Here is a 72089-nt window from a genome sequence, read left to right as displayed (position 1 = left end):
GAGAGAGAGAGAGAGAGAGAGAGAGAGAGAGAGAGAGAGAGAGAGGAAGGGGAGCGTGAGGCATGCGGTGAAGGGGGAGGGAGGGTTATAGAGGGAATGGAAGTTTGGGGGGGAGACGCAGAGGAAGCACCGCCAGAGCAAAATAGAGAACCGATAGTAAATAGCCACTTGCCTTTTGGCGGTGCGGTGCTGCAGGAAAAAAAAAAGTATTGGATCCCGGCGCCCGCGTCCCCTCCCCCTTCACTCCAGCAGCCAGGCAAACATCCCCCAATCCAGGCAAACACGCAACCCGACCACACACAAACACAGTCAACGCACAGACCGGTACACAACACAGACAAACACAGTGCGACAAACGTTAGCCAGATCGCCACACAACAGACACACACACACACACACACACACACACACACACACACACACACACACACACACACACACACACACACACACACACACACACACACACACGGTACAACAGTAGCAGCCGAAAAAAGGAAAATAAAAAAATGTAAAACAAACACATTTCAAGTCCAGAGAACTACAGTTCAAATACATCACGAATGAATATAATTCACGAACTGTAGAGCCTGCAATCACACAGACAAACAACAGATAAAACAAGCCACGTTTTCTAACCGCAAAAATAAATGTATGAAATAAATGAACAAATAAAATGATCAATACTTATTGCATCAAACAACGTTCTAGCGGAAAGAAATATTCTTTGCACAAAAGTAATTATTGTCTTTATCACGTTGATGTATTCGCAAATTTCACAGTATGTATTCATTTCCACAACTCTTGTTTATACAAATCCCAGATATAGAAAATATCTAATTTAGCATACATCAGTCAAATTGAAAGGCAATAAACATACCGGACAATCATTTTATGAATTTTGAGTCTGGTGAAAAGCTTCAGGTGCATTCAGTTCTCGGTGCTGCCAGGGATAGGAATGAAAGTCATAAAGAACTTGAAAGGTGACGACTGGCTGCCCAGATGGGGAAGAAATATGGAAAGACAAATTAATGTGGCATTTTCCCATCGCCGGTAAAGGAGCGCTGCGGGGTGGCTCAGGGCACGGCGGGGCACAGCGGGAGCCATGTACACGTGTCACCCAAGTTTGAACCGCGCCTCACCACATGCCTGTTTTGGAATTATGCAATCTCCGCGGGGTTAATGTATTTTCTTACCCCTTCGATAATCTACGTTAAGCTTTGAAGCAAGACTTAACTGATAGAATCTCTCCTCCATCAACAGCCACTCCTCGAGGCCCCACACGCCTGGAGCCCCGACGCACAGCTATGCGGATCCTTGCACATGTATAGCCTCCAGCGCGGAGACGCCCGTTTTCGTATGGGGATGCGAGGCAATAAGTCAGCGGTGGCGAGACTCCAACCCACAGCCCTCCACGACCCGGTAAATCCTGTGGACCTTGTGATTAGCATTAAATTCCGCCAAGACCATAAACGATGAGGAATTTAAAGGCAACAATGTAAGGGTCGAGCCAGTGTGAATACTGAGCAAGCCGACCGCTCATAACAAGGCGGTTCCGTAAGGGCGAAACGACCAGGTATCTGTGGCTATTTTGGTACTTGAGGAACTGGTTGCGTCGAGGTGCCGCCTTCTATTGTCTGTAGGTACCGAGTAGGATATGGAATGGTACCTGCCTGACCCTCTCTGCCTGCCTGCCTGCCTGCCTGCCTATCCGCCTGCCTGCCTATACCTCTTCTAGCCCAACTGCCGCCCCGGACAGCCTGCAGCGAGAGAGATAAGACTGCCACTCAGACCAGTCTCCCACACTATCATTTGTCGAGGTTATGAGCCGTGTGATCTGTCCCGCAGCCTCCCTCCCTCCTTCCCTCTCAGCCCTCACTGGACATACACACTCTCCCTCACAGCCTCCTCCCCTCACCCCTAGCTCTGATCCTCCCACACTCAGCACTACCACGCCACATCCTCTCTGTTCCCTTACTCGTCTTCCTCTACCAACACACACTTAATCTCTTCATCGTTTAAGAGGTTTCGCTAGTAATTTATTGTATGATATTTGTGTCGCATTCCAGTATTCTCTAACGCGCTGTCTATTTATTTAGTGTATTTATTTAATTCATGTGAAGTCATAATATCTCGAACTAACATGTCCGATATTTAGAATGATACTATATCAAGTAAACTTTTCTCTCTGACTTCCAGTAGTTAAGAATTTCCGAGTAGCGCTGACATTTATCAACTCCACAAAAGTCTTCAGGGAGGGCGCTATTCAGCATTATGGGATTTCACTGTGTAGGACGCTTAGAAAATAACAAAGTATATCGTATTACCTCCATCACAAAGTGCAACCTTCATGCTCAGGAGCTTTATAAATAACAGACGACGACCTTCAGCGTGCGTCACTTTACACGACTTTCAAATTTACACGGAGACGACTCGATTTGCTTCCTTCACAGAGCAACGAACTGACGACTACCGCTTTTCCCTCCTCCCCCTTGCATGTCTCGCTTCTCCCTCGCCGCGCAACACCAAGAATCAATTACCCAGCACCGTGTCACTGGCCTCCGTCACTCACTACATCGTCGAGGAGCAGCAAGAGTGAAAAGCGAGTCAAGCGATCGACGAGCATTAGGCGCGGCGAGAGGGCGAGAGAGAGCGAACGACACGCCAGGTACGAGTAAGATTGGAAAAGGAAACGAAAATCTGGAAAACAGGAAGAGGAAAGAGTAAAAAAAGAGGATACGATAAGAGGGTAGTGGTCGCTGCTCGGGGATAAGGATGCAGGGAAGGAGGAAGAGGAAAGTGAAACGGGAGGACGTATGAGTTCGAGTAGGAGGACAAGAGAGGGAGATGGAGAGATGGGGAGGGATGGTTCACGAGGGAAGTCGAGTGTCTGACATGTAGAAGAGGAATAGAAGTGGCTCGGTAGTATAAAGAGGATGTGAAAGACTGAAGAGGAGGAGAAGGAGGAGGAGGAGGAGGAGGAGGAGGAGGAGGAGGAGGAGGAGGAGGAGGAGGAGGAGGAGGAAGAGGAGGAGCAGAAGCAAAAAACGATAGGAAAATAAGAACGTGAACATTATTAACAAGAATAACAATAACAAAAAAAATTAAAACAAGAACAAGATGAACACAAAGAACACCCAAAATAAGAGGAAGTAGTATTGTAGATGGACTATAAGGAAAGGTAAAGTGGTTGGTTGACTGTTTGGCTGGCTGGCTGGCTGGCTGGGGGAAGAGGAAGGGAGGCGGCCAAGTATCACCCCGACACGCCCGCGGCCCATCTGCCAATTATCGCAGACTTGCCAGATCCTCTCGTGTTTGCTGGTCCAAGTCTCAGCTGCGGCGAAACGTCCGTCAAGGTGCCACTTTGTGTTGAGAGGTGACTGTCGACGCCGTGCTGTGTGTGTGTGTGTGTGTGTGTGTGTGTGTGTGTGTGTGTGTGTGTGTGTGTGCAAGGCTGTATAAGAGAGAGAGAGAGAGAGAGAGAGAGAGAGAGAGAGAGAGAGAGAGAGAGAGAGAGAGAGAGAGAGAGAGAGAGAGAGAGAGAGAGAGAGAGAGAGAGAGAGAGAGAGACGACAAAGACAAGCACACACACACACACACACACACACACACACACACACACACACACACACACACACACACACACACACCATCAAACTCTAATAAGCACTAAACACGGTCATATACTAGCAGGTAATGCGCGAGAGAGAGAGAGAAGGGAGAAGGGGAGCGAGAGAATGAGAGGAGAAAGGAAAGGAGAGAGAGAGAGAGAGAGAGAGAGAGAGAGAGAGAGAGAGAGAGAGAGAGAGAGAGAGAGAGAGAGAGAGAGAGAGAGAGAGAGAGAGAGAGAGAGAGAGAGAGAGAGAGAGAGGGGCGTGAGACGTAGCCGACCGTGCGTGAAGAAGCGAGGGAGGCAGTGGTCGTCAGGCTGGGGTCAGGGCATGATGGGGAAAAGAATGAAGGAATGTAGAAATTAAATGACACACGAAAGAAGAGAATGACTAGTATAATTTTTTTCTTTAAAATATGTCAAGTTTCATGATTATTTCTTGAGTACTCGGAATGACCCTTCAATACAGTAGTGATATGCAGGCAGTACTTCCAGTGCACTATAATCTACGTGAACTTCTGTTTCGAAACACTAGGAGTAAGTTATAAGATAAGATAATGTTATCAAATGATGTTCAATTCAGGCATTCCAGTTACGAAGAACAGCAAAGTAACGTGTGATTGATTATAGGAGGGTCATGCATAGTATTTGCCAGAAAATAAACTGAGAAGGAATAAAGGATTCCTTTTCAGTGAAATTTCTTTAAAAGGAAATACAATAAAATTTGTTTTTTTTATAAAAAAAAGGAATAAATAATGACACTCATCCTATAAACAAAACATTCCCTATAAAATAATCAATCAAAATTATAAGATTTGCCTCAAATTCTCCATCACAAAAGATACAACATAAAATTAAAGAAGGCAATATAAGAGATTCACCTATTAAGTGCTCGTAAATCCTCCATTACAAAGTTCATTCCTAAAATTAAAGAGGAAAGATAAAAAGGAAAATATTTTTCTTAAATAAATTCTCCATTACGTTCAGGAAGACAACACATTCGCCTCTTACGGACAAATAAGCAAACGTTGTCACACACGGCTCCGCTCTTCCACACTCCACACTGGGCGGGCAAACAAAGGTCTTGCAAGTTTCAGCACCTGCCTCGCCTTTCCTTTCCTCCTCTCCTCTTTCTCCTCTTCCTCCTCCAGCTGCTACGCTACTCAGGTGGAGGATGGGGAGGTGGGCGTCCGGGGACAAGGGAGGAAACACGGAGGGACGAGGCGTGGCATACAGCAGATCCGTCTCGCTTCTTGAACCTCCCGCCGCCTCTCATTGCGAACCCACGCACACACGACGGTAACGCTCAGTTCCTTGGCATTGTTCGTTTGCTCTTCGTGTGTGTGTGTGTGTGTGTGTGTGTGTGTGTGTGTGTGTGTGTGTGTGTGTTTGTGAGCGACTTTCTTGTGTCTCGTACTATATCTTGGTAAGAGATTATCTGTGCTCTTCCTCCTCTTTCTCTTACTACAAGTCTTTTCCCATTCTCATCCTTCTCTATCTCCTTTCTCCTTTTACTTTAATATCTTTCTTCATTCACGTTTCCTCTCCCGTTCTTCTTCTTGTTCTTCCTCTTCCTTCTCTTCCTCGCACACTTCCTTCTTCATTCTCACCATCGTCCTCTTCCTGCACCAAGCTATATCAGTGCCCCGCCCATCGTCTTTCCTTTCCTCCCTGAAGGCAGCTGCATCTTCGGGGAGGTAATGGGTGGAGACGCCGAAGAGTGACCTTAGTATATGATAGCGCCGCGCCACCACCTGCCATGAGAGCGGTGGCGGCAATGCTAACGGCAGGGGTGCTGGGGATGCAGCAGCGGAAGTGGGGATGGGAGGCAACGAACGCCTACTGCAAAACTATCACACGGCAAATTATCCATAAAGGTTTCATACACATGTGGAAATCAAAATGGAATATTTCTAACACGATCGCTCCCATTTACCAGGGGATAAAAATAAATTCGGATACATATCGACGCTGGCCAGCAACGATGGAAATAACTTTGTTGCGCGTTTATTTATTCATCTATCTCCGGGTACAAGTTGATACGTTGAGAGAAAAGGAAGGGATATCACGGCTGAAACGTGGTGGTGGTGGTGGCGGTGGCGGTGGCGGTGGTGGTGGTTGTGGTGTGTGTGTGTATGGAGAGAGAGAGAGAGAGAGAGAGAGAGAGAGAGAGAGAGAGAGAGAGAGAGAGAGAGAGAGAGAGAGAGAGAGAGAGAGAGAGAGAGAGAGAGAGAGAGAGAGAGAGAGAGAGAGATCCTTCACGAGCAGACATCGTATTGAGACCTTATTTTCTGGTAATATTTCTTTCCTTTTTGAGTCTCACTCACTCACTCTCTCTCTCTCTCTCTCTCTCTCTCTCTCTCTCACCACCGCCGTTGCAACACAGAAAACTGCCACCACCGTGAGCCAGGACTAATGCCAGCCGCCAGTGACCGCCTCGGGGAGCTCGGTGCTGCTGATACGAATTGCAAAATAGTGCCGGGCGAACCTGGATCCCCAATGACTCGTTCTTTGTGTGTAAAAGAGAGAGAGAGAGAGAGAGAGAGAGAGAGAGAGAGAGAGAGAGAGAGAGAGAGAGAGAGAGAGAGAGAGAGAGAGAGCTCACTTGAATATTAATGTTTGTTCACGAGTATTATTTCATGAAAGGATGTTTATTTCTCGCGTTCCTTCTAGTTCACCGTCACGTGGTATGCATCGGGAATGGCTTCAGTTGTCCAGTGTTCACGGTAGAATGTAAACTTCCTCACCTCTTAATGGCCAAGAATTATAACGAAGGTGTGTCTATAAATTCATCACTGCAAGTTTTCCAGAGGTTTCCCTAGTGAGTTTCAAGAAATGCACGAACAAACATTGACTGAGCCTCGAGTTGCACTTCAGTCCCATGGGCGAACACGCTACATCTTTTTCCTGCCGCGACGAGAGGAAAGCAATGATGGACGCTATCAAAGTCTGAATTACAGGAGCACCGAGTATGATTATAAATTGTATATTTTGAATTTGAAAAGACTTCAATACTGTTCTTACTGGCCTTCAATAAGACCTACAGCAACAAGGTACACAACAGAACGACATAAGATGAAGCCTTTTACGTTTTTATCTGCACATAAACTCTAATTGTCAGAGTATTATACCCCCCAAAGTAATAGTATAAAAAAGAAAGATATAAATCATAATAACATGCTGAGTAATAAAACGAATGTGTACAATTATGAACTTGCTCTATCATTATGACTTGTAAGTAAATGCAACATCCTTTTCCTCCTTGATGAAGCTTTGTTTTTTCAACTCATGATTTTTATGATGTACAGTTTATGAAGAAAGAAATATAGACATAAACGTCTCCTAACAATCAACCTGAGAAAACCTTGACAAGCAGTTGGTATTTTAATGAATACTAAATCTTCGGCGACGAAATTACAAACACAAGCTTGAAAAATGTATGGTTTATAGAGAAGAATAGAAAGAGAGAACAAAAAGTCAACACTCAACTAAAAAAGAAGGAAAAGGAAAGTGACAGGCACTTGTTATTTTATCGACAAGTAAATCATTGGCGAAAAAAAAAAAAAGAAAGTTAAGGGAGGGCGTAAAAATACCCGGAAAAACGTGGACGATAAAATACACAAATTAAAACCTGAAATATTCCCAAAACATAACACGTAGTAACTCAGCAGCTCCCTAAAAACCTTTCGAAGCTTGGATGAGACACTAAATTAAACTTTGAACATGAAGTAAAAAATAAAGCAAGCATTATCTACCCTTCCTCCTCCTTCTCCTCCTTCTCTTCCTTATCCTCCTTTCTTTCACACGGACAAGAAACTGCAAAAACTGGGAAATTACTAAATAAAAGACAGGAAAAAGACGAAAAAATAAGAGAGGGGAAGGAGACGAGGCTGCAGGAGCTATTAAGGTGTTGTTACTGAAGCAGAGCAAGTGGTGGAGGCAGTAATGAAGGCGGTGGGAGGCGAGGCGGGAAATATTGGGAAAACTTGTTGAGGGCGAAGAACGAAGTGAGGGAGTGAAGGAGTGAGGGAAGAGAGGGAGTGAGTGCCGGGGGATGGGAGTGAGTGTGGGAAGATCTGGGGGTGGGGAGTGAGGGAGTGAGAGAAAATGAACGAGACCTGATTTTAGAAGAGTGTATGAGATTCTGGATGAGAGAGAGAGAGAGAGAGAGAGAGAGAGAGAGAGAGAGAGAGAGAGAGAGAGAGAGAGAGAGAGAGAGAGAGAGAGAGAGAGAGAGAATCGAGGTAGAAAAAAGATGGAAGGGAAAAACGGAAAACTGAAGGAGGATGAGATGACAGGAGAGAGAAAGAGAGAATGGGAAGTGAGAGACTCCTGGGAGTGAGAGGGAAAATGAGAGGGAGAGAAAAGCAGCCCAGAATGGAGAAAAGTAAAGGAAGGAAAGAATAGGTGTTGTGAGAGGGAAAAAAAAATTGCTGTGGGAAAAGGAGGAAAAAATGTGGGTAGAGAGAGAGAGAGAGAGAGAGAGAGAGAGAGAGAGAGAGAGAGAGAGAGAGAGAGAGAGAGAGAGAGAGATACGACGTCACTGAGTAATGAAGGCGTGATGACTAATGATAAAGAAAACACAAAATTCTAGAAAAAAAAAGAATTAACATAAACCAGTAAAAGAACAGAAAAATAAAACTGAATGCATTATTTTTCCTCGTATAAGAAAGTAATAAGGAGTTAACGGAGACCTATATTATTCTTTCTATAAGGGTGGCCGAGTGACACGTGAAAAATGCGATCAGTGATGGCAGAATGTATCGAGCGAATTTTTGTTACCATAGTAATCGATTCGAGGCAAGTGTAAACAAATAGTGATGAAAGAGAGAGAGAGAGAGAGAGAGAGAGAGAGAGAGAGAGAGAGAGAGAGAGAGAGAGAGAGAGAGAGAGAGAGAGAGAGAGAGAGAGAGAGAGAGAGAGAGAGAGAGAGAGAGAGAGAGAGAGAGAAAACCAGCGGAGAAAATCTGATTAAATTGAAGCAAAAGTGTAATTAACTTCGCCCCTTTTTAGCTCACGTGCTGCCAGTTGTAGAAGGGAGGGAGGGAGGGAGAGAGGGGAGGAGAGGAAGGGGAGAGAGAAGGAAGGGTAAGCAGGAGCGGGAAGGAGCGTCGTGATGGGAGCCTGAGTCTATTACTGAGATACAAAAGCAACATTACCAAGACAACAGGGCGAATGAAGGTCACAACGCGATCAAGTCAACAAGCAGGTAACTCACCTACCTGCTGCTACTGCCTTCACCTTCATTCACCCCACCACACCTTCCCCTCCCTCCCTCCCTGCCTTGCTTCATCTAATGGCGGGCATCTTTTATTAGGTTAGACAGTATAGCTTATCACACATACACTAAAGGATAAATGTTGTTGTTTGTTCTCTCTTAGCAGTTATTCGTCTCTATTATCTCTTATTATTATTACCATTATCTTTATTATTACTACTATGTTTACTTTAGATCTGTACGGTGTTATATTTCTTTTTTACTTGAGATTAATTAGTGTAGCTTGCGTTCAGTAAAGGTCAAACATGCCAGCAGTTGTTTTGTTCTTTGTTCATGTTCTTTTGTGTCGGTCCCACCTCTGGCTGAACAATAATATTGGTCTTAAGGATGACGCTGTTAACTGTTATGTGATAAATCCTCGTGTGCGTTTGTGGGCTCAGGTCTACTTTTTTATTACGAGGCCTGGACGGTGGCGGTGTGAGGGTGGATGGTCGTCGTTTATTGGTGCCTCCGGGGACACTTTTCCATGCAGGCCATAAATACCACTTCATTTTTTCCTCCTTCCTGTTAACTCTCACCGATTTACTTCCAAACTGCATGCTTATAAAACTTCCTCCACTTCCTTGTAACTCCCGCCTCACCGCCTCATAGTCCAAGGTCTGAGGCGGTGCTTCCTGCCTCGTTAAAATCACGCGTCTGTCCGTCACTTAATGATCTTAGCTTGAAGGACGCCACTGCTCCCCAGCCAGTTCCGCCGCCCCTCGCCCAGCTGATGGCTGCCGCAGGACGGGCTGAAGTGCCAGAATCAATGAGTAATTTGATTGAAAAAGAATTTGCCATACAAAGATGCGGAAATTACAGGGCGTCAAGAGTTTCTGAAAAGGCTAGACGACAAGAGAGGCAGCGAGGAGGATAAAGGCAAACCCTCCCTTACTCGTGTATTGGAAACGAGATCTTATCGAGTGCTATTCAGGGGACTAATGGCCTCTAAGCTATCTTTCTCGTATCTTGAATGGCGGCCAGAAGGGGCAGGCCCCGCGGTCAATGGTCACCTGCAAAGGCGATGGGAGAGATTGAGGAGAAAGAAGACGAGAGGAGAGAGGAAGGAAAGGAAACCACAAAATCCAACAGAAAATCTACCGTGGAGCATTTGTACAATTTACTACAAGAGATACTATTAATAGAATATGGAATAAAAAGAAAACAACCATACTTTTTTCTGTAGACTGATTTTTTTTTTCTTCGTAATGATTAAGGTACAAATGTGTTTATTCACTTAGCACTGTGATGGAAAAAAGATCTTGGCTCACTTCTGAGGACGGTTTAGAAACTTCACATTTTCCTAAGTGAGCGGTGCTCACTTATAAGGCCAGGAAATGCGTCACACAAATTGAATACTTTCATTGATTGTCCATCTCCATCATCTGAGTCAGCAATATCTGGCACATTCTTCAACACAGACGGAACTGATAAGATATTATCTTCAACAACAAGTCCAAACAAATGTGCTCACATTATATAATAAATTAGCTTTGTCAAAACAAACTCTTATCCGACCATTTTCCTTAAATGCCATTCGGTGAACATTTGTTTTGCCTTATTATCTCTGAGATACCTCACACCCAAAAAACTACTTCGCTCCACATTACAATTTTCTCACCATTAGTTAATAGTCATTATGCTATTATGGTTTGTGAGTCCAAAATAAATAATTATGGTAATCTACTTGACATATGTGTTAGTGGTACGTGAACCTTTGTACAATATTGTTCTGCAGTCTTTGCAAGATACGACTGTCAAATTTATACCTTGCGATGGAGTGGGTGATTTGGAATGAGTTACTGGTACTCTCTTTCATTTGTGGAACGCTACATAGAAATCATAGTGTTGAACATAGAGGCAGTGTCCTTTACTGTTCGAAAGGAACGGGCGGGGTCATACTTGTGGTGGGAACAGACCTGCCAGTCCCAACACTTCTCACCGTCACTCACTCTACACTCTGGTGCCTTTGAATAACAAAATACCATTAAAGATTTGACAAGAAAGTTAAGTCCCAAATTTCAATGATACTGTATCAAAAAGGATCAACCTGAATGATGTCTTCGTCACTGTGATATTGCTGATAACACAGCAAGGAGAGGCGCCGCAGCCCGCTGGTCGCTGTGATGACAAGCGGCCTGATGGAGGGCGCTCTCACACAAGGCAATGCACAAAAAAAAGTTTGCATGTACGTACACAAAAGAAAACATGTTGAGGACAGTGTTAACATTCAATCACAATAAAAAAGGCAAAAATTCATTGTAATGGATAATGTAATTTTCCTGAGGTACTGAGATTTCTTTGAACATAAAGAAACACATCTTCTATATTATAATAATAACAATAATAATAATAATAATAATAATAATAATAATAATAATAATAATAATAATAATAATAATAATACTGTTCTGGTGTGGTTGAAGAAGAAACACTGGGAGCCTTTCCCTGTGTTTATTTGTAAGATACAAGTAGTACTGGAGACTTGGTAGCAAGTAGACGTGAGGAGGTTTGAGAAGTAGCCGGCGGCCAGAGCGAGACTTGTAGTCGGTAGCGGCTAGATGAAGCTTGTAGCAAGCGTGATGATGTAGAATTACAGTCTAGACAACTGGAGTGTGACTGTAGACTGTAGAGGTAGACTGGCTGTGCAGGACAAGATAACAAAGAAGGCAAGCGGATTGCCAGGCGGAACGTGAGCCTCTTCCCGAAGCTGTGTTGGGAACGACTGAAATGCGGCGCGAGGGGGCGGAACAACACACGGCCCCAGTACATCATACACTGAACATTACATTACTCCGCATTAACAAAGTAGTGTCTATCATATTGTTCGGCCACGCTAACGAAGGTGTTCTCACCGAGCACTCTAGTCACTACATAAACACTTCAAAAAGAACAATAATAGTAATAAGACATGTCATACAATGCAGAGCCAAATAAACATCACATAAGTGTGAAAACAATTTAAGAAAATATAGTTAGTTTGCAAATAAACAACAATAACATGATACTGTAATTATAAAATGGCTAAATATATTAATTTGATGCAATTTCAAAAGTAAGATGCATTATTGATAAAAAAATGTACACATTTATGGTAATGACTAGTAAATATAATATATAACATTTTGCATAAAGACATAGAAATGTTACATGATTATGTATAATGAAATCACTGAAACATAAGGAACAATGTTGCATACATATGTCTAAAAATGTGTTACATATGTTGAAAAAAGTGTATATGTCATAAGTATTGTCTATTACATATAATACATGTATATATATATATATATATATATATATATATAATATAATTGAGCATAAGTGAAAATATATGAAATGATGAAAATGTAAAAAAAAAAAAAAAAAAAAAACAGCAAACAAACACTCAACTATAAATATCATAAATCACCTACATACCACGAGTTGAGTAGCTAATTCAACTCGGATAGAGCAGATAACAATGTATAACAGAAGAGGTGCTGCTAAAACAAAATGCAATGGATGTAATATTAATATTGAAGGCATGATAAATATAAGTGACACTAGCAAAACAAAATATTATGTAGGTAGGAAGAATGCGAAAATGTTAGTGTAAATTTAGCAATAAAAAAGTAAAATGGGATGTAAAAAAAATATGACTGCAAATGGAACCCCCCATTAAACACACGATATAACCTAAGGACCACGCCTGAATCATGAATATGTCTTCTGATAAATCAAGAAATTTACAGTCAAAAAGAAAATATTACCTACACTACATTAAGCCCTCTCCATGTGTCATCTGGGGACAGCACATATGAATATAATATGATATAATGCAATATATCATAATATAATATAACATGATATAATATACGAGATACACTTCACACAACTGTAAAAATTGAGCAGGAGAATGTGTCAATATCTTCCCCACTGAATTTCCGAATGGAAGAGTCATGTTGTAGAAGTTTAATAGCTGGAGATGCTACAGATGTAATGTGACATTTGTAGTAGATGTAGTCACAGGAGTGAAATTATTAGTAGCAGTTGTAGTAGTAGAAGTTGTAGTAGTAGTAGTAGGTGTTGTAAATGCAACAGGGTCAGTCACTGTGACAATTTGTTTATGATAAGATTTACCACTGCATAAAAACATACACAAAATTATTATATATATAGTTACCACTCCAAAGAGAAATTGTGTTGGCCACGTACAGGTGTGCTGTGTGTGTACTCGTACGTAAAACTTGAGTCACAGACAGGTTAACAAGAACATACAGGTCTGCTAAGCGCTCACTCTGTGAAATTGAATAATATTAGTACAAGAGTACTTTACAAGAACATAAGTGTATCAGGAAAAAATAAGATAAGATACTAAGTACACTTTTCAGAATAATCAAGATATAATAATGATAATTTACACAATAAAATTAATTAAGTGCTGTACTAATTACGTTAATATAATTGTAAATAACAATGCAATGAAATAATTATAAAAAGTTGATAAGTAATATAATTATATTAAGTGCACATTGAAAGAAATCATGAATATAGGAGTTACCCTTAAAATTTGAATAAAAGAAAACTGCGTGTCTGAGGAAAATCATGTAAAATAAATGTATGCACACGTAAATAAAGAAATCACTGCATATAATGTACACTAAAATATCAAAACATACACAACAATGTAATAGCAATCAGCAGACAAAAAAAAAATATATATAATGTGTAATTGTGTACTCACTGAAAAAAAAATGTGTGTTTGTACTTGCAAGAAATAAATATTTGGTACCTCAACCAAAATAATAAATATGGCGTCTGTCCAGAGCCAATCAGGAATCATAGGCGACCAATCAGAACACTAGCATCAATGGGGACCAAACATGGCGCGCTTTTTTACGCGGGAACGTCATTCACTGCTACACAAAAATATTCATAGAAAAATAATCACTGTGGTTATAAAGTTTTACTCACGACAGGTGATACTTATAAAATAGTAGAGATGTATGGATGGTCCTCAGTTCCACGAAAATCCTTGGGGCTTCAGAAAACTTGGCAGGGCGGTAGGCTGGGGGCAAGCAGAAGGACGCCGTCACATCACGAGGCTGTATGTGGCGATGATCTCAGGCTGTGGACGACACACCAGCTGCCACCATCAATATGTTCTGGTGTGGTTGAAGAAGAAACACTGGGAGCCTTTCCCTGTGTTTATTTGTAAGATACAAGTAGTACTGGCAACTTGGTAGCGAGTAGACGTGAGGAGGCTTGAGAAGTAGCCGGCGGCCAGAGCGAGACTTGTAGTCGGTAGCGGCTAGATGAAGCTTGTAGCAAGCGTGATGATGTAGAACAGTGGTTCTCAAACGTTTTCATGAGCGACCCTATTTGGAACATTTCATTCCTTCGCGACCCAGAGTAAGGTAAAGAGAAAGAAAATGTACAAAGATTTATAGTTATATACACGAGCCTGCATGGGCCCACTGCCAGTCCAACATACGCGTTTGATACAGGAGTCATTCCTGTCAGAGACACCATTACGTGGTGCCCAGGAGGAGGGAGGTGGGGGGAAGATGAACATACATAACAAAAGCAATTTGTGGTTAAAGAATAATAATTCAATTTAGTAACTGAAATACACTGAGACACTGAAAGCATGTTAATGTTCCTGTGTCCCTGCGACCCATCAAAATTGATCTCGCGACCCAACTTTGGGTCGCGACCCATAGTTTGAGAACCACTGATTGTAGAATTACAGTCTAGACAACTGGAGTGTGACTGTAGACTGTAGACTGTAGAGGTAGACTGGCTGTGCAGGACAGGATAACCAGTCAGACAAAGAAGGCAAGCGGATTGCCAGGCGGAACATGAACACGTACCTGTCCCCGAAGCTGTGTTGGGAACGACTGAAATGCGGCGCGTGGGGGTGGAACAATACACAGCCCCAGTACATCATACATTGGACATTACATTACTCAGCGTTAACAAAGTAGTGTCTATCATAATAATGATAATTATTATTATCACCATTATTATCATTATTATAATTATGATTATAAAAATGATAATGATAACGATAACAATAATAATAATAATAATAATAATAATAATAATAATAATAATAATAATAATAATAATAATAATAATAATAATAATGATAATGATAATAATAATAATAATAATAATAATATTAATAATGATAATAATAATAAAAACAATAATAATAGTAATGATAATAATGATAATAATAATAATAATAATAATAATAATAATAATAATAATAATAATAATAACAGTAACAGTAATAATAACATCAATAATACCAAATGTTCATTGTAACTGTTACATTACGAACACAAATTTATCAAGATACGGAGATGCTGAGGCTACACAGAATCACAAATCTTCCGTACAGTAACAAGCAAAGCGTTGCAACATCAGGCGACCCTCAGGAGGCCGCCAAACGGGTGAGGAGCCTCGCTGAACACTAATGGTCTCGCTTCACAGACAAGTCCCATTAATGCCTTGCTGCCGCCAGTTCCTCCAACTCCCCTGAACCCTGCCCCAGACACTCACCATCCATCCTTTCCCTGTATATAAAACATTAGCGCCTTCAGACCTGTAACTTGCATCAAGTACACATTATCAACACGCACCGCGGAACATGACTCATTGATAAGCATTCCACACATAACGTCTCCCTCCTTCACTAGGCGGTAATGAATCTGAGTGGTTTTGTGTATTAAGCTGTCACTGCGAGGAACTTAAGGAGATTTGAGGTAACAGTTCCAGCAGGGGCGGGACTGACTCCACTGCGCTTAATAGATTATTCGACCCTCCACAGCCGGCCGTGTGTCTCCAGGCGGGACTAAGTAATTTATGCCCCCGTAGCGTCCAGCCAGACACCTGCCGCCTCCACCACTTGGCCCAACTCCTCCACCGCCATAAATGAGTCAAGTTTAAGGCACTAAACTCAAATTTACGAGCCATCAATGATTATCTCGGAATACTATCTCGCGTGATTTTATTGCTCCGCGTTTTAGACACAATTACGAGAAAGTGTCTTGCAGAAGTTCCCTCTCGCGGTGTGTGGAAGCCCAGAGTCGCCTTGTCAACAGCGGTTTAATGTGACAGCAGTTAAAGGTAAAACTATCCCAGGTTCTCAAATTCGGTATAAAAGTTGTGATATAAGTGAAGCATTTGACAAGGTGAGTTCTCTGATACAATGATATCTTATGAGGAAAGTGTATGATATCATGTGTGTGTGTGTGTGTGTGTGTGTGTGTGTGTGTGTGTGTGTGTGTGTGTGTGTGTGTGTGTGTGTGTGTGTGTGTGTGTGTGTGTGTGTGTGTGTGTGTGTGTGTGTGTGTGTGTGAGTGTACGTGCGTGCATGTGTGTGTATCAGGGAAAGGTCTGGTCCGTTATTTATTAAGCTCTTCGTTTCGTGTTCCTCTGAGGTCCTGACTCCATCTAGGTCAGTCTCATGTTTCCAGTGAGGCGGGACAAATTTGGACATAGTATAGCGGAAGATTGGCCAGATGCGAGAATATACTACGAGGGGACGAGACGTGTATTTATGTTTCTTATTTCAGACCCGCTTCCTTCTGCTGCAAGTTTAATCCACCTCGAGCAGTCTGTCAGCGTTTTTATTAATGTGTAGTGACGAGAGAGAGAGAGAGAGAGAGAGAGAGAGAGAGAGAGAGAGAGAGAGAGAGAGAGAGAGAGAGAGAGAGAGAGAGAGAGGTAGAAATGACGGTAACATTAAAATTGTACGCCTTGTCCTCTGTACTTGTATCAGAGAGTATATTTTTGATGAAACGCCAGTACAAAGTTCTGTTCTAAAGGTGTACTGACCTTTCTTTTTATTCACTTCATGTACTTCTTTCCTATGGTCATCTCTGTGCTCACATGGAAAGGGATCACCACTTAAAAGATAAATTTGATGAAATACTTACTATAATCTTGAACATCTGACAAAGGGAGCACCGCACACACCTTATCAGTCATTCCTCTTCGATAGAAAAAAGCGAACCACCAAAAATTCCTGGCCGTCATCCTGACAATCCTTCTCTCCCGTCCCGTCCATAGTGAGGTGCTGTTCCTTTCTAAGGGTGGCACAAGGGACATACGGCGCCTCAATGTCACGAGGGAATCCCGGAAAACAATATCAGGCCAAAATCAGAGGCTGTGCTCTCCACCTTTTGTTCTGTACGGAAGAATTGTCATTTTTTTTTTTCAGCAACTCATATCGAACATCCATCTTCGGGTGATGCCTGCATCGCAGGTGTCGCTGAAAGAAAGGGGCAGAAACCTTCGTCAACAATATAGTGTCTCGAGGGAGCCGAGGCACAGTATTCTTTTCTTCGGGACGCAACATTTTTGCTCTTTCTTGGTGGCATTCTCTCAGGCAGCAAGGTCACAACGCGTGGCAACAAAGCACATTCGCCTGGAAGCTGAATTTTCCTTTTCTTTAAGTGATGCAGAAACTTAACAAAGTATCTTTTTGAAGACAATAAAACTTACGTCTCACGCAAACATCGCAGCAGCCAAAGAGTTATCATTGTGATATAGAGCAAACGAATAATAATCGATGTCTTGTGATCGTATCACACACTCTCTGAGAGAAGAGGAACTCAGTAATCCTCACTGCCAACGAGGAAACTCCCTCAGTCGCCTTCACTCTGAGCACGGCAACTCCTACACTTTATCGGACTGCATCCGTCCTTTTTCCTGCCGAGACACTAAATTTCAGCCAACATTCAAACTGTAACACGGACTACTTTTTTCCAAAATGGTGAAGGATATTTCAGATTCAATTAAGCACTGAAAACTGTACCGCCGGCGGCGCTTTACAAATACAAACGAGTCATATTAATTTAAATACTCAACTGTAGGGGGAGAGAGGGGGGAGAAACCAGGCACTCCAATCACAGCTTCAAACGTATCATCAATAATATTTCAGGGCTTTGAGTAGCTATATGCATAGAAAATTGTGTTTTAGTCTATTTTCATATTAGCGGAGAGGTAATGTGATATAGCGGGAGTGTGGTGCAGTGACTGACCTCCTGCTGGCCACCACTTAAACCTCTATACATGGATTCCTGACTTTGGGAGGTTGGATTAAACCGAATTATGAAGATGTGTGTGTTGAAATAAACAGGTACATCCCTCACGACTTCCACATACAGCTATCCTTACATCTCTTCTCTTTTGCAGACCTGCACATGGTATTCTGATTTGTGGAGGATAGAGGTATTGCAGGAAACCAAATTATAAAGTGAGATGTTTGAAAAGAAGAAAGCAGATATATACACCCCTCGCCAAATCATTTCAACTAGAGACTGCCACACCTTGCTTCTCCTGCATCTCCTCTCTTACAGCAATGCAAATGGACTGAGACTGGATGAAACAAAATAAAAAAAAAAGAGCAGTTTGTGTGGAGAGAAGTAAATACACACATCATTGTACCATCTCAACTCACCACTTCCACAAAGGGCATCGCTAATATCTCTTCTCTTCTCTTACAGCGTTGCTCACGGATTTTTAACCCCTTCAAAGGACAGAAACATTAAATCAAGGAAAAAAAAAGAGGAGTGTGCGTGGAAAGAAGCATATACATATCCCTCGCAACTCCATCATATTTCACGACTTTCACACACACGGCTTCACTTACATAGGTACTACATCTCTTGTCTTTCGCTCCTTCGCCTGAAATTTTTGGGTCCAAGTCAAGTTTCCTCGCACACAAAAAATAAAATGGATTAATGTGTGCAACTTAACTCCTATAGCTTGTAAAGTGTGTATTGCTTGTCAGATGTATTACGAGAGAGAGAGAGAGAGAGAGAGAGAGAGAGAGAGAGAGAGAGAGAGAGAGAGAGAGAGAGAGAGAGAGAGAGAGAGAGAGAGAGAGAGAGAGAATGCAGAAAGAAATAACCAACATCCTTCTCTGGTCATGCTGTCCATTTCTCCCTCTGAGCCATAGTATCCTGAGACACGACCGACCGGAAAAAGGACTGGAACTCACACTCTCCCTCAGAAGAGAGAGAGAGAAAAAAAAGTGAGAAAAGGCGACGCTCTCTTCATGACAGGCAAACGTGGATGGTTCGTGGAGGAGGAGGAGGAGGAGGAGGAGGAGGAGGAGGAGGAGGAGGAGGAGGAGGAGGAGGAGGGAACACCGACTGGCAGCGAAAAAGCGGGTCCATGTACCGTCATTCTAAATATTTCACACTAATGTCAAAAGTTTTGCATTCTGTCTTCGGATTGTTCCACAGAATTTACCTTTGGCGATATTTCTACATGAGACGCACGCATCAATGAAGACGAATTTCCTCTTTTCCGAAACAGTTTCAGAAATATATAATGCTGCCCTTATTTTTGCTTTCCGTTAACAAATTAAGGAAGATCCAGCAAGTCTGTGGTATACTCTTTTTCCATAACTGTTACGTTCTGGTAAATATAGAAAGACCATGATTCAGATTCCTTAAACGATTTTAGGCTTTCTTAGAGACTGAAATGACTACAGAGTGATGACCGAATTCTCCTGAGTATTTTCCGTGCATCGTCGTTCAAAAATCACTTAACTGTCAATAAAATCAATAAGACACCTAGAAAATCAAAGAGTTTCACCACAGCATACCACATGTCGAAATAAGGACGCAGGGGACGTTCAAGGACATGCGGCTGTACAAGTTCATATTCTTGAAACGAGAGTCCTCGCACATACTTGAACTGTAATGTATGATCTCAGCTATATATCAGGTTGAGTGAGTTAAAATTATCGAAGTGTACTAGGAAGCTATTTGCATGTATCATGAATAAGGTGCCTCGACGTTCATGCACTCATCCACTCACCTTCTATCTCGCAGCTTCGCCAAAACCGAAATTCAGCTTCCAGTCTCACAAAACATTCTTTCCTTAAGAAAGAAAACATAAACTTCAAGCCCGGGTGGTTTCTTGCGTTTCTCTCCGAGTTAGCAGTATCTTCTGTATGCAATAAGAGCAAGTTACGACGCGCCTTGGATTTATCACCGTAACTCGGGGCACACTGGAACATCGCTATTTTTCTTGCACGATAACTAAAAATGCGGGGTTAGGAATTCAGCGCACAACGTAATATCGTTTCTTTTGTTTTACGATGACTTGAAATAGCTGTGTAAAGAAAAGCGCATCGCTATTTTTTTTTTTTTTTTCATGAAGACGATGGAAACGGTAAAGAACTACGAACAAAGTGTATCATTAGAGTTTTGTTTCAAGATGGATAAATAAGAGATAATACAAAAGTCCTCAGGAAATAAAGGAACATCACTATTTTTCCTTTGACTAAAAAAACAAAAAGTACAGAAGTTGAATAATTACATAGCCACTGTTTTCGTCTCAAGATATGGAAATAGTACATAGAGTGAAGAAAGGACACATAACACGATTCCCTTAACAACCGCAGGATTCACCCTCCACTGAGCGCTTCACGATGATGACGTCAGAGAGACTGGTGCGTGACGTCAATCATAAAACAGAGGACGACTTGACGCAACATAAAGCAACCAACCCTGACACCGCTCATCCTTCGCTTTCTTTAATATTTCCTTCGTCTTCTCACAATACTATACGTACAATGGACGGGGGCGAAAGTGCTAGCAGAGAAAGCTACTCTTTTCTCCCAACGACGCCTGTCTCTCCACTACGTAGGCGTTGATGAAGTGCGACAAAAGCACAAATGACAGCATAGCAAATTGATAAGGGTCATAGAACGCATGGTGAGAGGAAGATGATTGTGGCGGGGAGTAAGGGAGGGACTGTAGCAAGCAGGAAAGACAGGGAGATAATATATGGTAGTAAAGAAAAACAAAACAAAACAAAACAAGAATGAGGAGAATATGAATATGATGAGATGCAAGTTCATAAAAATAATACTAATAATGATCATAATACACGCCACAAACAGCATGCCAAAGAAAAGTTCTATAAAATATAGATAAAATACAACACACACACACACACACACACACACACACACACACACACACACACACACACACACACACACACACACACACACACACACACACTCATAAAAAAGAAAGAAGAGGCAACAGAGGAAGACAATAAATACTTTCACAAAACGCAGCCCTGAGCGAAGGCCAACTCATGCAAATATAATCAGTGGGAAGTCAAGCACACAAATTAGCTACGTCCGTGAATCTGTGCCTCAATCAGTCTTGGTGCTGCCGGGAATTGAAGCCAGGCTGGGATCACTGGGGTCACACCGAGCTTGTTTGAGTGGGGTGGGTGGTGGTATTGGTGATGCTGCTGGTGCTGATGGCGGTGGTGCTGGTTTTGGTGAGTGTGACTTGTGATTTATGATTTAGTGATGGTGAGTGGCAATGATGGTGCAAGTTGAGTCGGTATGGGTGGTTTGTGGTGGTGGTGATGGTAGTACTGAACAGATATGGGTGCTGTTGTTGTGGTGGTGGTGGATTTAAAAGGTTGTGTTGTAATACCGCAGTAATCGTGTTGTAGTTGCTAATGGCGTCACGGTGCAGTGGCAGGCTTACACATGTTGGATATCGCTCAGGCCTTTCGTGTTACATCAGTTGCATTCGCGTTTGGTCGATTTTTAACGCTGGTTGTGTCCGTCAGGATTTATTTCATGCTCCCTGACCTCTGCTGTCACCAGCTCTGTTTGCTTTAGTCTTGCCTGGTCAGGTCAAGTGATGATAACAAAATAATTTCATGTCTCTTGTCTGTTAACAATTCTGAGAGGAGAAATTCATAAGCAGGCTGAATTTTCTCACTTTCCTGTAAAAAACATTTCCTCGATGTTAATGACCACACATGAAGCAGATTTACTACGTATTAAAGCAAAAACTTTCCTTTATAAACACACAATTATTATTACAAACAGTTAATGCCTATGGTCTAAACTTTCTGTAATTATTCCTCTATCATTCTCCCCAATTAACTTAACCATCTGCCCTCGTCTTGCACTGTCTCACCCTTGCTTGCCCAGGTTACACTGCCACCATTACACTGTGTCACTCCCCCCGACGCTGACACGAGGCTTCAGAGGACAAACAAGCCTCCGCCGCCCCTGACACCACAGTCGCCTGTAACTGGCTCCTCACGCACAAAGGGTCTGATTTCAATTATCTCTGCGTGGAGGGGAAGCCGTTCCTCTGGAAATAGAATATCTTCCCAGTTCCTGTGTATCTGTATCCTAGTCTCACCTGGTCGCGACTGAACTCCCAAGCAGGTATGTGATGTGTCAATAAATATTCCTTCATCCCTCCCTTTATATATCCCAGCAACACTATATCACGGGTCACTGAATTCTGTATCTGCAGTTCTTGAATTTATGTGTAATTTCCACGCAATAATGCAATCAGTGGTGCAGCTGATGTGTCTGCTAGCCGGCTGCTGAAACTCACGGGTGTGTGCATGGAGGCACGAAGGTGAGAGCGAGGGTTATTTGCTGCAACTGATTTTATTGAGTCCTGTCAATCATTGTGTCGCGGCGGTGCTTGAGAACAGCTCGCCACCAACAGGTCATCCTCTAAATAATACAGGGGCTGGTTACAGCTTCAAGAACAGGGGAGAGAGAGAGAGAGAGAGAGAGAGAGAGAGAGAGAGAGAGAGAGAGAGAGAGAGAGAGAGAGAGAGAGAGAGAGAGAGAGAGAGAGAGAGAGAGAGAGAGAGAGAGAGAGAGAGAGAGAGAGAGAGAGAGAGAGAGAGAGAGAGAGAGGATAAACTAAACTGACAACGGCGCTCGGCAATGATTTCTTAGGTTAAGTTAACATAATTCATTTGGTGAGTATTTTATCTGTCTTCTCTTTCATGATACATTGAGTTATTTGTACCTGCTTTCTAGGTGTTATCCAAGATGAAAACAAAAATAGTGAGTTAAAGCATTCCTGAAATATCAAAACAAAAATTTAACGGAAAGTGCCAATGTTTTACTGGAGTGGATTCATCGTTTATGAAAACAATCCAGTCATTATTTTTCCTTACGGATACACAGCTCCATCTATTTTTGCAGCGAATAAACTTCAATTCGTATACATTTTTGGCCTGCTTGGGTGTAAGGCGCACTGACCTGGCTGGGTACGTGGACTGTGAGAAGAGGCTGCGGGGGTGGGGTGCTCTCTGGCAACCAATTGTGTAAATGATTGCACACACGTGTGGGTCACAGTTATACGGCTTAGAAATCTCACAGAGAATCTTGGCACAGTAAGAGTTATCATAAAAACAAACAAACTTAAATAGTAATAAAAAGAATCATACGAGTTCCTCAAAATATACAATATACAGTGTGAGGCGCGAGTGTGCCGCAATACCCGTGACACTACAGTATTTGGCGGTGTTATTGAGCTGCGTGCTCGCCCTCATGCCATGCCCTCATCACCGGCACTGTGTCAACATGTCTCTCATCTCCACGCGCCTGATTCACCCAGACTTTTCTCCCTCGTGGGGACCTCTGGCAGCCTCTCAAAGAACGGCACCGTCTCGCTGCCACCGCCTCCTTGCACCAAATCCAAGGCTTGCGTCATTTAGGATGCATAAGACAATGCTGTATAAACTTGACAAATTTAGGATCTTACTTTTAAGGCACACGTTCAGATAAACTTGGCGCAGAAGTGTGTACCCGACGTAACCTTACGCCACCTTCACATACGGGCGGGGAGAAAAAACACCTTATGTTTCTCTGCCCAGTGCAATCCAACGCATTGCGGGCGATGATGGTAAACAAACGCAGTTTACGAACCTAAAAGAGTTTTCCTTAGTTGCTGCATATTACTATTTCTGCCGTGGCACTCTTTCCTCTGCCGTGCTCCCTCCTGCCGCAGGGAAACCGCCACAGCATCTACGCCTGAAGGATGTCGCACTATGACCGCACATCTTGCATCTGCCGCAGCCGCACTTGTCGTGTCTGTAGATGTGTATGAAGATTCTGACGAGGCAACGTTTCTTCTTCTGCTTGAGCATGATGGACTGAACACAAATTTAGCTTGACAAGCAATCCTTCCTGAGCTGGATTTTTTTGGGGTTGCAAAACATAATAAGGTTCTGTCACTGTCATGGGTGTTTAATGCTACTGTGCCTACTGCTGAAGGAAGTTTTGGTGTGTTGAGCTCGACACCAAGACGAAATTAGAAAGATTAACTCTTGCTGCTTCAACTTTGTTTTTATACCACACTGTAATAAGTTTTAAACTAACTTGTATTTACTGAACTTAAATTTCTTTCTACATCTTTTTTATATACTTGAAGTGCGTGGGAGTTAATATATGTCATGTATGCTTGGACGTATAAATTCCTCTCAACATGTTTAAGTGTTGCTTATTTAATTAGACATGTTTTTTTTTTCCATCTTATTCTGCATCCATCAGTCTCGTCTGACAGGCACAAGGCGCCCACAGAGACCAATGAAAGTTACAAAGCGAGAAAGTTTGAGATAGTAGTCAAATAGGAACTCTCATAACGATTACTGATACGCTGCTTTAAATATGCTTTGGAATAATACTGTATAGGTATACTCGTCCATTAAAACTTAACATCTTTCATCCCGCTCATTACCCTGGGCAGCGGGACCACTTCAAAGTGTCCGCGCAATGAATCTTTAAGGCGTGAGGGTGCCTGAGGTGTAAGCCGAGGGAGGCCCCGCCGAGGGTTTCGCGTGTCCAGACTGTTTGTCACAAGCAGATCTTTTAGCTATTTATGGAACCTGCCATCTGTCGCTTCTCGTCCCGCTTGTTTGCCTACTGGCGGGGTGCCCACGACAAGCACATTTAGCTTTGTTTATGTGGCTGATATAATGATGTGCCACTGAAGTCACGTGACGCATCACTTGACGACAGAGTGGAGTTGACAGTGACTGTCTTTACGCAAAACTTGCCTCATGCGTGGATGAACATATGTATTCTGAACCGACACCGTCACTCCCCACCAATTAAAAACGTACCTCACGCCTATCAGTCACACATTTCGGAACGTCTGGTGCGTCAGAGACAAGAATGTTCAAGTGGTCTAATCAGGCACTTCACCTCACCCCACTCCCGGACTGGCCAGCGCCAACCTGCTTGGTGGGCAGGATGATGATCAAGGTTCATAGCTGTGTAGAACCGGTTGGCCGCTGAGGTCAAGATGCTCCAGGAGCTAATCAAGAAACTGAAGCGTCTTACCCTAATGCATTTTTTTGCATTAAATAGTCAGAAAACATTCACAGTACAAGTAAGTCCCTCGGAGTATTGGCAGAACAGATAACTAAAGTCAACTGCACTTAGCTTATCATAATGTCTTTATTTCGGAGGCTTTGCAGGAAGGAGAGTTTTAATAGTATACATATTGAATTTATATAGACTAAGTGTTTTTTTTTTATTTTACATTTTCTGTGTGAATTTCTGTAAGTGTCAGGCCGTAGCAACTGCTGGCGGAGTGCTACTGAATATCCGGAATTAGTCTCACTACCTGACACGTCCACCTCGCGCAGAAATATTCACCGAGACTTGGTTCAGGATTTTCCGGGACTTCCGAGTTTCTCGATTTAAAATTGAAAATCTCCAAGGAACGCCGAAGGAGTGAACACGGACACGACCCTGCAGTCCTTGCATGACCTTAGGTGGTATGTCGTCAGGGAGAGAGAGGGAAAGGAACGAGTCAAGACCGGCTCACGTGTCTACCAGGCTATCCCACTCACTACCTGCTGGTGGAATGGGGAGGGACGGGAGGGCGGGGAGGGTTCTTAAGGAACGTTGAAATCCTTACGACTCGTGGCCTTTAGTGTCGGTGTCCGGGTCGGGAAGGATGAAGAGATATAATGATAAGTATTAGGATGTGAAACTAGGATAGAGGACTTGCTACATCTACTCGTACATGCGCTCTCTCTCTCTCTCTCTCTCTCTCTCTCTCTCTCTCTCTCTCTCTCTCTCTCTCTCTCTCTCTCTCTCAATATCACATACTCACCCATCTCACTTTCACACCAACGGCGACACCGGTATCCCCTAAACACACACACAAACGACGGGAAACACGACTAAAACCTACGTGTCACCTGATCCTGACGCACAGCTTTCAAGTGAGGACACGCCGGCGGTCGGACGCGATATACCGACTTAAAACTCCGTAATCAGGAAATGTGACTCGCGAAAAACACGCCACTTCGCCAGACCACCGCGCATTTTGCTCCTGGAGAAGTGATTAAGCCGCCTCCTACACCCACACCCACTAGCTCCCCGCGCCGCGACACCCGAGGCACCAGACGCCGCCAGCAAAACCACCGTGATAAACCATGTGAAAGCGATTACCTCCCTTACTTGGCGCCGCGTGTGGGAAGCCTGCCAGCGGGGAGACGTGGGGAGAGAACTCGGCTCTGAGACTTGAAGGAGGAGTCTGATAAGTCGCTCTTGGGACATGATGAAAGAACATGCCCCACATTTTCTTCACTCATCACTTATATTGCTCTTACATTCGCCTTTCGTCTCACTCTTCTTACTCTTTTTTTTTCTCTTTAATTTTTTTCAGAAAGTTTTCCTCGACCCTGTTTGTTACCCTTCCTCGAGGCAGCGCAGGAAGAGGAGAAGGAAAGACGCAACGAAGCAATAAGAAGAAAGAGAAAATACTTACGGTGTGTCTACGTATGAGGTTGTGTACAAGCGATAGAGGTGGTGTGTGTGTGTGTGTGTGTGTGTGTGTGTGTGTGTGTGTGTGTGTGTGTGTGTGTGTCTTCTTGCTCTCTGATGATTATTTCTACAGGTGTTCCCGTTTCCGCGTAACCTGATTTCCTTGACAGATTACCACCACTATCACCATTACTTTTATCATTATTAACACTGTAATTTCCTCCGAGATTTGTTTTACTATTCTTTTTACTTCCTGTAATTGTTGCTGTTTCAGATGGTCTTGATGCTATTACTCTAGTTGCTGTTGTCTGCAGTGCTGACTTACTGGTATCGTAATATCACCGCACAAAACAAAAAAAGAAAAAGAAAAAATGAACATAAAAGAAACACGCGGGGGAAAGATGCAGAAGCAATCAGTTTTATTTTCTTTGGTGTCGTATTACTTTCCCTGCAGGGCGAGTGTTGCGTCATTGGTGTCAACCTGAACACAAAAACATATCTCAAGGTGGAAGTGCTTTTCGCGTTGCTCCCTTTAGTCACTATTGACCGACTTTTACACCACCACTACCATCACTACTACCGCCAAGAGCACCACCACACCACACCACACCATTACGAGTATATTAGAGAGACACGGACATGAAAGCTGTGTATATTCGTACTGTTTAACCTTTGTGAACAGTCAGTCAGTCAGTCCCCACCACGTATCACTCCTGTCTGTCATAGCTTAGTACCAAACTCATACTTACTACCATAATAACCTGCACTAAACTATGAATGACAGGGACGATAGCCAACGTTGAACACTTAAAAAACGTAGAATTTACCGTCATACAATCCCTATCATGAAATAACCATCTACTTCATAACACCCACAAAAACAAAAACAAAAGTATTCAGTTTATCTTAAATCATAAGTCTTTACTTACGTGCGTATTTTAGTCCATCACTCTCATCCGTTTACCAAGATTATAATCCTGCAAAGAATAAAGGCGAGTCTGGGTCAGCGATGATGCAGAAGTGGATCAGTGTGACAGCTGAAGGCAGATGACGCAAGAGAGAAAAAAAGACAGAGATGCTGAGGAAGGGGAGAAGGGGAGAGAGAGAGAGAGAGGAGGGAAAAGACTGAGGAGGAGGAGGACAAGGAGAGATGGAGGAAAGAGAGTGAAAGATGAGAGAAGATAAAAGAAAAAAATGAGTGGGGAGACACGTGAGGAGAAGCAGAAGAGGGATGAAAGGAAAGTAGGATGTGCGGAGACGAAAAAAAAAATGGAAAGAGAAAAGAAGTGTCGGTAAAGAGGCAAGACAGAGGGAGAAGAATGGGGTATTGGAGGGGAAAGATGGGGCGAAAGGGAGGGAAGAGGAGGCGAGACAGGAGGGGAGGAAAGATACATGTGTGGAAGAAGTAAAAACTGAGGAAGAAGAGGAGGAAAAGAGGGAAAAAGATATGACGAGGAGGAGGAGGAGGAGGAGGAGGAGGAGGAGGAGGAGGAGGAGGAGGAGGAGGAGGAGGAAGAGGAGGCAGTGAAATGTTTATTCATGCAGTAGCAGGGACCCGGCAGAAGGAAGAGGAAAAAAAATAAAGAGCAAAGGGGAGAGAAGACGAAATGCAGCGATGTTGTCCATGCAAGGGGCTTTGTGTCTTCCCTTCAAACCAATTTTCCTTATACTTTTCACCCTCACAATATGCTACACACGCCTCACAACACACCCTCATCCATCCTTCATCCAACTGTCACAACGCACCTTTCCGTCTGACAATCTGATGTTCATGTCACTGGGAACACTCATCCACCCTTCATTCATATCTCAACAAACGTTTTTACCTCACACTCCACTGCACAGGGCACACACCTGGTCACCCACCTTCAAAAGCACACAGTCTTTCGCGCAACACTCTCAATCCATCTTTCTCTTGACGCGGTACCCACCTTATCCCTCGCCACACATCTTACCGTGCAGCACACGCTCGCATAAAAGAAACATACCTTCCATCCCCACAGCATACCTTTACACACCGTGGCACTCCTCTTTCTTCCTGCTAACGTTCTTTACTCTAAACATATTTTAAGTTACGTTAAAGTTAAGTAAAGTTAATTTTGAGTACGGTAGGTTAGGTTAGATATTGGAATGGCAGGATACGTAATGTTATGTGATGGTATGTTAAGTAAAATTAGGTTAGAATATGATACATAATGTTAGGCTTCGTTAGATTATGTTAGCTGAGGTTATGTCAGGCTATGTTAGCTCAGGTTATGATAAGTGAAACAAGGTCTTCCTTCTTATCAGCAAACATTATCCTCCACAAAAGCGCAACACGAGGCACATTCTCATTGCAACACACGCCCCTCAATGCCCACTTGACACATGCCTCGCTCCCGCTTATAACACCTGCCATTCCTTCACAAACATTTCTGACGATTTCCTCCCTATCAACCTCTGTACTTCCATCTTAACAATGACAGATCAGCCCCACCATTCGTAAGATCTATGTTTCCTCTTACCGCTATTTGATACACGGCTCAGGCTGCTGTCACAAAGGTCATCTCCGCATGCTGTCATAAGGGGCGACCGAGGAGCTTTATATCTTTCTCATATATGTTTGTGGTACGGTGTGTTCACGTCGATAAAGAGATCTTTTGATGATGATTGAGTAACTTGAGGGAATAAAGAGTATTCCATAGTTATATCTAAGAAGTTTAGATCGTTATGGAATGCTTTCAAAACTTTATAAATGTACTCAGCAAAAGAAGATAACTATATATTGTACTGTATGTATATACACAAAAAGATGATAACATTTCTAACAACAATATAAAAGCAGTATCAGTGGTTGTAGTATAAAAAAAAAAAAAAAAAAAAAAAATATATATATATATATATATATATATATATATATATATATATATATATATATATATATATATATAAGCCATATCGCAAAATAATATTATAAAAAAACAACTAAGAAACAGACTTATCCTAGTGAGAAATGAAGGAGACAACTCCTGTTCCAATACCCGCTATGCTATTGATATAAATAGTGCCCAGGAACTCTAGAGAAAAAAAAAGGTCAGGTAGCAAGAAGGACGATAACGGGAAAAAAAAGGCCTAAGAAATACAGTTGCCGAAGGGAAGAGTAAAAGAAAAGGAGACAACTCTTCCACCAGTAGTCGTTATGTCACTAGTACAAGGAGTATCTAGTAGCTGTAGGGAAAGTCACAGAAAAAAAAAGTCAGATCACAAAAGACTCTAACGGCAAAAAAATGAAGCGAAAAGAAGCGCCGAAGGGAGAGACAAAAAAGGAGACATCATTTTCACTGTTAGTAGTTGTGTTACCGATACAAGTAGTGCCCTGTAACTGTAGACAGAAACCTCAAATTGGAAGCGAACACTACGGAAAAAAAGGAGGTTAAGAAATAGACTTCCTGAAGGGGAAAATTGATAATAGAAAAGAAAAACAGGCAATCATCCTCCAATAGTCATTATGTTAACGATACAAGTAGCGGCAAAAGTTGTAGAAAAATAGATTAGGTCGTAAAAACATATAACGAATAAAAATTGACTTGCCTACGAGGGAAAAAGAGAAACTAGATTGTACTTCTTTCAAAAAATCATCACGATACTAAAGCAGTACCCGGCCGGCAGTAATTGTCGTCTAAAGGTTATACCACACAAGAAAGAAATACCGGAGGAAAAAGACTTCGGAAATAGAGTCGCCGAAGGGAAGAATGAGAAAAAGGAGACTCCACTTCCTCTTGTCACCGTCGCTGCCTCCTACGTGCAGGGCAGTTACCTGGAGGGTCTCCTTGATCCACTAACACATCCGCCAGCACCGCCCCGCCCCGCCCCTTGCCGCCCTGCCTTGCCCTGCCCTGCCCCGCCCCACCACACCTCATTCCTCGAGGCCCCTTACACAACAGGGAGCCAGGTCAAGAAACTGTTCCAAGCATTAATGGACTGGCTCATGTGTCCCTCCTTTATTTGTGTGTGTGTGTGTGTGTGTGTGTGTGTGTGTGTGTGTGTGTGTGTGTGTGTGTGTGTGTGTGTGTGTGTGTGTGTGTGTGCCCTGTCTCTCTCTCTCTCTCTCTCTCTCTCTCTCTCTCTTCTCTCTCTCTCTCTCTCTCTCTCTCTCTCTTCGTGGTTGTGTTTTCTGTGCCTGTTTGTTCGTCTGTCTGTGTGTGTAGGTTTGTTTGTATACTAGTTTGTCTGTGTCTCTATCTTTGTGGTTGTCTTTGTCTGTTTATATGTGTTTGTCGTCTTTTTCTGTTTTCTGTCCCTGTCTATCTTTGTCAGAGAGAGAGAGAGAGAGAGAGAGAGAGAGAGAGAGAGAGAGAGAGAGAGAGAGAGAGAGAGCGCAAGTACATGCAAATCTCACTCACCAATTAAGAACACCAAGGTAGCATAACTCAGTCATCCACCGCAGCTTTCATATAAGAAAATCAAAACAGTTTCTCCTCAGACTTCCCAGTGGTCCCATGGTGTAATGGTTAGCACCCTGGACTTTGAATCCAGAGATCCGAGTTCGAGTCTCGGTGGGACCTTGGTAACCTTTTTACACTAGCTATAAATACACCTCTATTGTTGAGAACTCATGGACAACAACTGCCTTCTGCCCTCGTTAAATCCCCAACCTCAAAATAATTGTTTGTCGTAATGTAACTCTCGATATTTACACCTAACTCTTTTATAATAGCTGTGACTCCTTAAACTTACGTAAAAAGAATAGTTATATCAATAAACAGGTATATTCATAGCTAAGAAAAACAAGATACGTGTTATCAGTGCTTACATATTGCACACAGTCAGTCCAGCAGTGAAGCTAATCATCTGGAGGAAGACATGTTAAAATGAAAGTGAAGGATAATCAAGCAAAGCGACACAATCACCGAAGGTGGAAGGGAAAAAAATAAAATTGAAAGGTAACAAAGGGAGAAGAGCGGCGCGGCGATCACCACCATCACCACCACCACCAGGAGGATGAATCAATCTCATCCTCCTACATGATTAAGCAGCTAGCAGGTGTGTGGCGCAAAGCCAGATGTGTGTCGCAAGGCAGGAAAGGCGAACGAAGGTGTGTGTAATCCCATCCACCTTGATGGAAGTGGAAAGACAGGTGTGTGTGTGTGTGTGTGTGTGTGTGTGTGTGTGTGTGTGTGTGTGTGTGTGTGTGTGTGTGTGTGTGTGTGTTTCCTTGCGCAGAGCTCCTTGTGTTTGTTCCTGTGACGCCCTTGTGCCTTTGTGTGTGGCAGGAAGGAAAGAGGGTGGCAGCGGTGCGGAGTGCGGGCCACGTCCTGGGTTCAGCGTCCCCCCGCCCCGCCGCCGCCGCCTCCTGAAGGTGTATACGCACGCGAACCAAATAAAATAACCGGAGTCCCGCCTCAATCCCTGAATCTCTGACCCATTTATCGGTCTTGTCCAGAAACTGTTCCTTTATATCAGGTCTTCCTCCAGCACCGCAATTTCAAGGTACAAAGGAGAAAAATTCCACGGTAAAACTGGATTATATAGATTTACAATTTGCATAGATAAGGGATAAGATAACGCTACGATTTAGTGGAGGAAGTTCGTACAGTTCCCAGCATGTAACTGACAGCAATAGTGATTACAGGTAGATATCCGTGGTGGGCATCAGTATACATGAGAAGCAGAACGGTTGCCTAAGAGCGATTTTGCCCACTCACAATGACGCAACGACAACACGTGTCACACAAACATTATCTACTGAAGATGATAAGAGAAATAACCGGCGACACTGCAAAATTCTTGTCTTGACTATTCATATTACTTTACGTGAGATAATAAAAATACTTGAAGAAAAAATAAAGTAAGGCATAAAAACACGCTATCAAAACAGAAAGAAAATTCTACTGCATTATTACAGGTTGAATTATGAAATGAAGATCTAAGGAAGAAAATATATAAAGAGAACGTTATATAATACACAATGATACTGGAAAATGACTGTTGTAGCAAGGGCGCATCCGAACACACACACACACACACACACACACACACACACACACACACACACACACACACACACACACACACACACACACACTCTCTCTCTCTCACTCTCTCTCTCTCTCTCTCTCTCTCTCTCTCTCTCTCTCTCTCTCTCTCTCTCTCTCTCTGTGTGTGTGTGTGTGTGTGTGTGTGAGTCAAGGTCGAGGTATCATCACCACTCTAACCTGTCATGTTGGAAGCAGAGGGAGGGTGCGGGACATGGAATGAGAAAGGGAGGAGGCGGCGGTGCGAGGAAGGCGACGAAGTAGTGAGAGAGGAAGAGGATAAGAGAGCAAAGGAGGGAGTGGAGAGAAAGAGGAGGAGGAGGAAGAGGAGGAGGAGGAGGAGGAGGAGGAGGAGGAGGAGGAGGAGGAGGAGGAGGAGGGAAAGAGGAAAAGCGACCTCAAGACAAATAATGGAACGAGGAAACCGAAGGATGGAGTTCGATGCTAAAGAAAACGCCGAGGATAATGTATGGAGAGAAATGGCGATTCAATCACGGAGAGAAAAGGGTGAGTGGACAGATCATGAGGCGGAAAGGGAAGGGGAGAAGCGAAGTGGATGAGTAAAAAGGCTAAGTGTTGGACTATAACAGTTGGAGATATGTAAGGCGTGCGTATGTATGTATGTAATATATATGTGTGTGTGTGTGTGTGTGTGTGTGTGTGTGTGTGTGTGTGTGTGTGTGTGTGTGTGTGTGTGTGTGTGTGTGTGTGTGTGTGTGTGTGTGTGTGTGTGTGTGAGAAATATAATAAAAATGAATAAAGAAGGAGAGGAATTGAAGATTAAGAAGTGAGGCGTCATAGGTAATTAAAAGATATAACAATAAGAGAGGGAGAAGTGAAGCAAATGTATAGAAAAAGAGGCATTGATAGGTCATGCAAGACGTTTTAAAGACGAAAAACAGAATCGTCAGGAAGAAGTTTTCTCAACACGATGTGAAAAAGTTACGCAGCTTACACAAACACAAAGAATCTTTCGGTGATAAACAAATGAATACATAAACTAATAAACAAATAAACCGCTTTCTGGGGATCGAGGTGGAAGAATGCATTGACTCAAGTCTCGTGGATGTTCAAGATTCCGTGAAGGGCGTCAGAGCAGCCCCGAGGCAGCCTGAAGGTTACACTTCCTTGACGTGTAAACCCGACCCACCACCTGTCAATACTCGTGCAATTCTGAAGAGTTAACTAAAGTTCGCGAAACGCGCCAACTTGAGAATGTGTAATGTCCACGCCAAGGAGAATTGATTGCCACGGCTGTATTTACAATGCTGACATATATGCACTGGTTATCAATACCTTTACAGTAATCGTAATCAGATATCACCGCCTGCACGCTCACTTCGCTTGATTTGTTGCGTCTGCTCCACCACATATATCATCTGAGCGATTGAGATAAAACAAGAAAAAAAATAAAACGTACGCTAGATATACACACACACACACACACACACACACACACACACACACACACACACACACACACAAGGAGAGATTTCCCGAGTTATTATTAATGGCCATCGATGGGAAACAATCAGGCAAAACATAGCTATCTTCTTCACACTGACACTAAAAAAAATAAATAAATAAATAAATAAATAAACAAACAAATAAATAATACGTATCTTTTTCAATGTAAGTATCATCTACTACACAAGCAATATTATCGAACAAATTTTACTCTTCCACATCCGCGTCGCCTAACACTGGTCATCATCATCATCATCCACACCAGACACGCAACACCACCACCACCTGTACTTCTCCCCACGAATCCATCCACACACCCACCAGACCATGCCTCCACCGCTCACTCATCCCATTCCTCCAGTGTTTTTTCTGATATGAGAGAGAGAGAGAGAGAGAGAGAGAGAGAGAGAGAGAGAGAGAGAGAGAGGTTCGACAGGTAAGGTTAATTCAATTCTTGAGGTTACCTGACACTCGCCTCCTTTCATTGTGTTGAGTCGTAAAAGGTGCGGAAGCGAGGGAGAAAGGAGAGCTATTTTCCTTCCTCTCGTCACTCACTCCCTCACTCCCTCACTGACTCACTCCTCATCGTTCACTCACTCAGTCTGTACCGCATCTCTCACACCCAGCAGACAAACGCCTTCTTTCGTTCCCCCCTGCGTCAGTTCGTCTATTTCAATCTTCATCTTTCTTTCCACCACATCCTCGGTCTCAGTCACCATCATTCTCTCTTCCTCTCGCTCCGTCTGGTCTTAATTGCTGCTGTTCATTCTTCCGTCCTCCGCTTCGTCACTCCCTCCCTCCCCGTGTCACTCTCCCCTCCATCACTCCTCCTCTCATTATTGTGCACCGCCTCCCGCCCTCAAAAACCTTCCGTGTCACTCCCCATAATTATCTGCATTTTTGTTTGGTATTCATAATGTGTTAGCGGTAAAACATCTCCGCGTGATGTTAAAATTGTTTGCTCTTTTCTCATTAAATTGTATTTTTTGTTGGAATGAGTCTTTTATTCGCTAGTTACGTATGTGATATTACTGTGTAGTGTATTAATGGAGCACTGGTACCCTAACTAACGCAGGAAAAAATGTACAACGGATGAGGTAAAAAAACAACAAAATGAAACTATGATAGTCTGCCATTGATCAAATAAGTCAAATTTATTTTTACTTTTCTTTTACGCTATACATGTAACAGGAGAAATACGTAACGTGTAACAAAGGAATGCCGGTGCTCTATCTAAAGGACAAAAGAACATTACATAACATATGACTCAAAAATAAAAGAAAATCGAAGCTGTGATATATGTAAGACTGCTATCGATTCACGACTGGCGAGGCGGACCGGTCACTGATGCATGAATGTAGTCAAGCCGCGTGACGCCATCAGACAGGCGGGAGCTAAATCCAGCCATGCTCTCTTGTATCACTCCTGGCTGACGGAGAAGGCATCACGTGTCCTGTCCTCCCTTCCCCCACACCCACCTCCTCCACACACACACACACACACACACACACACACACACACACACACACACACACACACACACCATAATTCCTGCACCACTTGCGATAAACACACACAGCATTCCTACATTTCTGTACGAGGGAAAGGCAAGGAATGTAACGACAAGGACAAACAACACAGGGGCGCTAGGACACGGACATGTGAACAACAGCAGCATGTCACTGGCTGCCACAAACACGCCGGGAGTAGTATAACCCGGCCACTAATGACGAAAGAGAGGGGCGCACGGTAGAGTGGAATTACAGAGGGCCTCACCGCAGCCACCTCCCGCCCAGCCCGCAAAACACCGCTCCCTGCAGCACTCCCTTAGGTTGTCAGCCTCTCTAAGGTCGAGGTGAAAAGGTTACTCAGCAAAACCCATCACTATGAGAGGCTCTCCATACCCATTGTACTGATTGACGACAACAAGGGGACCGCCTGGGGACGCAAGAAAGAAAGGGACGTAAGAGGGGTCACTGCGATAGATTCTCACTAAGTTTAGGAGCTCGGGGGAAGGAAGAGAGCGAGAAGGAGTAGAGTATATAGCGAGGGCGTTAAAACTGTAAAATTCATTCGATGTGTTGGGTTCTCCTTGTGTCTGTTTGTATGTGTGTGTTTAAAAAAAAAAAACGTGGACAAGGAATGGTTGTAAAGGAAAAGAAGAAGGTCGAGTGTAATATAATGCCAGCACAGTGAGGAAGTTGGTGGGTGATTAGATTAAAGGTTAGGGTGGAAAGTACGACAGGGCTGATGCAATGGCAAGATAGAGAGAAAAGACTGAAAAAGGGAATGAACACGTGAGATCAGGGAATAAAGAAAGAAATGTGTCTTTTATGTGCGTGGACGAGGATTGTGAATGTGTGTAAGGGATGGAGAAGAAAACATAAGAATAGCGGTTATTGCGAGCAGAGCCTCAGAGAGAGAGAGAGAGAGAGAGAGAGAGAGAGAGAGAGAGAGAGAGAGAGAGAGAGAGAGAGAGAGAGAGAGAGAGAGAGAGAGAGAGAGAGAGAGAGAGAGAGAGAATGAGGGGAACACGGAGAGGGAGGGCAGGCAGGCACAAGTCAAGGAATAAAAAGGTCAGATAGATAGACATAAAAATGACCTGAGGGAGCAAGGAACGCTATAGAGGAACTTGTTAAGGCGCCGAGTTCCCGAGAGAGGCTAGAGAAGAGAGGCAGTAGGAAGAGGAAGAGGAGGAAAAGGCGGCTGGAGAAACGTTGCAGGGGAGGAGGAGGGAATGAGGAGGAAGGCTAAAAGTGTGAGGAGTATGGGAGTGTGTGGGAAGCTTGAATTACGTGGAAATGGCCTGGGAAGGAAAGGAAATGCTATAAAGGTGAAGGGACTGAGGGGAGGGATTGAGGGAAGGGAGAACGTGTGTGTGTGTGTGTGTGTGTGTGTGTGTGTGTGTATACCTGTGTGTACGTGTGTGTGTGTGTACGTGGGGGATAAACTGGATAAATTGACGGAGAGAGGTTCAGAAGACGAGGAGAAGAAAGAGAGTTTGGAGTGTGCAGAGGAAACAGTATTAGTCTTCTGGGAGAAGGAGGAGAAGGAGGAGGAGGAGGAGGAGGAGGAGGAGGAGGAGGAGGAGGAGGAGGAGGAGGAGGAGGAGGAGGAGGAGAGGTTCCTAGTGGAAATTGTACAATTAATATGAGATAAATTGATTCATACATGTGACGAGAGAGAGAGAGAGAGAGAGAGAGAGAGAGAGAGAGAGAGAGAGAGAGAGAGAGAGAGAGAGAGAGAGAGAGAGAGAGAGAGAGAAATGTATTATCGCACAAAAGAACATGGGAATGGAAAGACACAGAAAGAAAAATAATGCAATAATACACAAGAAAAATGATGCAAAAAAAAAAAAAAAAATGAGAGGGAGGAACACAAATAAGACATTCACACACAAAAAAAAAAAATGCCTGAAAAAAACAAACAAATGCAATAATACAAAGAAAGCAAAGGATCAAATAAAAGGAAAAAGATAACACAGGATGAATAGAATAACAACACGAAGGAAGGAACGCAATAGAGAAGAAAAAGACAGAAAATATAAATACAAATAGGGAAGAGAGAGAGAGAGAGAGAGAGAGAGAGAGAATAAGGACGAAATGACAGAAATAAAAAAAAAATCGCCATTGCACAGAAAATAACACAAAGGAAAGGACAATGAAAAGAAAGATGTAAAAAAAAAAAGAAGAAAAATTAGACAACAACGCAATGATACAGACAAAATAAACACAGTAACACAACACAAAGGAAACAACACAACAACACTACACAGAAATAACACAATGAAAAAATATTAAGTTCAGGCTAAAACAAAAGAAAACAATGAAATGAAAAACGCTAATAAAAAAGAAAACATGACATGAAAAGAAAAAAAAAAACAGTATTATAGAGAAGAACGAACGTAATAACATGGAATTATTCAAGACGCCATAACGGAGGCAAGGAGAACGCAATACTACACAAAGAAATAGAACGCAATCTCTCTCTCTCTCTCTCTCTCTCTCTCTCTCTCTCTCTCTCTCTCTCTCTCTCTCTCCTTTACGTATCACATCACGTCAATATATAAAAGAAAATCAGAAAAATATGACAAGTGGAGGTAATATCCAGGAAATTCCAGGAAATCTGTGTCGAGGAGGGCGACCAGTGCTAACAGAAGACTTTCCCTCACTTTTTTTTTTACTCCACTTTTCTCTCTTCCTGTGGGGCGGATGGAAGGAAGGGACGGGGATCTGGTGATACGAGTGTAGGGGGCTTAAGGAGCTGTGTGTGTCGGTGAGGCAGATTAGATATTATGTTGTAAAGGAGACGCCATTATTGATATCAGAGAGTGACTTCTGCTCGCTCTTTTCCTCTTCCTTTTCTAGCTCCTCTTCTTGTGTTGAGTACTTAAACTTCTCGAGTACCATGACGTTTACTATTTGGTGACTTCATACAGCTTCGGAAACTTGTGTGGGGGATAGAAATAGTGAAGACTGCGGTCATTAATTCCCTGACCTCCATAGACCCTTTCTAATGTCAATACAAATTTATAATCGTACACAAATCTCAAGGTAAAAAATGTGTTCTAGTATTGAAGGGATTAAGGAGTTCTGAGTGTCGTTGCGGCAGATTGGGGATATGTTGTAAAGGAGACGCCATTATTGATATCAGACTGGCTTCTGCTCTGACCTCTTTTCTTCTTCTTCTTCTTCTTCCTCCTCCTCCTCCTCCTCCTCCTCTTCCCCTTCCTTCTCCTCCTCCTCATCTTGCTCCTCCTACTCTTCTTTTCTTTCTCCTTATCTCGTCTCTCGTTCTTAGTGGAAAGAGGAGAGATGAGGATATAAAAAGAGAGAAAAAGAAACATCCTCCTCGTCTCTTTTTTCAATGTTTCTTTCTGTTATTTCCCTTTGTCCTTCGTTCGGTTCGTGGTGTTTTCTTTTGCATTACTTCATTGCTTAGTTCTTTTCTTCGTAATGTTAGCAATATTTGTTGGTGCGCAATTTGCTTTTATTTTAGCTTATTTTTATCTTTTTGTTCATCCTTACCCTTTTTTCATATAGAGTACCCTCACACACACACACACACACACACACACACACACACACACACACACCGCGTAGTGTAGTGGTTAGCACACTCGACTCACACTCGAGAGGGTCCGGGTTCGAATCTCGGAGGCGGCGAGGCAAATGGGCAAGTCTCTTAATGTGTAGCCCCTGTTCACCTAGCAGTAAATAGGTACGGGATGTAACTCGAGGGGTTGTGACCTCGCTTTCTCGATGTGTGGAGTGTGTTGTGGTCTCAGTCCTTCCCGAAGATCGGTCTATGAGCTCTGAGCTCGCTCCGTGATGGGGAAAACTGGCTGGGTGACCAGCAGGTAACCGAGGTGAATTACACACACACACACACACACACACACACACACACACACTCTCTCTCTCTCTCTCTCTCTCTCTCTCTCTAACTGGTTCTTCTTATTCTTAGTCTTTTCCTCTTATTCCTTTACTTCCCGTCGGCATCACAGTCCTCTCCCTTAGCACGGTGCACGAGCAAACAGCGTAAACACAAGCAAACAAGCACAAACATCCATACAAACACACACCCTTAACTACACAAGCACACACGCACACAAAAATAAACATAATACAAACTTATATGAGCACGGCAACATTCTCACGTCCATTTCTTTCTCTCTTTCTCTCTCCACACACACACACACACACACACACACACACACGCACACACACACACACACACACACACACACACACACACACACACAGAGAGAGAGAGAGAGAGAGAGAGAGAGAGAGAGAGAGAGAGAGAGAGAGAGAGAGAGAGAGAGAGAGAGAGACGCCCTTCTTCCATTCTTCCCCTCGTCTTTCCTGTCAGTGGTGGAGCAAGGTAGTAATGGCAAGGGGGAATGAAGGGCAAAGGGGAGGGCGAGGGGAAGACGGAGGGACAATGTCGGGCCAGAGAAGAAACTCGTCGGAACTTTTTGATTAATTTTCCGGAGAGGCTGCCACTGTGCCGCGCCGGGACCACCTGCTCTGATTACGCTGCTTCAAGCACTTTTTTTTTCCTCCCTTGCCTCCCTCGCCTTTCTTGTGAAAAATGTAAGGTTTTCCCTCGTTCTCTGCCTCAATTTAAAGTGCTTCACGTCACATTAGAGACGGTGACACGGACTACTTGGGTGTAATTATCTTTTGTTTATTTTCCTTATCGTTATTAGTGTGTGTGTGTGTGTGTGTGTGTGTGTGTGTGTGTGGGTTCGATAAACATGTGGGTGGATGAGTTGAGTCAATATGTTCTGTCGTAAAATTACTTCTGCTTCTGGTTATAAGGAATCAGTAAATTATATTGAGGTTTGTTGTGGTTGTGGTTGCGATAGTGGTGGTGGTGGTGGTGGTAGCACCGGTATGTTATGTTCTGGCTGGGCGCGGTGTTGATTGGAGTTTTATCATGTGTTTGCCGAGTTATAAAGTGCTGGATGCGGTTAAATTGCGTTGGGTGTGATGGCTTGATGGTGATGGCCAGGGGAATGTGTTCCGCTGTGTTATGTTGCGTTAGGGAGGGTGTTGTGCGTGTCTCGTTTATAATTTGTTCTGGCTGGTTGTGTTTCATGTTCTGCTGTGATGGTTGGATGGTTCATTCTGTGTTGCAGTATTTAGATTTGTGCAGTAGTATTGTGTTATTGCAGTGGTGGTGTGTTATTACATCTTATGATGAAGTGAGTTGTGTTGTTTGTGAAAGTATAATGTAAGTTGAGGTGGTGTTGTAAAGCTGCGTCGTATTCTAGTGTATTTTGTGCGGATATGAAATTTTATGTTACTATGTTGTATCAAGTTGCATTGTCTATATGCAAGTGCTACGTTATAATGACTTACGTCACAGTGCGTTGTGTTGTGTTGGCTAACGGTGTGAGTGATGTGGAGAGGAGGCAGGATTATGGTCTCATCATCGTTACCTGTCGCACGTTGATGATTTTGCCCCAAATAATGAAATGATCGTCATTAAACTCTTTGAAACATTTCCCTGACATAGTTCACTTCACGTCACTAATGAAATAAACAACAGGAGCAACATTCCTGCTATACCTCCTCCCTTCCCTCCCCCGTCCCCACCCTCTCTCCTGCATCACACCCTCCTCCTCACTCCAACATCAGTCCCTCCCACCTGGCCTCTTTCCATTCTTCTCCTCTCCCTGTATGCTCCTCTCCTTGCCTCCCTCCCTCTCTTCAGCCCTGCCTCCCTCCTTTCCTCCTCTCCTCCCCACTCTCGCCGTCCCCATTTCAACTTAATAATCTTCCACAGTGCTTCAAAATTTAGTGGACCATCATACACTGCTTAAACGAGGAAATATTGAAAATTTATTTATGTTGTTCGCGAAGGATAAAAATGCCGGAAATATTGTCATTCATTTCGCATGAGAAACACTTTTATTTATATTGCCGGTGCAAGCTAAATAAGCAGCGCTGGGCACCCGGGCGTTGTACTTTAACTTAATTCAACACATGCGTTTTAAACACTCCATGGGTATTATCCCGCTACCGAACGAACACTGTCCTGTATTACTTGCGCTGCATAATTATAAAATATTCCGGCTCTTCAGAATTTTACGTACCATGAGAGGCTTCACATTCCATTCCCTAAACCTGATAAATATATAGACCTTGCGATATTTCATCAACCGTGAAATTAAATGGCTGTGCAACGCGTCCCGAGCACCGCCTGGCGGTGCGATTACTCAGCTGCACTGCAAACGCACAAACAAACGCGCAAAGACACACAAATCGTGACAACCTGGCTCGCAAGAGCTTGCTCGCCATTCCCAGCCCAGACAGATTTACTGTTGTGAATTCCGTTGAAAAGATCTTAGGAAGGCTTTTCTGTTTTCGTTACCATCGCACCTTGTTTATGTGTCCTTACCAGAAACAATGATAGGTTATGATTGAGGTGGCGCAGAGGCGCTATGTCAACGTGGGAAACACGGATAGTTTTGTGTCGCATAACACACTTTACTCCCCCTTTGTCCTTAAATATACATACAAAGGTTGAAAACAATTTTTATATTCATTGACGTTTTTCCAGCCTTTTCAATTAAACCAACTAAAAGCGTATAGCCGGTACCGTTATGGAACACTCGAGCCTGTGTGTGTGTATATATATAAAATGTGTGTGTGTGTGTGTGTGTGTGTGTGTGTGTGTGTGTGTGTGTGTGTGTGTGTGTGTGTGTGTGTGTGTGTGTGTGTGTGTGTGTGTGTGTGTGTGTGTGTGTATGCGCTTTTCTGGCGCAACCTGAGCTGAATACATCCAATAAAAGTGACTCTTTCCACCAAAGTTGTACCCAACATAACAAGTCTACTCACACTTCTACATAACACAGGACGGGTCGGGTCGGGTCCGTTCCCTTGTTTGTTGTTTATCACACATAAAATACTCGGTCTTTGAGGAACTGTCTTTCCTTTCTTTCTCTACGGGCCTATCAGCAAAGGAATATCTCTGCAATACAACATAATCCCACGAAATATTCTCCGGCCGGCTGTCGATTTTTAGTAACAACTACTGGCTAATATCAAAACAAAGTATATCAGACACTTTCTCTTGACTTGGATTTCCTGATTCTTTTGTTTTAGAAATCTTACTGATATCGATAAGTTCAAATACACATCAGACAATAGACCTAAAATATTTCTTCAACATAGAAATAACATCATAACAGTCAGTCAAAGCACACATAACAAAACAAAACTATTATTGCCCTTACTGTCCACGTGTGCTTCAGTGCCAACTCCCAGACAGCCTGGGTCTATACAGCAGCATCAGCCTTCCTCTTTCAGGCTCGTAATCAGAACTGTGTGCGAGAGAAAAACAAAACAATGTATTCAGTCCATTACACGAACCTTTACACGTAGTATACCGAGAGTAGGAAAGTTCAGGTGTTGGGTTTAGCTACTGCAACACTATAACACTTTCCTTGGGCCAGAACACGTTAGGTTTATTTTGCATCAGGAAAATTCAACGTGGCAGAAAAAAAGAACATAGCTTGATTTCGAGAAGTTATGTTGCTATTTAAGCTGGTGGATTCCAATAATTTTGATATCAGGTTTGCTTTTTTTTTTTAGCAGTAAGTACTATTCTATGCATAGTTGTTGTGTTCCGTTATATAGTATATAAATGGTTATAACGTTTAAAATCAATGAAATCAGCAGAAGATTATTGTTTAAAGAATGAGAAGTGCAATTATCTTACTTTGCTAAGCATTTAAGGTCGGGTTTACTATTGTGAAGTTGTCTTTCTCAGATTATCAAAAAGGAATGGCGCAGCTGTTCTACACATGAGAGCTAACAATTAAAACAAAAGTCCTGATGCTCAATTTAAAATGTTATTGTAATATTAGCTGCGTGACCGTAAAAGGATTATGTATCGGAATGCGTTATATTATCATTATTAAAAGGTTGATATATTTATCTTCGTTTAGTAAAATAAGAACGCATAACAGAATATATGATATGGACCATTGCACCACAAATAGTAATACCTAACTCATGGGAGGGCACGATGTAAGTCAAACAGAAGGTTCCATTGTGGTTTGTATCGAAGAAAGAAACAGGTCTGGAAAAATCACGTTATACATCTTTTAACAAGTTGTATTTGCGTTAGGTCAGGACTGAACCCAAATAGTTCCCTCTTTGTCAAAGTTTATTTCTCACGTCCACCCTGTTCCAGAGTCCGTGGCGCTCTGACCTTTCCAACAAAACACGATGACAACTTCCACCTTCGATACAATGCAATTTTCAGCAAGATGGAGAGTTGTCAACCTTCGCAACTCTCGTACTCGTTCCTGGGGACGGCGATTCCACAACAAAGTTAAAGCAACACATACAAAGGCAATGAGAGAGAGAGAGAGAGAGAGAGAGAGAGAGAGAGAGAGAGAGAGAGAGAGAGAGAGAGAGAGAGGGGGGGGTTATGTGCTCGTGGCAGCAGAACAAGAAAGTGAAAACTCGCCGGGTGTGGAAAGGCTCGCCGCGACGCTGCCTTCACCACGTGAGGATTTACAGTTGGGATTGTTTCCGCCAACCTCCAAAATGCCTCGCCTGTCGCGGGTCGCCTTTCTCTGCTCGACTTACAGGAAGATCACGCCGCGCCTGAACCAGTTTTTATATGTCTGCAATTCCATCCCAGTTAATTCCATTTCAATAGCGAGCTCAGCGCAACACCTCGCCAACCAACATGGCGGTTAAACATTTTGCTCGTGACTGCCGATTTATTTATTTATCTAATCTGCAGTTTACATATTCCGGAAATAATTACGATCAAACAATACCTTGCAATACAATGACGTGAGTATGATACGCTCAACACGTAACACAAAACGGAATGAATATTATGAGGAACATTCAACACGTGAGCTCTATGAAGATATTTTTTATGAGGCAAGATTTCCTTTCTCCTTGACATACACCACCAGTCTGTTACTTAGAAGACTAAAGCACAAACGCTCTTCCATTACTTAATTAAACTAACCGTAAAGACTCAGCAGTAGCATACATGCCAAATTTTCTCCCATACATTCTTTAAATATCATCAAACAACTACGGAGTGTTAAATCACATGTATAATTCGCTGTGTAATTTTTGTGTCTATGTCCATTAACAGGATCTGGACTCTCGTAATGGATATGTAATCTTGTGCCGAAATTGTGCGAAATTGAAAGGTGATACAGAGAGAACGTCCTTCATGCAGATTATTGCAATGACGCTGTCAGTGAATATTTACTAGAAAGCAATCAGTGCTGCCTTTAGTTATTGAATTTCCAATGAGTGAAATATTGTCAAGAGAGGCGGCCTATTTCAGTCTCTGTGGTGTGTGTGTGTGTGTGTGTGTGTGTGTGTGTGTGTGTGTGTGTGTGTGTGTGTGTGTGTGTGTGTGTGTGTGTGTGAGAAAGAGAGAGATCAAGAAATGCTCCTTAAAAAATAAATAAATAAATAAATTAATTAATTAATTAATTAAATAAATAAATAAATAAATAAATAAAATATATATCTATATATATCTATCTATCTATCTATCTATATATATATATATATATATATATATATATATATATATATATATATATATATATATATATATATATATATATATATATATATATATACATATATAATTTGACAAAAACAAAAGTTGAATTATAGCGGCGCCTTGATTCCTAGCCTGACATTCAAGAATATGCCACTGCTGCCTCCCCATTCCCCAAAGGGCGAGGCTGGCCTGGCGGTCTGCCTAGCAACCTGCTGCTCGTTCAAAACCTAAACCGACTGACCTGATGTTGTCTCGCCGCGCGCCGGGAGCCCATCACCCGCTACTGTAAACACAGGCACTTAGTCCGGAATTGGTCGATGAACTTGGCCAGATTACCGAGGAAACACACTGTAAACACCCGCCCGCCGCTCAGCACAGCCACACAATGGCGGAAGGCGGCGAGGATCCCGCTTGTGAAGCACCAAACAAAGTTTCACTGTGCTGGAATCATTCCTTCCAATTGAGGAGGCAGGCTAGCGGCGGATGGCGGCATCTCACAGGCAAGGCTCATCACGGAGGTGTTGTTTCAGTGCTCGCTGCTGATTGGGGATTGCAGTAATACTTTCATGTTAATGAGTGAGAGATTCAACAAGTTCACGACGATCCACATTATGAGTCGAAACACTCAAAGCTTTCTGAAAAAGAAAACGGGTGTCAACGATTTGAGGACAAACTTGTAAATACTGATTCTTGGTATCCGCATATTTAACGTTCTTTCATATGAGCGAGAGAGAGAGAGAGAGAGAGAGAGAGAGAGAGAGAGAGAGAGAGAGAGAGAGAGAGAGCACCATTAGTAACACCATTAGAACCACATAGCAAACCTATCTTAAAAAAAAAAGGACAACACTTCATCCCCCTGCCTGAAGGAAGCATCATTCCCTCACTGCAGTTAGTCTGACTTACTACGATTCTCTTTCATATGCTAAGTATAGCAATTAATGAATCCATAAAGACTGGCGACAAAGAGCCTCGTATGGGTGACGATGCAACACTAACACCCTCCCCAAATCATCACAATGATCGAGGACACGCACAGGCCTTCCATCACCTACCACCAAGGCCCACTACGTGCTGAGTATTTGCCACGCCTCTTTATCATGCAAGTCACTTCACCACAATTCACATTAAGTAAATTGAATAGCTTGGGAGTGGCAGAGAGAAGGAGAACATGGATGAAACGAAACAGGTTTTGACACAAAATAGTTTCGTGAAGCAAGGAATATGCAGGTATTTGTTGAATTTGAAATACAATCTTTACAGAAAATAAGTAATGATACATGAACTCTACTGTATATATTCCCGTGTGATGATGAAAATAGATACTTGGCACTACATCAAAAGCGTATGGAAGACAAAGGAGGAGAGAAAGGAAGGAGGGCGGGGAAGGAATGATGGGGCCGTGGACCCGGGTGGTTAGGGAGAAACAGAGGCCTAACGTCTGACAGGAGTAAGGACACATGGACCCCAAACACGCCAAAGAAAGCCAAGTATTTCCATTCCTGACGCTTCTGTGACCAACTACAAATCAAATTGAGGAAAAAAAGTGTAGCTAGGTCTTTCTGATGTGATAAAAAAGAAAAAAAGAGAGGGTGAATAATATATTCAGGGGAAGGCGTTAGCATTCTGTCGACTCACGGGGTGACTGTGGGAGCGGTATGTGGGTGGGCCCCACCAGCAGGTGGTCGGGTTCAGCACCTCTCGTGTCCCGCCCACAAGGGTTATCTGAAGACTGCAATAGGATGTACTTGAAAGCTATCAGGGTAGCCATTGTGTCCAGCCAGACATGTGGGCTCAATGAGGCCAGCCAAGGGCAGCAGAGTTAGCTCAGTGGAGGCTTGTTCCCACACACTCGTGTCATCCAAGAACTCAGGCACTGAGTTAGATACTGAATAGGATCAGCTTTATTTATCGGATGAATAAAATGTAACACGCCATATCGAGGTGTTTCCTGGAAGCTAATGCATCTATTACAGTGGGTGGCAACCGGTAGGAACACGAAGTAATATCGACATTAGCGATGCATATTAGAGGGCCAGTGTTGCCCGGCGGCCGCTGAGAGGGACCACCCACCTGCCCCCGAGGGAGACCTGCCTGCCTGGAACACTCCAAGAAGTGGCCCAGTATGGTGCCCAGTGACAGTCGCGTAATTTTTGTTTTATTTTTTATTAAGAAATAAACCATCAACTTTAGGACAGATACTTTAATCTTTATTACACTTTTATGGAAACGTCATTATATTCGATGGAATAATTGTGAAATGCTAAATAGTTAAGAACATAATATAATGAGATCAAGAAAGACATAATTTCGTTACTATTAAGCAGAGTCTTACAGACAAATATATATGTATATATATAAAAAAAAAAAAAACTCATCACACGTCAACAACAGACCAGCGGCAGCCTCTCTCCATATTACTACACGCCGCCTAATAATTTTCCAAGTCTCAGATTGCCACATTCTTTCAAAAGCAAGTTACGAGCGGGTATTCTTTTCTCCGTGTGAGGATTTTTCGAGTGCCATAATCTCCTTCCACAAGTTTCTTCCATTATTGAGAATCGTTAAAATATTGCACAGGTGATTATCCGCATATCGGACTCTTCTTTCCTGGTCGTCTCTCCGCTGTAATACATTAAACTGCACCTCCTCCCTTCCCTCGCGAGTAAATGGCCCTTTAATTGCTCATAAATACCATCCGTCCTCGTGCAGCCTCCTTCGCCGCCTCGTGATGTACCCGTGTTTACTTGATGACACTCTGGGCAGAGCACTACATACCGTCACTACTGCCCAAGATCTATGACTTTATGTTCTATCTAGAGGTATTTAAAAAGACCATACAGATGACTAGTCGCGCTCTCAAGATGCCTTTATTCCCACGTATGCTGTGGACTTCTCTTTACATTGTTACTAGAACCATGAAAAACCTCCATGTCTTCTATTAAGGCCTGTTAAAACTAGACAAGATGCGGTGTCAAAATGGTTGAGGATATATTACTTGGTTCTCTTACTCCTTTCTTCCCTTGCCTCTTCCCTCCCCCACCTCTCTCTCTCTCTCTCTCTCTCTCTCTCTCTCTCTCTCTCTCTCTCTCTCTCTCTCTCCCTGCCAATGTTAGAAGAAGAATTTGAGATAAAAAAATACCGACAGAACTAGTCGGTGAATACCTACCTCTAAGTATAAACCAGATTCTTAGAGGTTGATATGTTTGGAGTCTGAATAAGATCTTCCTCATATAAAAACAAGAGGTAAAAAGCGTCTCTCTCTCTCTCTCTCTCTCTCTCTCTCTCTCTCTCTCTCTCTCTCTCTCTCTCCAGACAGACTCGTCGTTCACAGGCTTAGTCAAACACTCTAGACGGAGGATCGCATAATTTCCCTTAGAGGTTTATGTCAGGAAACTCCATCCGTTCTCCATTTCTTTCCTCTTCCTCCTCTTTCTTCTCCTCTTCTTACCCGTTCAGGATCTTTTTGCAAACTTATTTTTACGCCAAGATGCAATACAGTGAGATCGCCAGAGGGTAAGAGAATACTAGAACAGGTGGCGTGTCTCACCTTCAGGGGCAGTGAGGGTTGTTGTCCTTATTTTTTTTTTATTCTTTTTATAATGTGTGTGTAAATGACAAGAAGCGCTACTTTTTTTTGTGTGTTGTGTTGTGTTGTGTTGTTCATGTGTGTGTGTGTGTGTGTGTGTGTGTGTGTGTGTGTGTGTGTGTGTGTGTGTGTGTGTGTGTGTGTGTGTGTGTGTGTGTGTGTGTGTGTGTGTGTATTTGCGTGCATATTCAGATCCTATTTCATATTTCGAAACATTGAAGAGTCTGCCCCTACACCACGTTTACTAATTTATCATTACCATGTAAAAATAAAAATCTGGATCATAGATGTACCAGACCTTGTTACACCTAATACTTCTGGACACTGCAATACGATAAACCTTACGAAAATAAACCAGAAAATAATGTGCATGCAGTAAAATGCCGCACATGACAGACTGCGAAAGATCAATTGGACAGTGACACAACAAATGATAAACAAAAGGTGAAGCGAACTCTTCCTGTATGTCTTGATACGGACGAGCGGATATCAAGAATGTCAACTTCTTCCCACACCAACTTGATAACCTTTTCTTCCTTTACAGTCTTCAGTGAACAAACACGAGTCCCATCCTGTTTTCTAATCAGGTTAATGCATCATCTTTGTATATGTATCCTTTCTTCTTCCTTTACTCCTTCTAAATGAACCAACTGAAGAATAATACATCGCATCAATCTTCTCAAGAATAAAAGAGGAAAAGTAAATCATCCGGTACTGACTCCAGGTCAGACTATCACCTTTTGTAACTACGAGTATGATTCTCATTTTCTTTAATCGTTCTAAATAAACAATCACACAACGCCGATCAGAAAAGGAACATTAGCGGCCGAAGGAGTAGCAGTAGCAGGAGCAGTAATAGCAACAGCAACAGCAGCACCCACCGCCATCCACATCATCAGACTCCGCTCCCCTAATTCCTGGAACTAGTTTTTGCGTGTCGACACTGGCCGCCGCTGCCGCCACCGCCGTCGCTTCATATGGGCGTGATGGCGGTGTTTTCATCGCGGCCGCTACACCTCCATGGGCGTGTCACTCGTCCCGCCGCTCCCGCTCCAGTTATCAGCTGAGATTTGGGCCTGTGGCGGTCAGAGGCTAAGAGCGTAAACGAGTTATTCCATCGCTCCGAATGAGCATCGCTGCCGGTGAGAGGTGGACGCGTAGGGCTAATGTTATAAAAGCCGTCTGGGTGAAACCAATGATAAATGTGCCGTCTTTATCCACTATCTCGCCAAGCCGGTGAAAGCTCGTGTAGGGAGACTTGGTATACACTGACACTAACTCTACACACACACACACACACACACACACACACACACACACACACACACACACACACACACACAGTCAGGTGACGCAAAGTATTTTCCTGTTTTTCAATTCGCCTCTTCATTGTCTCCATATAAAGAGAAGTTTTTTTTTTCCTCTTTCTCTACAACAACTAGTTTTATTTATCTTTTCTTTGTGTGAAGCGATTTCCAGCCGGTTTATGTGTGCTGGATGAGTGTTCCCGATGGGTAGACGATAAGACAGGAATGTTTCTTCTATTCATGATCTCATTATATTTCTCTTTCTTCGTTACCGCGTTTTCAGAATCTTTCCGCATTTGTTTCAGCTTCTCATGCTGCTTTTTCGCCTTTCCTTCCTCTCTTCACATCCTGCTTTTACGCCTTTTTCTTCCTTGGCTTCCTCCTCTCGTCCGTCTCGCCCTCATCCTCTTCCCCTCTTCTCCCACAGAATATCGCACATCCCGGACATCCTCTTAAATCCCACCAAGAGAAGTCCTTTTTTCCTCCTTATTGTCTCTCTCCTCATCCTATCTTGTCTTCTCTCGTCATCATCCACCTTTGTTCATTTTGCTTCCCTTCCATTTCGTTCCCTTCCCTTCCTCACAGTCCCTGTCCGTCGCATTTTTCCACGCCCTCCCCTCGTCCTTTGTCCCGCCTTCCCAGCCGCTGCAGGAGAGTAATCGGCCGGGCTTCTCGGTCCTTAATCTCCTCCCTAAGAAACTGACCACTTCAGAGAATAAAGATTAGACTCCGTTCTCGCTTTGCCAAAACCAGATAATTCAAAACGAGAAATTCTGGGACACATGAAGGCCACTTTTTTTCCGATTTCTTTCTCTTTCAGACTCGCTGGGGATTCTGAAGGAAACTGACTGTTCTGGGAGTTTTTTTTTTCTTGGAATTTGCAAATATTCTTCTTGCTTTACTTTCCACTCCTCTTCTAGGCGCCCTCGTGCACATTTGCTTTTCCTTCACGTTAATGCGATGGGCGAAATTTCCGCTCGGTGTCCCGTCGGTTGAGTTTTACTTGATACTGAGAGAGTCGGGCATGTTGCTTGGAGGTGGTGGTACTGAGGGGACAGCTGTGTTACGCCTGACACAAGCTTTATTTTAAGGATGCAAGGGAGGGAACGCCCTTACCCAAAGACAGGTTTCTTCGAATAGCATGTGTTTTTTCTTTGCATTCCCTCACGTGTGGCGATGACCCATACACCTGTTACTTATTATACGCTTGGTCGTGTCCACAATGCAGCAACGTTTACTGATATCTAGGAACCAGCGTGATTAGTGCGAGTTCTGACAAGACGGATACTGCAAAAGCCTCGCCACCTGTTTAGTCCCCCTCACGCTTCACTCGATAAATGGACATCTGGAAAAATCTGAGAGTGGTAAGCTGATGTAACCCGGATGTCACCGTCGCCTCGGCGTCCTGAGGTGAAGGGTCTCCGCCCAACACGGACTTATACACCAACAAGGAGATAAGACCCCACGGCACACCGTCGATTTTAATACTTTACATTGTGTCGGTGAAATATTTCTCCCACGGTTTATATTCTGTATCGTATAAGAACACAAGACCCAAACAGGCGTTTAGCACTATATATACCACGCTGTTGATTTTAATACTCTATAATGTGTGGAAGAGGTAGTAGGGAAACTCTGGTTGGAGTGGTGCTGCATATTCTTTACGCTTCGGTTATTGAAGTTTTGTACGAAAAGAAAGACTGTGTAGTCGAAACGCAAAAGAATATATAATACGAGTACCGAGCCTGAGTTTTCCCAGCCACTTTCCACACACACACACACACACACATTTATCTCATTCTTATCCAGCTTGAACGTTTGGCTCTGAAACATTTCCCCCATGCACAGTTCAGGTACACAAAACCTAAACACTTCACGGATATATTCGATAAAGCCCTGCATCATATTGTTTATTCACTTCACTGATTTATTTATATTTATGTATAACCTAAACACTTCCACTACTTGACACCAAATTATAATCGTACATTGAACTCCAGCAAACGGCGGAGGTGCTTCATGACATGTATTTTATGTGAACTGCAAATAAAAAAAAAAATAAAAAAAAAAAAAAAGATAATTCCAAATCACGCAAATACCCACGTTATGAAGTTGACCCTGCGCGGCCTTGAGTTCGTTGAGCATTTCCCCTTCTTGCCTCCAGCCCGACCTTTGTCTTCCCTTGCCTTTGCTATAATTGGTATGACCCTCTCCCTTACTTCGCTATCATCAATATTCATTTCCCCTCCGAGCGTCAGTGTGAGCCGACCCTGACTCCTTCCCGTTCCATTACTCTTCCCTCCTCGCGCCCTCCTCAGCTCACTCCCCTTAAACATCTTTCTTGCACTCCTTTCCCGAGCAATGGATTACTTTTACTTTCCGTCTTCTCCCTCAGTTCCAGGCTGCTAACCTTACACTGCTCGGCTTTTTATTCCTGACACTGAAGATTAGTTCCCTTCACTGTAGGTTTGCTGGTGTTTTGCTTCACGCGGCTTTTGTTTGAAGGTAATGTTTGAAAATTCGTGTCTAATTGTTTATCATATTTTGTTTTTATTTGAAAAGTCTCACTGGTTTTTTTTTTCTTTGTTTTTATTCGAGGTGACGGTTTTGTTTCTATTTTCTTGTCATGTGTTTAATCTCGGTACATAGTTTTATTTTAGCTGTTGTTACTGTTTTCCACCACCGCTCTCTCTCTCTCTCTCTCTCTCTCTCTCTCTCTCTCTCTCTCTCTCTCTCTCTCTCTCTCTCTGCACTCCTTTCTCAATAGCAGCACGGAGACCACTATTTTTTTCTCCTTGAGCGATAAATAAAAGCGCCATGATAAGTTGTGGTGTGTTGAGCGCCTCGCAAGAATACCCTCATAAATCTGCACCATCAGTCAGGCCGAGGGAGTCCATCAGGGGGAGGCTGCTGGCTGGCACGGCGGCCTTGCTCCCTCCCATAACACTGCAGCCAGGATTATATTTTTTTCCCAATTTAGACAGAGACTCGTAATTTTTGTATTCTCTACAGCTATAAGCAATTTTTGTGGTAAACGGACTGGTTGATTTTTTCGTGTGTGAGGGTATAATGAATGCTATGGAATGTAAACTAGTATTTTTTTTTGTTTTATATTGAGGTTATCTGGAGTTTTATAGGTATGCAAACTACCTAGTTCTGTATGCATTGGAGCCGTGATGAATTCCATGATAAACAGACTTGTTGTTTTTGTATTTGGCAAGGCTGTTATGAATTCTGCTGTGTGTGAAACAGTAGTTATCTAATTCACTATGACTAAGTGGAAAGCTGAAATGCGAAAAACCAGACAAATACGATGTGAAGAACAAGTAACTGTATCGACAACACAGCATTTTAGATGTGATGCCAGTGATCTTCCGACATAGCATGTGAGTTTTCTTATAAATGTACGTTTTTGTAATATCATGTTAATAGTTCAATTTTGCTTTCATCATTTACTATTCAGTCTGATACAGCGGCTGACTGACTCAAAACACTCACTAATCCGGCAGCTCAGGACTTAATTATTACAACCATTTCTTCATCTGGTCTAAATGTTACTTTTGAAATCAATACAGACATCTTATAGTCAGAAATAGAAGGAAAAGTAAAGAAAACATAGTATGATAACGTTTGTACATGCATGTTTTCCCATCACTTAACGCCACTAAGAAGATTCTGATACTATTATGCTGACATTCAAGAAGCGCCACACTCAGGACATCATCGTATTCACTTGATATTTTCTCCACCAACACCAGACTCACAAGAAGCAGGAGAGACGATGGATACGCAACACGTTATTTTTTTTCACATTTCCACTCTCTTTATTCAGCTCAGGCAAGACGCCACATGATTTTTTTTTCCCACGTCGCCCTTGACCTGAGCACATTTATATTCACGAGCGAAAATAAATGTTCCACCATCAGGAGAAGGTTCCATCAGCCCGTGTTTCCCATATGAAAACCTTGGAGGCCACTGCGGCTCTCTCCTTCCCTCGCACACGCGCGCACACACACACACACACACACACACACACACACACACACACACACACACACACACACACACACACACACACACACACACACGTAACCTTCGCCCGCCGTGAGGAATGGGCTGAACAACAACGTTAATTGCTCACGTGCATGGGAGGTCCGGTACTGTTACTCCTCCTACTTCTCCTCTCCTCCTCCTCCTCCTCCTCCTCCTCGTGCTCCTTCACCTCTATCAAATCTTCTCTATATCTGGTTATTACTTTTATCTTTTTATTTTTTCTCATGGCAACGTGTTTTTCTCTCTCTCTCCGTCCTGCTCCTTTTCCTCCTTTCCCTCTTCTTCCTACTCATTAACCTCAATCAAGTCTTTTCTATCTGTTATCATTCATTTTCTCAATTAATTTCTCTTGTCGATTTTCCATCTCCATCTTCTTATCTTTCTCTTTCTTTTTCTCCTTCCCCTTACGCTCTTTCTCCTTCTCTTCCTCTTTCCTCTACCCAAAGAAACATGAAGAAATAATAACGAAAGATAAAGCATTACTTGTTTGGTCTTACAAGTTTGTTCGTGATAAGCTACACTATTCAGTCCACAGTGAGAGATGTAGGACAGTGAAGGTGAAGGCTCTTTATCACTCATGCCTACCCCTCCTCCCCCCCTCCTCCTCCTCCTCCTCCTCCTCCTCCTCCTTCCATCAGAACATATCGGTTAGGTCGGATGCTTTATTGAGGCATTGTATCCGTGCACAACTCCACTCCTAACACTAACCCAACACAAGATTTACACACGACACGCAGGAGTCATAAAAACGGAAGATTTTTCTTTTTTTACTCTCTCTCTCTCTCTAGTCACCATTAAAGGAATAAGAAAATAGAAAACCTAAGTACAGAGATAAAGAACGTGCATGAATCTGCGTTTCCACGAACAAAAAGAAAAAATAAACTTGCCAGAGAGAGAGAGAGAGAGAGAGAGAGAGAGAGAGAGAGAGAGAGAGAGAGAGAGAGAGAGAGAGAGAGAACCTTCACTACAAAGAAAAAAAAACACATAAAACATACAAATACTTACAAATGACTGCGTGAGTAGGTACATACATACATACACACATCCAGCCAGCATTATTTCCTCACACGCAAGCCTCTCCTAATTGACTCCTAACAAACTTATGCGCATGACATAAATTGTGTTTGGTGGGTGTGTCAGAAGGGTAAAGGTCCTGCAAGTTATCTATGAGAGGATCGCTGCTTATGAGTGCACGTGATCATTTTCGTAAGCATGGAGAAGGAGAAGGAGGAGGAAGAGGAAGAGGAACAGAGAAGGAAGGAAAAAGGAGGAGGAGGAGGAGGAGGAGGAGGAGAACTTCAACCATAGGTGAAAAAATAATATTGGGGAACGGATAAAGATGGTACAGAGGGAGAGAGTATTAAAAGAAGGAGTGTATGGAAACTCGTCATTTAATAAGAGCAGGACATGTAGCTTGTAGAAAACGTAAATGTTGAAATTCTACGGTTAAGGAGGAAGAGGGTAAGGAAAAAAAAATATAACAATGTCGAGAGGAAGAAAAATGTAGAGGGAAATGAGTAGTAACAGATGATAAACAAACATGAAAGAAGACTAAGAGATAGAGTGATAAAAATTAACACAAATCTAAACATAAAAAAAAAAAAAAAAAAAAAAAACGCGATTCAATGTGATACAAACTACGGGTTGTTGAGAAAAGAAAGTAAATTGCTTTGTGAGATTGAATAGATTTTTTTCAAAGTGAAGAGAAAATAAATAAAGACTGGGAGGTACACGTAGGCATCTTATCGGGAATCATGATCAAACCACATATTTCTATCCCACCACCATTATCTCGTGCCGCCGAGAGAGAGAAAAAACAATATTGTGAAGAATTTGATAAAAATAACTGCCTTATCTAAACATCAAACTATTTCTCAATGTAAACACCTTCTCCTCCTCCTCCTCCTCCTCCTCCTCCTCCTCCTCCTCCTCCTCCTCCTCCTCCTCCTCCTTCTTCTTCTCCTTCTCTTCATCTTCTTCTTTGTCTTTTATTGCTATTTTTATTATTATTATTATTATTATTATTAGTAGTAGTAGTAGTAGTAGTAGTATCATTATTATCAATATCATTATTGTCATTATTATTCATTATTATCATCATATTCTTACTCCTCTCAGCTTTCCTCCTCCTCCTCCTCTCCTTCTCCTTCTCCTTCTCCTCCTCCTCCTCCTCCTCCTCCTCCTCCTCCTCCTCCTCCCTTTCTCATTCTTCCACAAACCCTCAAAAACGAGAACACGACACACTACACCTCCCACCTCTCCATCACTAACCATCCTCACGAATCTAAGCGCCACCATTCGGTAACGTGGGCGGGAGTCTTGCCTCACGACGCTATAAGGCAAACCTCACGTGCACATTTTCCTCGCTGATTCAGACGCCGTCCCGTTCTTTGGCGAGGCGGAGTGTGAAGCGACGCCTCAGAGCCTCACGGGGGCTGGCAGGTCAATTATCTTGCTGGTAAATAAAAAGGCCAGTCGTGATACTCGCTGGGCCCGCCTCTCCCCTCACCCTGACTTGTGGAGGGTGCTGTGGTGGAGGGGGAAGTGAGGGTTGAGGGTTGTGGATGAGAGTTAAGGGATGAGAACCGAGTGTTCTCTCTCTCTCTCTCTCTCTCTCTCTCTCTCTCTCTCTCTCTCTCTCTCTCTCTCTCTCTCTCTCTCTCTCTCTCTCTCTCTCTCTCTCTATCTATCTATCTATCTATCTATCTATCTCTTCAGTTATTATTCCATTTCATTTATTTATTTTTTAATCACTTCAGCCCGATGCTGTTAAATCCTGCTTATTGCCATCATTATTTTTGAGGTTGAAGTGTGTGTGTGTGTGTGTGTGTGTGTGTGTGTGTGTGTGTGTGTGTGTGTGTGTGTGTGTGTGTGTGTGTGTGTGTTTAAACTTCGAGAGATTCTTTTCTTTGGACTTTTATTATATTACAAAATGCTTTCCTTCTCTTCCTTTTGCAATGCTTGTGTTTACTATCTGCAATACCACTTTCCCTCTTTTATTCCCGCGCTCAAAACGAGACCTGACAATGGCACTGCTTCACCCCCACGTAGTAGTACTTCGGGACACGGGACTAACACCTCTCTTGCCTCACTGCAACATTAAGCAGCACACTACACTACAACACGGGACGAGAACAGTATACAAAAATTTTACACTACTGGAGGGTAAAAGAAAAAAGGAAAAAGAGGAAACTAGTCAGGCGAGGGGAACACACACACACACACACACACACACACACACACACACACACACACACACACACACACACACACACACACACACACACACACACACACACACCTTAGAATAGCAGATTAGTCACGCCGGTATAATATATCTCATTCTCTATCTCCCTTAGTCGCGTCTCGCTGTCAGGGATGGAGGCAATCTTGAAAAATCACCTTGAAAATCACAACTAATCCGTGTCATTGCGAGGCTAATAATCTGCCTGTTCCGTGAGGTATTCGCCCGAGTTTAAAGGATAATTTCGGGCCAAACTATTTAGGCATTATCTGCATCACCCTAAATTCCGACTAAGACAAAGATGGCCCAAAATCCTACCATGGTTTTCTTTCTTCTTGTATCTCGAGTCGCATTTTGTCGTCATTCAGGGTCCCTCAAGCATGACGTTTACTGCGGCCGCGGATTATCAGGCCACGACGGGACGGAGATGTCAGGTGATTGTGATGCTTGTGAGCAGGCAAGATGTGGCTGTGTGGCGGGCCGGCGGGCAGGAAACATTCGTGCAATAGCGTGTGGAGGTGCGGCGCTGCACGGATGGCTGAGGACTGTTGTGGGGGGATGGAAACTTTATTGGAATTTCAATGATAACGTCTTGCACTGAGATAGAGAAAATCTTGCTGAAGTTTATCCACGGTATTATATTCGCGTTTGGTGCCGCTCTAAAAGTAGACGTTCATCTACATTTCTTTTGTAATAGAATGAAACACTTAAAAGTTCATTGACAACAAATATTGAAATACACACACACACACACACACACACACACACACACACACACACACACACACACACACACTCACACACAAGACTAAAGAAATCAAACAAGAAAAAAATATTCTGTTTTCGCGGCGAAGTTCAGGTCCAAAGGCTCTCATCTTTCCACACTTTCTTTCCTTCATCTTCCTCGGCGCCTCGGGAGATCAAATATTCAACGCTTCCCGAGTAACTTGACGCATATGACTTACATAACACCATTACTTTCTACGCCTACATAAAACAGGATAACCAAACAGACACACACAAACATAAGACTCCAGTGTTGCTTATGAATGAATTCTGACTATTTGGCAAAGGGACTGGAAATAGTACAGCTGAAGGCTCCTCCCCATCAACCGCCTCCTCCAGAAATACTCGTAAATGAAATAACGTATAAGGAAGATTAACTGTCTAAATTTCTAGTTATTTAAATTTCCATTTAAAATTTCTAAAAACTGCAGGGGAATTGCCCACCAGAGATCAGGTAGAAGCGAAGGACAGAACTCTTTTTTTTTTTTTTTCACTTTCACTGCTATGACATGTCAACAAAAGCACAACCAAATGAAAGGTTGTTTCTAGTATCTTTACCGATTTGATTTCTCTCATACTTTTGCATCAGTCCTCGACCAAAACACTTAACAATGACAACTCTAATACATCACGTGAACTAGTACTGATCCATTATTACTTTTACACAAGCACAGTAAATACAAAAAGTCATATGAAGTAGACAGCGATATTTTTCTTCCGCGACATTAATGGCTGGAGGATGAGAAGATCCCCTTGGATGCGAGTGGAGGAAGGAAGGTCAGCTCATGGCAGGACTGAGATCCGTATATTCAGAGTTCCTTAATGGCTTTCCTCTGTGACACACAAAATCTCTTAATACATTAACTGCACTATATGGGAGGAGGAATTATGCGAGTAGGGTGAGAGAGAGAGAGAGAGAGAGAGAGAGAGAGAGAGAGAGAGAGAGAGAGAGAGAGAGAGAGAGAGAGAGAGAGAGAGAGAGAGAGAGAGAGAGAGAGAGAGAGAGAGAGAGAGAGAGAGAGAGAGAGAATTATGAAAGGACCAACACACTTCCTGCACATGTAATGGAGATGAGGGAAGGTATTTACAAAAGTTAAGTTACGAGATATGACAAATTAAAAGGAACTTAAAATTTGTCCTCTATGAAGACAATATAAAAGAGCGTCTGAAAATCGTTCTCATGATGAATATGAATAACGAGGCGATATTATTAAGCATTATATACCAAAAAAATATATTGAAATGGAGCAGGAAGTGATAGAAAGATAAAAACGAGCCAGAGCTTATGTAAAAGTTGTAGTACAAGATCAGATCATGAAAATAAGATGAACATCATGGGGAGAGTTAAGTGAAGTATTAATCAGATTCTGATTTCACTTTTATCTGTGCTTTTGGAGAAGCGCAAGTTAAACAAGTACAAGGAAACATAAAGAAGAGTATTAAATCTCTTGTCTATATGTTTGTCTTGTTATAGTAACTAACAAAAAACAAGTAAAATTAGTCTGTTTTCCTTTTATTTCTCATAAAAGAAGCTTAATTAACCCTTCCCTGCAACAGTTAATAATTCACGATACTAGGCACAATGTATGAAGTTTTTACAAGTGTTTACATGAAAGAACGGAGATTAGGAGAATAAGTTTAGAATTTCTAGCCGGTATAGTGTTTGAAGGTGGCTCTAAAACAAAAGAAATGTCTTAGAGTGGTTAGTGTCTAAGAAATATATGGCAATATAAATAGCTGGAACACAAAGAACATGCAGTATAGTACGTGTATTGCCCTTTCTGATCTTACGCTATCTAACCTAAAGAGAGGAATGAGACGCATAGTTCGCCTCTCGTCGGTCACTAGTGAGGGAATTGAGGATATGGAAGAAGGTGGAGTATCACAAGTGTTGATAATAGCGAGCAGCTAAGGGCGGGAATACATAGACATTGAATACAGCTGCGTGTAATCTCTCTCTCTCTCTCTCTCTCTCTCTCTCTCTCTCTCTGTGTGTTTGGTTAATATTTCCCATTTTTTGTTTCGAAATTTGCAATAAACCTTCGGCAAGATGAACGATCAGTGGATAATTATAATGTAAATCGGCGAAATTACTGCAAAACACGAAGAAGAAACTAAGAATGCTGCTGCTGCTGCTGCTGCTCCTACTGCCTGCTGTGAGGGAGGTGGGGGAGGGGAAGGGGAGGAGAGAAGGAGAGGAGAACCAATGAGGGATGCAGGACTAAGAAAACTATGACTCACAACAATAAATCCCTTGACATGAACCGCAGCTCCTACTCTCTCTTCCTCCCTCTCCCTCACTCTTTTTATCCTCTCCTCTCCTCTCTCTCTCTCTTCTCTCTCTCTCTCTCTCTCTCTCTCTCTCTCGGCAGACTAATAAAAATAACCAGCCATCTGAAGCCTCGAGTTATTCATCCTTTTTGGCGTCCCGCTGTAAAATTCCTGAGAAAATATTGCACTAAAGGAAGGAAAAACAACAGGTAACCGCGCCTCTTGTCTAACGTTGCTGGTAAAACTCCCTCCTAGACTTCACCGTAAAAATAATACGATGAAAGAGAGAGAGAGAGAGAGAGAGAGAGAGAGAGAGAGAGAGAGAGAGAGAGAGAGAGAGAGAGAGAGAGAGAGAGAGAGAGAGAGAGAGAGAGAGAGAGAGAGAGAGAGAGAGAGAATATGAAACTCTACATCCACAAAACTCGCCTGGAAATGACTGGCGGATTAATTCAATCTATCGCTGCTTGAGGTGATGCGTCTTTTCATGATTTATTCGCGCGTTTGCTTTGTGTTTTATCCATTACTTTCATAAATACGTTACATGCACGCGACTTCTTCTAACCGTGTGTGTGTGTGTGTGTGTGTGTGTGTGTGTGTGTGTGTGTGTGTGTGTGTGTGTGTTAAGCCTCGCGACCTCATGTGACCTTGGTGATGGTGATAGCGAGGATCCTGCGTTTAACGGGCCAGCAGGGAAGGAGGGAAGAAGGGAGATGCTAATTCAGGGACGAGGGAGCAATGTGTTTGTCTTCGCCGAGCTGCCGCCGCGGCAAAGTGAGGAATTCACTATTTATGGTGGGCAGGTCTGAGAGGGAAGGGGAAGTCAAGAGGAAAAGTTTATAATGCCGTACAAAGCCTCGTGACAAGTCGAGCGGCACAAATGGTGGCGAGACAAAGAATTACGTTGTCTCGTCCTTCAGCCAACAAGACTCTTTCGCTACTTCTCGCTGCGGTGATTCACGCTAAGTGGCCACTTGCAATGTATTTCACCGGCAGGAAGGTCTTATCAAGATAGGTAGCATGACTGATACATTATGTTAAATTACAGTGCCAGACATGTTTGTTACCTCAAGTAACACTGGGAAGACTTTTTTTTATTTTTTTTATTTATACCATGTGGGCTTTTCACGGGAATTTATGGGCTAAAGGGGATACTTTTTAGGGTACCTCCTATCTCAAAGCCCACCCGCTAGGAAACCGTTGCCCTGAGTGAGGAAGCCCAACCTGCACTCAGACCGTGGACAGGATTCGAACCCGTGCGCTTGGAGACCCCTCGGATCCCAAAGCACGCATGGTTCCACTGTACCTCCATGGAATCCATCCTTCTATCAACAAAAGAAAATGGACAGTGAATACAGAACGTCTCGGAGGAGATGTTGGTGGTGGTGGTGGTGGTGGGAATAGCAGAGTGAGGCGAAGCTGTTGATTTGTGGCAGTGGTCGTGGCAACAGATGGCGGATATTGATGGAGGTTGTGGCAGTGGTGGTGGTAGTGGTGGTGGTGGTTGCGGTGTTAAGAGCCTAGAACCCTAGATGATAATGGCAGAAGCATTTGTGTGCCGAGAAGAGGATTGCCAGTGGAAGTGAAGATGCGGAGAGGTGCATTGCAGTGAGGATGGAGGAAAAGGGTGAGCAAATATGTGCGGCATGAAATGAGAGTGTTTAGGAAACTGTGCAGGGTTGGAGCCTAAAAGAGCTGCAAGAAGCTGGATCAGTAAGCTCACCAACTGAAGCATAATGTATCTCTCCACAATGTCAGTCAGTCAGTCAGTCAGGCAGTCAGCAGGTCAGTCAACCCTGCAGTGTGCAAGGCCGTCGGCGCTTCTGTGAGTTGAGGCGCGCCGAGGGAGAGGCAAGGAATGTCTTTGTTCCAGTGTTTGTTTCTGGCGCTTTGGAATGAAGTTTAGAAGTGAGTGTACGGCTCGCTGCTCCTCCGCTCACCCTTCATCCTTGCTCTTTCTCTTTCTCTCTCTTGGAAATTACTTTCACACTATCATTTCATTTCTATCTTCTACACAATGCGGGTCATCTCTCTGTGATGCAACGAATGTGACTTTGAAATAGCATGGGCGTTATTCACCTTTACCGTGGCAGGTAACACTGCCCAATACTGTTGCGCTGGAATTCGTAATATTGTTCGTGCGAGCGAGAAGGCTGCCTCAGTACGGTTTTCAGTTTAAAACTAATTTCAGTTGGATTTCCTTCTCTTCCCTTTTTGGATAAATACTTTAGGTTGGGGTCCCCGCGGCTTTCATAAATATCGAGGAGTGTCTTTGAGGAGCGAGGCTTTGGCCGCCCGCTGCTGGCACCGCTGGGACGTGCTCGGGATTCTTTTTCCAGACTTTACTGGTGAGCCCTGAATAACGATTCACTTAAACGTAAGTTTTGCACCAATTCACGATCATTATTATAGATTTACCACTCCATTATTTAAAAGATAACTGGTGTGGAGAAGATATCAGACTAAACACGTACAAAAAAAGTTACACGCAACACATTTTCTCGCCTGTAAAGTTTCCCAAACGTATCCTCTTGAGTCGTTCCGAGCTAAGAAAAAAGAAAAAGAAAAAGTAAAATAAAAATACTCCACTTCATCGCTTTATACCAACACGAAATTTTTGAAATATCAGCAGATCCCTCCAAGGCTCGTCCTCATGAGAGAGCGATTTCAGCAGCACAGAAATTGTGAACCTGGAATATAAATATGCGCCGGCGGACGGAGGCTTCAAACATTTGTCAGGGACTTGCTGGGGCCGTCCCGGCGAGGATCCGCCGAGATGATAAAGTGGACAGGGAAATCCACCAAATATTCGGAAGCAGAGCCGCACTGAGAGCCACTTCTCCAGTGTGGAGCGTCACCAGGCAGCAGCAAGAACAGTAGCAGCAGGCAAGAGCCGCGACGAATATAGCATTTTTTGCCCTGCAATGGAATGTTTGCACAAGTATTCTTTTGTAGAGTTGAGTTTTGTTTAGCACTGATCTTTTTGAGAGTATCTATTCTGTGGTAATGGTAAAATAATATAGTTTTAATTTGCAAATAACTTTTAATATGTAAGTCTGTTATTGGATTTGTTACAATATATCTATGTACACCAATAATCATCCTGCTGAGCAGTATTCATCCTTACCAAGCTCGTTCTATTTATCATTTACTTATACTTAATATGTTAACTGATTGGGTAAGTAGCAAAAATGATAAATGTTTTTCAATAAAAAAGCTACAGAGAGACCGAAAAGGAAGAAAGCGCCATAACAAGACAGAGCACCGCGTAAATCACTCACACGGCACGGTTCCCAAGCCAACCTTCCCTTCCCCTCATCCCTTCCGCCCCAGTGTTTACATACCTTCACCCACACGCTGCACCCCATCCGAACCCTCCCCACTCTCTCTCTCTTCAACCATTCACCTTCACTGATACACACAATCCAGGCCAATCTCTCTCCACATCCACATCGCTGCATCCTTATCCTGCTCATTCTACAATAACTCCTACCACTAAGCCATATCCACCTCACCTCATCCCTTTTCCCATCTCCGTACCTGTTATATTCCTTCTCTGTACCTTTCACCCTTGCCACACTCACGCTGCTCCCACCATTCATCTCATCCACTCCCCTGTTACATGTTATACAGTGGAACAATGTGTGCTTTGGGGTCAGAAGGATCTCCAAGCGCACGGGTTCGAATCCTGTCCACGGTCTGAGTGTAGGTTGGGCTTCCTCGCTCGGGGCAAGGGTTTCCGAACGGATGAGGTTTCAGATAGGTGGTTCCCTAAAAAGTATCCCCTTTAGCCCATAAATTCCCGTGAAAAGCCCACATGGTATAAAAAAAAAAGGCCGTTTTTAAAAGGGAAATTAAATACTTTAGGATACATGGAAATTTAGTTTGTCCACACCTCGATTAAGTTCACAGAGACGAAGCCAATTATCTGAATTAGTTCCTAGAGTAACAAGGGGAAATAAGAAAAAAAAAAAGCTAACACAAGAGCTCGCTACAAGACTGCCTAGGGTTTGAGAGGAAGAGGGAGAAAGGTTGCTTAGTTCCACTCAGGTGCCGTGGGAGGGAGCGCCCTAAGCGTCCCACGGTTTGTCTGCCTCTCTCATTTGCATCCCGCTGTTATTATTCCGCGGTAGGGAGGGGAGGTCACGCTCCTTGTTGACTGCCGCACGCCGCAGCCCAAGCCGTCTGAGATGTGACTGTATTGCTTTACTATCTCTTCATCTTGTTTTCTCGTGGTGACTGGTTATCAATGTAATTGTATTGCAGGTGAGATAAAATTGTATTGTTCGAAGCTTCTTTATCTTCATGACCTGACTGTCTGCAAATTAGACTGTATTACCAGAGAGCTATTACCGTCTTACCTTATGACTGTCTTGAAATACAACTGTTGCACGAAAAACACCAGATCTTGTTACACTGACAGTTGTCTGAGCGTCTCTCAACCTTGTGCTGTCAGTCTAGAAATATAAGTGTATTCCCGGGTCGCCTCTTCATCTTGTGCTATTAGTCTAACACTTTTCAAGGCTTAAATAAACAAGAGAGACATCGTGTGTTTTAATTAGTGTTGTAAATCCTTTGTTTCATAAGTGTATCCTGCCGCTCTTATTAGCACTGTTTGCTGTAAAGTCTAAATTGGAATATCTTTACGAGAGAAAGATTCATATCCGCCTGGCGCACACTCGCTTCTCCTTCAGTTTGATCTGGAGAACGATGATGTTTTGTCAGCAAACACAGAATTACCTTATTACCCTTCATGCCAGGAACCGCGGAGGAGGGAAGTGTGGAAGCTTTCTCTTTTGTCTATCCTTCACCCGAAAAGTCTAGGCCACATTTTAAACTTGAGACCATTTTTAGGGGGCAAGAAATAGAGAACAAATCTTTAATTTTTCTTTACTATTCATTCATTAAAATTTTGCGACATCACGTAAGCTGGTAATGAACTTCTGTAATTTGCTTCTTGTCTTCCTATCTTTCTCTTCCTTCCTAGTATCCATTGTTCAGAACTATGTCATTATATAAAACATATATATATATATATATATATATATATATATATATATATATATATATATATATATATATATATATATATATATATATATTTATTTATTTATTTATTTATTTATTCTTTTTTCTTAAATTCGTTAACACATTATGTGACCATGCAGTTAGGCGAACCCAGCTAAGCACCACGACCTCCGCGCCTTTCCGCATCTGTGACAACAATAACACTGTAACAAAACAAGGAACAACAAGGAAAACTCTCCAGTCTCCACCTCACTGCTGCTGGTAAGCCTCGGAACAAAATAGAAACCATCTGTGTTCACGGATCAACAAACAACATGCCAGCACATCTTTCAGTTTCCTGTAGAAGAGATAGAAGGCTCAATGAAAGACTAATAAAAAGAAAAATAATGTGAAGCCATTAAAAAAAAAAAACACGTAAGACAGGATGATAGGAATGCATGTCCACATAATTGCCTCGGGAACTATTTTTGAACATGGTCGTTTGTCTTGAAATCATAAAAAAAAAAAAAAATGATGTAGTAGGAAATCTTCACATCTTGATATTTCTATATATACTTCTTCATAAAATGAGCATATCAACACGAACAAAAATCTAATTAAACGTGATTTCAATTAATGGGATTTTATTTTTTTTTTTTTAACCATATCGTTTGAGGTTTTTCACTGACGGATTTCCTTTCTCGTCCAGTCCAGTCCAGCAGTAATGTGGTTCAATATTTCCCGTTCACTTGTTAGTCAAAAGTTGCAATAATCACCAGGGATAGTTTGGGTGAAGCGTTCAGTTCGGGGCATCATTAGCATTTACTTTCAATCTCTCTATTCAGGCGTGAAAGTTAATTCTATGTTTGGCCGCGGCTTCAGTTGAGAGTTTTCTCACTCGTCGAATATCATCGTGACAGTTTGATCGTTCATTTAACCTCTCTCCTTCAAAACCAAGAGGTGGCACCAACACTCACACTCTTAATGAGCAAGTAAATCAGCCGCAGTACAAGAATGAATGAATATAACATCGTCTTAACGAGTTCTTTCCTCCTTTCCTCCACGAAAAAAAAGAATGCTTCTAAAAGGGAACTCGTAATGAAATCTTGACTTTTATATGTATATTGAATTTATAAAAGTAAAAGCAAAGATATAGAAAATTCCTCGTCCTCTGGGCTCTGTTGAAACATACACTCGCCCTTCCTCCCTTCCCGAAAAATACAGCATAAAAAAGCTGAAGGACCCGAGCTGTCTCATCCAGTGAAGAAAAGAATCCAGCCCGAGTTTTCAGGAGAGTCGTAGGTAAACAATGGCGGAAGAGCGGTAGGGAGAGAGGGAGTCTTGACGATTTTTCTTGGTCTTCTTTCTCTTCCGGTGGTCAGGAGCCGAGAAAAAATTCTTTGTCCCTGTGCTGGTGAAGCCATTTCTGTGTTTCTGGATGCGAACCCATCATGACCACGCTTGAGTCCTCGACCCTCACAACATCTTTACCTTAGTTTTCGAATATTCCGCCAAGCAAGATAGCTAATGGTCAATTCATTCAATCTGCTAAAATGGATTTTTCCAAAAGTAGTCTCTTTTTGTGGCTTTATCCTCCTACGTATCCAATCTAAAACTCTGGTTAAAAATAAAGAATAGATAAGTCATATCCTCGCCGTCTAATGACTCTCTGCCTCTTGTATGATTACTAAATTGTTATCCTAAGAGAAGTTGAGGACTATTGTTTCCCTGGTATTTTGACAAAAAATGTTCCTCATATATATGTGTGTGTTTATATATATATATATATATATATATATATATATATATATATATATATATATATATATATATATATATATATATATATATATATATATATATATATATATATATATATATATATATATATATATATATATATATATATATATATATATATATATATATATATATATATATATATATATATATATATATATATATATATATATATATATATATATATATATATGATATTTGCAAGTGCGCGCACACACACACACAAACACACACACACACATTAGGCAAGTAAATTATGAAAAGAAGAAGATAAAAAGCAAAATGTAAACAAAAAAGTCAAAGAGAAAGAAAGGAAGAAAAAAAAATAAACAAACAAATCATTTTAAACGCAGACATTATGAAAAAAAAAAGAAAAGAAGAACCAAGTTAAATAAAAAAAAAAGTGGGTAAAAAATTTCCATTATAGAAGAAGCTTCAGGATAAAGATGAAAACAAGTCTGCCGGACGCATAAAGAATCGCTCATAATAAAAGGAGGGAGAAATTGCAGGAAGGTAAACATTTTTCTCCGTTGGGAGCATCGAGTGTTCTCAGTATGTAATAATTCTTAGAAGAGAACACCTGCAGCAGCCGAAATAGCTTCCTAGTACGCTACCTTCCCGACACGTACCCTGCATTCCCAAGACAGGTCCTCGACGGCGACACCGACACACGCTCTTTGGATACGAGTCTTTTTGTCTCCCCTAACAGACCACTTTTACCACCGCCAGCCGATGCTTTTTCAATCCACTTTCTAAAACTACATCAGATAGGATCTTCATCTTTATAACAGAATGATAATATTAGTTAAAACTTTCGTCCCTCGACCTTTAGTATCAGTGGAAATTGAAAGCGGTGGGGGGACGAAATGACCAAGCTAAAATTAACACTTTCCACACACTATCTAATCCGGTGCATTTTTAGCGCAGATTCTCCATTAGATTAATAAATCCTGTTAACACTATGAATTATAATCAAGAGGTGTAAGTGTTATAAGGCACTGCTTGGTATGAATATCCTGCAGTGATAGTCCTGAGCATTGCCACGACTCAGTGCCAGGAAAAAAAGCGGCATGGTAAGAGGTTCCGCGATCCCAGCTATTCTGTCATAAGTCTAGCAAACAGACTCCAGAGACCAGTGGGACTCCATGATTGGCTGGATGGCTTCAAATACAATCTTAGCCCCGCACTGGATGGACCAAGTAAATCTGATCAGGATGGTGCCGCTACCGCCAGCTCCCCTGGCCTCGTCTGGACCACCCTCCCTCCCTCCGGTCCACTGTCTCCTCTGTCTGGCTTGGCCCACCGCCCCCGCCCGCCCCACCTTTGTCTGGCCTTTGAGTGTGTCCCTGGTGGCTGTGGAATGAAGTGGTTCTTTATTGCCTTTGACCTCAACCTTCAATTAAAACAAATGTTACAATTTGTGTTGAAAAATATAAATGAAAGTTAGTTATATTCTAAAGCGATATCGGTGGCATATTGGAATATAGCTTTTTATAGATACAGGCATCCAGGGAGCCGCTGGGGATTGCACTGGCTTGGCAACACCAGATTGGGGAGTGGGGAGCGACAGGCAGGTCTCCCTCAAGTCTTAGATCTCTCTACAACTTGTAATTCAAGACTCACAAGAAGCCGAGGTCCCATTGACGTCATTGGCGGTGAAAAGGAATTAGGGATTACAAGAATGATTGATTGGTTCAGAATGTTTTTTTTTTCTTATTCTATGAAAAGCCCCTTTAGATCTTTCTCCTTTTTACAATTGGGGGAAAAAATCTCACTGAAAAGTTGTTTGTTCCGACGCAGGTGCCGTCCCTTGTGGAGTTTCATCACGAACACGTGGCTGCGACGCGGCTCGCTTAAAGCCGCCCTCAGGGAAAACCTTTAATTCTGCACCACAGATGATGCCGAAAGTGTCGCATGGAAGCTGGAGCGGGAGCATTTCTGGCCGCGGTTACTGACGACACACACACACACACACACACACACACACACACAATGAATAAATAAATAAATGACAAGTTGGTATAAAAAGTTGGGATATTACGAATTTCACTCAACTGCCTAAAAATACTGACAGGTAAATACAAATGCATAAATAAACACACAAACACACACACACACACACACACACACACACACACACACATACACACACACACAAAGGCTGTAATTAAACGGTGGAACGCAACAAAATATGTGTGTGTGTGTGTGTGTGTGTGTGTGTGTGTGTGTGTGTGTGTGTGTGTGTGTGTGTGTGTGTGTGTGTGTGTGTGTGTGTGTGTGTGTGTAAAGCAGGCTTGGGCATGTGAATATAACCATCAGTATCGCAGGCAAGGAAGGCACAAGCAGATTGAGCCGCCGCTACTCCCAGGATGGCATAATAGTCTTGCCAAACTTTGAGGCGAGGGTTCACGACGCCCATTAAAGGCTACATGGTGTAACTGCTGGGCCTCCGTGCCTCGCCTTGCTGATTACTATGACTCGCCACCTGGACACTCTTATTGCCTGTGTGAGTCTTGCCTTCTGTGTGCTGGCGACACCTCTCATGTTTCTCACAGTAATCAAGTTCCATTTTAATATTCTTGTTTCTTGAGAGAGAGAGAGAGAGAGAGAGAGAGAGAGAGAGAGAGAGAGAGAGAGAGAGAGAGAGAGAGAGAGAGAGAGAGAGAGAGAGAGAGAGAGAGAGAGAGAGAGAGAGAGAGAGAGAGAGAGAGAGAGAGAGAGAGAGAGAGACATTATTATTAAAACGTTCAGAAAGGTAGAGTATAATAATGAGGTGCACCAATTATACACTGGAATATTAAGAGACACTATTAATTTCGCCCCGCATTCAATCCCCGCGCACCAACAATACTCTTTTTGGTCGGCTGCCTTCCCGGCGCCGCGGCTCCAAAGAGGCTTATGTCCCGCCGCTCATGTCCCGATAACAAGGAAAACTTTGACAAAAATCCACATATTACATACTTGCCTCTCTCTCTCTCTCTCTCTCTCTCTCTCTCTCTCTCTCTCTCTCTCTCTCTCTCTCTCTCTCTCTCTCTCTCTCTCTCTCACCTGAAATCAACCCTCTAATGGCTAACACTTAACCTTTACATTGTCTAACTCACACAAAACTTTCCCATTTTCCGATTTCGAAATTCCCTCTTGACCTTATTTCCTTCCCTAGCCTTCCCTCCTTCCTCCCTCCCTCTCTACCCTTCTCTGTCTTTTTCGTCGTCCCTTCGTCTCCAGGCAGTACGTCCCAGGGCCACCAATCGTCACCAGAGCAATCGCACATAATGGCGAGACCTGAGCCACGCTGGGACCTGCTCACAAGACCCGCTGACGAAGCACCATACATGTCACTAGAGATAAAGACCAGATTCCCGTATAAGAATTAATCCGCATAGGACGTAAGCTACACCATTATAGCATTAAGGGATAGAGGGGAAAAATGTACGCTATATGTCTCCTGCTCTCCGTTTGTGTGGGAGTTACTGAGTGGTTGGTTCTTTTAAGGATGTTAAGATGGAGGCTTGAGAGATGAGTTGTGATGGTGTTGATGGTGGTGGTGGTGGTGGTGGTGGTGGTGTGGGAAGACGCCTGAGTGGTGGTGCCCCGAGGGATGTAGGGTAAGAGGAAGGGCGACGGTGGAGGAGGTGTGGAGTTGATGAGAAAAGTAGCCGGTGCGTGGTGAAAGGTATAATGAGATTCAGGGAAGGTAGTGCTTAAGTTCTCGTCTTGTAGTGGCGCTGGTGGTGGTGGTGGTGGTGGTGGTGGTGGTGGTGGTGGTAGTGGTGGTAGTGGTAGTGGTAGTAGTAGTAGTAGTAGTAGTAGTAGTAGTAGTAGTAGTAGTAGTAGTAGTAGTAGTAGTAGTAGTAAATGAAGACAACAGCTACCATTATTTATACTGTACTACCACTACCACAACCACCAAAACAAGCACCACCACTATAAACACAGCAATAACACCACACACACACACACACACACACACACACACACACACACACACACACACACACACACACACACCGTCCACCACCACAAAAGAAAAAAAAAAAAAAACACCAAACGCAATCCCTCAAAAACAACACACAGAAAAAAAAAAACAATCATACCCATTTTCTTTAACAACATCTCTTACATGGGAGACTAAACGAATCCAAAATCCCTACAAGAGCGAGAGTCAACAGTCGTTCCTGCTCCTCCTTTCTTCCTCACACATACGTACGTCGATCCATTTGGCGGTAGGGCTCCTCGAGGGCGCCACCTTGATTGATTGTGCTGGGGGAGCGTCTTTAGGGGGACGAGGGGAGAGTCGACGAGGAGCGAGGGCGTAGAGGAGATAGAGGGAGAGAGAGAGAAAAGGGGGAGATGGGCGGGAGAGAGTTAGGGGCGGAGGAAGAGCGTTGCGGGAGGGACAGGGCGTGAGGGAGAGAAAGAGGGGCTCCAGAGAGAGAGAGAGAGAGAGAGAGAGAGAGAGAGAGAGAGAGAGAGAGAGAGAGAGAGAGAGAGGCTAAGGAGGACGAGTAAGGGGATACAGAGCGAGTCAAAGGAAGGAGAGTGAGGGGAGGCATATAGGCAACGAGGGAAGGGAGAGAGAGAGAGGGAGAGCGAGGGAGAGCAGACAAGAGAAAGGAAGGGAGAGATGGAGCGCCCGAGAGAAGCATCGCTTGGGATGAGGGGAGGAATGAAGAGGGGAAGTAGATTAGGAATGATTGGAAGGGAGGCCATAAATCCTTTAGGGAAAAGAAGGAAGGGAAATAAGTGGTTGCAAATTATTAATAAAGAAATAAATAAAACGTACATGTATACAGAAAGGAGTTAGTTGTCTCAGGAGAGAGAGAGAGAGAGAGAGAGAGAGAGAGAGAGAGAGAGAGAGAGAGAGAGAGAGAGAGAGAGAGAGAGAGAGAGAGAGAGAGAGACTTTTAACCTTTCCACATCAAAATTTCAAAAGACAAGGACTGTAACACAATCCAATACTCCATCTTTGACACAACCACACACGCACACACACACACACACACACACACACACACACACACACACACACACACACA

General features: G+C 42.9%; 1 long non-coding RNA gene and 1 other non-coding gene across 2 annotated transcripts; one reads left to right on the top strand and one right to left on the bottom strand.

Annotated features, from left to right (window-relative positions):
• Positions 1-30926: 30926 nt before the first annotated feature.
• On the top strand, positions 30927-30998 carry Trnaq-uug. Its single transcript has one exon. It is a non-coding gene; the product is annotated as a tRNA-Gln (tRNA).
• Positions 30999-35473: 4475 nt separating this feature from the next.
• Positions 35474-45586, bottom strand: LOC123518987. The gene is made up of 3 exons (XR_006678943.1): positions 45244-45586; positions 42685-42771; positions 35474-35873 (listed from the first exon to the last, which is right to left on the bottom strand). It is a non-coding gene; the product is annotated as an uncharacterized LOC123518987 (long non-coding RNA).
• Between the last annotated feature and the right edge of the window lie 26503 nt (positions 45587-72089).

The sequence above is a fragment of the Portunus trituberculatus genome, chromosome 44 (assembly GCF_017591435.1).
Source record: "Portunus trituberculatus isolate SZX2019 chromosome 44, ASM1759143v1, whole genome shotgun sequence".
NCBI classification, from domain to species: Eukaryota; Metazoa; Arthropoda; class Malacostraca; order Decapoda; family Portunidae; genus Portunus; species Portunus trituberculatus.
This window is presented reverse-complemented; position numbering and strand designations above follow the sequence as displayed.